General features: G+C 37.8%; 1 protein-coding gene across 7 annotated transcripts; it reads left to right on the forward strand.

Annotated features, from left to right (window-relative positions):
- Positions 1 to 15607: 15607 nt before the first annotated feature.
- Positions 15608 to 59557, forward strand: RBBP8 (RB binding protein 8, endonuclease). 7 transcript variants are annotated; one of them, XM_051775017.1, is made up of 20 exons: positions 15608 to 15995; positions 17680 to 17727; positions 24600 to 24824; positions 29861 to 29903; positions 33171 to 33266; positions 35038 to 35150; positions 36882 to 36957; positions 39938 to 40101; positions 41539 to 41640; positions 42334 to 42431; positions 43108 to 43235; positions 44183 to 45065; positions 45150 to 45276; positions 48747 to 48847; positions 49635 to 49749; positions 50279 to 50431; positions 51138 to 51207; positions 52170 to 52266; positions 56474 to 56615; positions 58518 to 59554. In XM_051775017.1, the coding sequence occupies exons 3-20, from the start codon at positions 24713 to 24715 to the stop codon at positions 58613 to 58615; spliced, it is 2718 nt and encodes a 905-aa protein (XP_051630977.1). In that variant the 5' UTR covers positions 15608 to 15995; positions 17680 to 17727; positions 24600 to 24712; the 3' UTR covers positions 58616 to 59554. The 7 variants fall into 7 exon arrangements, with proteins under 7 accessions (XP_051630977.1, XP_051630986.1, XP_051630968.1 ...); XM_051775026.1 differs by lacking the exon at positions 17680 to 17727; XM_051775008.1 differs by lacking the exon at positions 15608 to 15995 and having other exon boundaries at positions 17575 to 17727.
- The last annotated feature ends 1391 nt before the right edge of the window (positions 59558 to 60948 follow it).

The following is a 60948-nucleotide window of genomic DNA, read 5'->3' on the forward strand; positions in this document are numbered from 1 at the left end:
TAAATTAATAACACAATATGTCCCATAGAAAACAACTAAAAGATAAATCAAGTCAAGTTAGATTCATTTAGGTTTCATTTGAGTTTTGTCTTGAAGTAAGAATATAGCAATTTGGTGTTGTTCTGTTCTAAAAGAAATTAAGAAATATATCCCAAATAATCAAGACAGGCAAGCATTTTGTATATGAGTAACCAGGATTACATCCCTGAAATACAGATGAGGACTCTTTGCAGCTTTAATATGAGGTTTTCTATACAAAATACTGAGCATAAATTCTCAAATCCAATATTCTTCTTTATTTTTTATGATTAGCTTTTTTTTTCTTTAGTCAGTGTAACTCCTTAATAGCACAATCCTTTTGCCTCTACTATTCTGCTGACAGTAGGACCACAAATACAAAACATTTTTGTAGAAGCACCTTAGAAGGTTTGTATTTTTGTTGGGTAAGTGCATGCTTTACTTGGTGTATTTGCACCATAACTAAACAAAAGCAGAAGGTCACATCAGTGTGTGCCTATGCAGCTTCAGTAATGGGATTTGCACTATAGTCTGCATGGGTGTGGACACCACCATGGTTACTTTTAGAGTGTATTTCAAGCTTGTGTCCCAGCACATGCTTAGCTCAAATTTGTTTCATGTCCAAATAATTTCAATACTAACGCCCAAAATGCAGGAATTTCAAACAAGCAGTGATTTAGAGCCATACTATTCTTTAGTCCACATTCAAACATATGCCAACCCATAGGCCATGTTATTATTATATGCTCTTAGCACCATGCAGCAAAATTACATGGTCAGTACAATGCAGACAAGTCAGCGTAGGAGCCTTCTAAAAAGGCTGGTGTCTTCAGCAAGACACTTTAGGCTCATGAACTGTACTTTAGGACCAGAACTGCAGACACACAGATGAGTGCACTTAGCTTCAGGCAGCTTTCTGGCTTGTGCTCCACCAAGTAAGGGAGATGCAGCTTATGTGACCCAAAATTACCTGATTCTTCTTAGAGCAACTGCAATTTCTGCCTCTGTCTTAGGTTACACAGAGTAAAAAGAAAAATGTACTTTTGTCAGAAAACTGACATGTAAATGTTCCTGATTGCAGCACAGGGAGCAGATTTGTTGAGTAAGTTCCACTTTTAGCCAATGGCTGACTCCATCTCTGCAAGATAGTCCCCATTTTAAGATCACTCTTTCCACAAGATGGAAAAGACAGTTAGGATGTCAGAAGGGCCTTCCAGCCTGCCTTTGTTCATTATTTCTTTACAGGTCTTAAGGATGCTGAACAAAATGGCAACACTTGTTCCGAGAAGGGAGAGGGCATCAATAACTGAGAGACAGCATGAACTCTTCTTCCTACCAATCTGTACTCGCTACCTGTGCTCTACCATCTTGTACTTACATTGTTCAGACTGTTACCAAGATGTTTCTGTCGTTCTTGTCTAATTATCTTCAAAGCTTTCTATAAAGAGCAACTTCATGTAGAGCAACTTCATAATCCACCCTGTTGAGAGAAAGAGGTGTACAAGTAAAATTTGCACTGCACTATAGACTGTAAAAATGAATGGAGGTCAGACCTCACCTACTCATGTTGTACAAAACTCTTATTCATGTAGGTAAGGTCACTGATGTGGACCAGGCTTTAAATTACTTGATGTGATGAAAATTAGTATCAGAAAAGTAAACAAAATTACAAATTTATTTTCTCTTCAGCTTTGTTGAGATCCACAACCGCCTTCTTGTGTCCTCTTCCAAACATGAAAGGTACTTTAATTTTCTTTTGCAGGAAGAAATTCTCATCTGTATGAGACTCCAGTGACTTGTCTCACTGGCCATTTAGGGCATAAATACCTCTTCTTAAAAGAAGAAAAAGGTCAGATTCATTAAAGACTTCACAACCCTACTCATGACTACCAGGCTGTTGCAATGTAATGACTCCAGGAGATAGGTCTACAGTCCTAGTGTTAAGGAATGCAATTTGAGCTGTTGCCGGTACAGACATGTCACTGATGCTACTAAAACAAAACTTGAGCTAAAATTTGTTTCAAGTCTTTACTTGCTTGCAATGGAAAGTTTGCTGGCAGCTGTTGTCATCATTAGCCTTGTGGCGATGTTTTTTTTCTGAAGTGTCTTGTGTCTTATTGAAGCTTAAGGCTTGTTAAGTTGGGAGGGGACCTTGGGTGATCTGCCAACAGCAGACAATAAAGTGTTCTTTTCTCCTGTTGTAACAGAGTAGCAAGTTCTGGTTTATGGAAAATGGCAGCTACACACAGTAAATTAAAACACACACAAAAAAGAGGAAAAGATGTGGGGTTTTCTCTAAGCAGTCCATTTAGCCCATTACAGGCTTCCCTTGGGTTTTAAATGCAATCGTAAAAACACTCTAATTTTTCACCATTAACTGTTTTCTTTTCCTAGTAGGCTAAGAGCAGGCATTTTTATAGCAATGTCCCTCTCCAGGGACCCCAGCTTTATAAGCTTTGAGCTGGATTCCTACCACCTCCATTTGCTGTGGCTCCCCAGACCAGCAGGAAAAGCTGTGATCTGGAGAACACCTCCTCCTCCCTGCCCAGCTCTCTGGGAAGGAGCTGAAATTCATCATTTGCTCATACACTGTCCTCTGGTTTTGCCTTCTCACTATGGATTGCTGGGACAGATGGTGGTCTAGCTTTTAAATATGGACCAGCTACATCATCTTTATCCTGTAAACCGACAGAGAGCTGTATCTCAGAGTATGCCAGAAGTCCACAGAAGAACCACTGAGGCAAACCATGCATCTCAAAGCAGACTCAGGTACAATGGTTCTATGCAGTGAAGCCTCACATGTGGCTTAGGGAGCTCTATCAGGGCCATGGGACCCACCACAGGACACTGGTAATTTGTTGCCATAAAACACCAAATGCACCAGAAACACTTAATTCACCATCTTCTGTACAGAGGGCCTGTAATGAGTCCTGCAAGCAGGTTTGGAGGTCCTATATCACTCTACAGAATCATACAGCAGCCTCAGACTGTTAAGTTTAGGATCATTACCAAAAAACAGGTCCAGTGAAGACTAATCAGATTAAGACAATTAAAATGAAACCAGGCACCTTCAGCAGAAAGAACAAAACTAGAAGTCCAAGCAAGGAGCAGCATGTTTTGCCCTTTGATTGTGGTTTTCCTTGTTTGCTCAAGGTGCCAGAGCCCTTGAACTTACATGGACCAAGCATGGCCAGGGACTGGCATTGTTTTAGCAATATGAGGAAACTAAACTCTAAAAGAAACCTCTAAGGTTTTTTATGATTTAACAGGTAGCTCTGTGGGTAAGTCCTGGGATGGAGACATAGATTACCTGGGGAATTCAGTTCCTTACAGTGACTCCAGCTTCTCAGGGCAACCATGGACCTGTCACCACTTCTCTGTATCTTTTCTCCTCCTCCATATTGCAGCCATGATGATGATACACCAGTGCCTTACCCTTTTCTGCCTCACCTCCTGGAATGGGAACTCCTCAGGCAGTGAGTTGCTGGCAGATTCACGCAGGAGCACAGCCCAGCACCACAGGGCTGCCAGAGCAGCTTGTCATGGCTCTAACAGCAGTAGGAAGGTGTGTGGCACTACTGTGTCACCACACGAGCACACACAGAGCAAGATTCACTGTCCCTGACATGGTGGAGGTAGAAAGACAGCGGGCAATAACCACTTTCTGCATGCTTAACAGTTTAAAGGAGATAATTGCCATACATAACTCAAACCTTATGGTTAATTCAGGAAAGTGGAATTAATTAACTATCTTGGCACTTGGTCTTGATTCTACTGCTAACATGTGTTATAAAACATATAAACATCATGGAAGTGTTGTTCTATTTGTCATGCTGTGTAACAAATTGGGGACAGTACTACTGAAGAGGAAGCCAACATCTTTCCTCACATACGCTCTGCCGTAAGTAATCATCTCCTCCAGTAGGGATCTGAGGGAACAGCATTCCTGCTATTATTCATCTTCCAGTTACACATGAACAAGAAGTACAGAAATAAAACTCCAGTTGTGATGCATCTGCCTTTCCTAAGTAGCCAGTGCACGTAACTTGCTCAGTTTGATTCTGGAATCTCAGACTCAGCCAGAAGCCAGCTCAGCCTCCCCAGGGTCACTCATCCGGCAACCTTTTGCCAGGTTCTCTGCACTCGTATCTTCGCCTAGCTTTTTTTATGGGGCTTGTGTGTCTTTTGATCTTCCTTCATGATAAAACCAGGTAACCTAATTAAAAAAAAAAAAAAGAAAGAAGAAAAGAAACAGAAAAGCCAATTTAGCATTTGTAACAACAATCTCATTGGAATTTCTCTGGAAGTCTTGTAGTCTGGTCTTGCAGAGGCAAACTCCTCAGGTTGAGACCTTCTTAATGTTCTGACCCAAACATTTGCATAAAAATGGGCAGGTTTATCTCTTTTTTTTCTCCTAGCATCGGGGATTTTTTTAAAGTATTTCACACATCAATTTGCACTTACTATTGAGATGGTTGGTTGTCCTGATGGAAGGGCAGAGGTCCCGGCTGACCTGAGTGTCCATCCCCTCAAAGTAAAAGTAAGGTCATGGCTGCTCAAAATTAGGCAACTGCTGTGTTTTCAGGGGCAAAACTTTATAAAGACACCAGACTAAATGGTTGTCCCAAGACAGATATGTCCCTTTGCTTTTGAAATGTCCCCAAAGTTCAGGTTGTTTTTTCCTCTGGTCCTAGAGCTCTGTAAGCAGCAGTAGCATATGTATTTCAAACATCAGTCACTGCTGAAAGACAATGAACAAAGGGCCATGCAAAAGGGAGGAAAGAACTCAGAGGCAAATTCTCTCAGGTCACATGCCAGGTGAGATGACACTAGTTCAGGCTGTTCACTTGTCCAAACGAGACCCTACTGCCATCTGCCCACATATTTCTATCTTTCCGGTGGTGTTGCCACAGCAAGTCCTTCATTCTTTAGAAAAAAAAAGAAAGAAAAAAAAGTCCACCTGAACTATTGTATGTGTATTGATTTGGTTGATTTGCTGCCTGTGTAACTCAGAGCATCATTAATCTGATACAGTGAGCGCCCTTTGAAAAGCTTTGACTAAGTACAATATCAAGTGTCACCCTGGGCTTTAGAGTACAAAAAGTACAGATAGCACAAACAAAAGGGCCATATTCACCCTGATTTAACTCTTCCAACCTTCCTAACAATTGCCATAAGGTGGTTATTCTGAAGCTGAATCAGAGGAAAATTTGAACCAGAATAGAAATGGGAGAAAGTGGCTTGGATAAAGATGTTTTCTTGATTTCTTAAGCATGTTGCTTGATTGATACTGCTGAAAATTATGCTGATGATTTGAAACACTCACGTTACTGTTTTTCAGATGTTGGAATTGTCTGGTTTCTAGATTACAATATGCTTAGCAAAGGTGCTAATCACTTCCTCCACATAAACAAGATTAAATTCTCTTCGGAAAATGAATACGCAGGTTGCCTCTGACAAGTACTTGTGAACTGCTTCATAACAGTTGGGTAACAGTATAAACTCCTGAGAATGAGTATATTCAGAGTAAGTAGCAGCAGGCATTTACTTTCACAAGAAGAAAACTTTCAAACTCAAATCCAAATTTTGTTCTAGTCCAAATTCCTTCCCCCTGCCTGTACTCCGCTTCATACTTCTGTTGCTATGTCAGCTGTCATCCTTTCTGTTTCCATGCTCTTCTTCCCTTAATCACAACCTGAATATCACCACTGGTGTCAGCTGCTGCCTTCTCCAACCTTGGCCTTAGGAAGACTTGTCAAAAACCACAGCACAGGGTGCTGCTGTACAGGCTGCAGCCCACCAGCCAAGTGCTTTGGAGTGTGCTCTGCAATTCCAGATGGGATTTTCAGTGCTGTATATATTCCCCCTGTCCCTACAACCCACACATCTAGAAGAGGTGGGATATTTCATTAGGCCGGCTGAAAAAGAGAAGATGCTGTTCCAGTGCAATAGGGCTGTTGTAAGCCTGAAGCAAAACAAAACTTAGCACCCTGTCCAGCTTTCCTGCCCTTGATCACCCCTGATATTACTCATCCCCAGAGGCTGAGTCTAAACTTTATGTCATGCCTATGGCAGACAGAAACAGTTTTACTGAAGATAAATATTATTTGGATTCTCAGTAATTCTGGTGTCCCTTAAAAGAAACTTTGCAAGACAATTCAATGACTTGACTTTTGTTCTACCAATAAATTCCTTTTTATGTTAAAAAAGGTATTTTGATCTCAGTGACAGAGGTAGGGCCAGATCCTGCCTAGTTTTTAAGCACACAGGGTGGTGCGTGGCCAGGGTACACTTGAGCTTTCATGTTTTTTCACAGCAATGGGCAAAACATGGTCTAGAAACTTTAAATAAAGAAGGGGAAACCGAAGCAGTTGTTTTCAGTTTTTAAACCAGTTCCAGTACTAGTTGAAATCAACCTATGTACCAGGAAATTGGCTGAGACCAGAATGTTTTTTGGTGGTGCTATTCCTCTGGCTTAGCACTGCAATAATGTAAAAAAGAAAAAAAATATTTACTAAAGAAAATACCCCTGGTGTTGTTGGTGACTCAGGTAGAGTACCTATGACCAGAAAACAACTTCTCTGTCACTGAACTATTGTTTCTCACTGATGTTAAGAAAACAACCTGGAGATTAGCCATTGATAAATGGTTTGTATTTCCTCAAAGGTAAGTTTTATGCTGCAATGCAGACAATTGAGCCGATGTCAGATTGTCAGTAACGCGTGACAATAGTTTCCTGTAACAAATAGGCCTTGTTCCAGTGTGCACATTCCAGTATGCATTAATCCTTGTACTACTTTGTGTTTAAAATATCAAAGGCAGACATGATTGGAAAAACAGCAAAGATATCATCTCAGCAGTAAGTATATAAGGGTGCAGAATTCTTAGAAAACAGCTGTCCCAGTCCTTCTCAGCATGTAAGAGATATTGGATCTTGGCACCCTAAAAAGGAGGATAAAGTAACTCATGTGCTGACAAAATGGGGGAACTGAGGGTTTAATCCCTGCTGTTGCAGTGAAGAAAGTGGAAGCAGCAGATTACTCCTGCAAGGAGATATATTCCCTCCTTCCCCTCTGCTCTCACCCCAAAATAGTCACCATTTATCTATTTTGCTGGCCTTTTACTGTGGAAGAACTGGATAGCTGGCTGCACAGGGGATGCAGCAATTGTCTGCATGGACAACAAGCACTCCATGTCCCTTCCAGCACAGACATCTAGGCAGCAGGATCCTTGCTAGCCCAGTTTATGAAACAGGGGAACCCATTTCATGCCTTGGTTCTGTGTGACCCCACAGAATAAATGCAGAGAAGCCTCTGAAGAATCCTAGAACACAAAACCTAAAGAGCAGCAAATCAATAAAAGGAGAAAGCACAAAAGAACAAATTTTTTCATGCACCTACACTGAGATCATCCATTTCAGGATGAAAAATAATTTTGTGCACTTCCTTAATGAGATAACAATCCCTCAATTTATAAAAGGAAGCCTGCTTAAATGGTAGCAGAGCCTAGTTCAACACCTTAGATGTCATTTAACACTTTATGTTTTTGTTTCAGTGCCTTTTAAAGCATAACTCAAATATGAGTCCCTGATATTTGTTCTTAGAACTAATTATTCCTGTATTTGCTTGAATAGGAGCCAGGAGTGAACTACAGACATGAGTGTCAGAAAAAAATACGACTGAAGGTACATATACACTGTTTGTTCACTATTCCATATGTACTTTAAATTGCCTGGGTGGGGGAAAGTGTTCTCTCACATTTGCATTTAGCTCACACATTTTCATTCACTTAATTCAAACAGGGTTTGTTAGTCAGTATTCTTTGCTGCCTTTTAGGTTCCTATTTGCTGCCATTTTACACAGCATACTGTCTGGTCTCAGTTGTGTATGAGTCAGCCCAGTTATAAGGAGGTAGGTGGAGAGTCTGTATTTGGGCCAGCTGAGAGTGATTGTTGTTACCCAGTTAGTTTTAGCTAGAAACAGATTATTAGGGTGCACACAGGGGTGGGGGGGACACATCTCATAAATGTGGTTGTGTCAATTCTAGAGGGTGCATTTTTCTCAGTGTTGGGCCAAAAAAAGAATGGTTTCACCACTGTGTTCTGATTCTTAGATGCTTAGGTGAGAAGAAAATCACATTGCTGATTTACAAATAGAGATACTCAAGTCCTTTACACTGAACAAGTAGAGGTTTTTTTAACTCTAGATCAAATTCCAATTATTTTACTTTCAAAAACACATCTCTTAAAATGTGATTTATTTCCTAAAGAAGAACATACTGTGAGAACTTGCAAAAAGGGTGGATACCTGAATTACATAGCACCCAATTAATCTACACACTTTACTGGTACAAGCACCAGTTTAGACGAGATGCTCCAGGTCAGGCTTACTGACATTTCTGCCCACTTTGTGCTAGTCATGGAAGAATACAAATGAATCTCACATGTGGGATAGAGCAAGCTTCAGCAGATTAACTTAAGTCCCAGCTGTACAAGGTAACCACTGCCAAGAAGTCTAGGGAATGCCATCAGGGTTCACTAGTTGGTCCACTTTGACAGTAGGATATACTTAAACTTAATACAAGGGTTTGTTTGGAAGGGAACAGGGCAAAGTAGCCAGAGTGCTGTAAATTCATGCCTTAGCTTACTTTTCTCTAATCTTCCCATGTCAGACACACTGATGAAAGATGAGATTTTAAACTGATTGCACTGAGCAAATCCAAAAAGTTGTCTAATCACTGAAATCCACAGTCCAAACCAGACTTCCTGACTTAGCTTAGCTGATATAGTCAGTATAAGTGGCTGCAGATTAATTTGGTCTAGCTTAAATGAATCATCCAAAAAACTCCACTACACTGAAATCCTGTAGTATCTGTTTTCTCAGACAGCATGACTCAGCCATGACCTATCTGCTGGATGCTGGCTTTGCCTCAGGTGGAGGCTTGGAATAAAGGTGGCCTGAACCATCAGTCCTGACAACCCTGCCTTCTGTCAGGAGCTCATGGAAGTACCACAAAAACTACGCTTTCCTTAAGGCAAATTACCACTTCCCTTGGAATTTTCAGAAGTTCGTAAGTACTTATGGAAACAATAATACTTACATTGTGTCTGTATTGTACTTCTTCTTTTGATCACTAGAGCATTGAAAAAGCTGTGTTGTTATGCACAGCACAGTAAACACAGTGCAAAACGAAATTTGACCAGCATCACTGTAACAAAGAATCACTTCAAAGTTTACATCTTTCCTGTGCAGGTGAAGAGTTCATGTTTTAGCTATACAGCTTTCCTGAGGGAGGAAGATAAATCTAACACAAAAGATACCATTAAATCACAATTACCTTTTCTGTGTTTGTTTGTTTGGGTTTTTTTCTGTTGATCCCGTCTCTTCAGTCATAAAAAGTTTGGAATAAGGAAAATGCGTTGTGTTGTTTCTAGAATTAGTCCAGTAATGTACTTGCCGTCTAGCTGAGAGTCCATTATATAGTTTCTTCATGAAATTAAGGCCTCTAAGAACATTCATATTGTATTAAATAAGGACTTGGTCACCGTGCACGTGCTAGTTTCTCAAAAGTTTGATCCCGTTCATGTATTAAAAAGGCCTGAGCATGTCTCCCCTCAGACATGCTACCTCCGTGGTGTTTCAAAGTGAAACATATGTTTTGTTTAAAGAAAAAAATCCTGTGGGCTCATCAGTTTTGTCTACTCTGCCAAAGTTTGCCAGTACTTCAACTATCCTCATACAGGGTTTGTTGGGCTTTGCCATTACATTAATTTAACAATTTTGGTTTAAAAGTTCCTTTTGCTTAAGTATAGATTTTTTAAGGCAGATTATTTCACTGACGCCCTCCACTAAGAAAATCCACAAACACTATCACTGGCACTATTTGAAGACAATGGCAAAGTTGGCTTCTGGATAAATCAAGGAGGTGAGTGACGGCCTCTTTAACATTCGTGAATGTCCAGGCTCCAGCTGTGTGTCTCAGAGGAAGGTGGACAGAAGCTCTGCAGAAGCTTGTGCTGGAGGATGGCATTCCCACACCTTCTCCACCTCCCACTGCTCTTCCCCTCCCTCTGCCAGAAGATACCTCCTCCTGAGACTGACAAGAAGGTAGATAATCTATATTTTAAATGAGATAAAGAAGAAATAGTGGATCAGGCATAGAAACAAACCACTCTTCTTATACAATTTTAATAATGCTGCCAGACTGGTGTGAACTATTCCTTTTAAAGTCCTAAGAGAGCTAACAAGAGATTAAGCAATGAAGATAGTACTTTGGTAGCTGCTGAACATGACAGAATTTGAAGAAATCACAGAATATTCTGAGTTGGAATGGATCCACAAGGATCACTGAGTCCAACTCTTAAGTGAATGGTCCATATGGGGATCAAACCTATAACTTTGGTGTTATTAGCACCATGCTCTGACCAACTGAGCTAATCTTATGAGAGAGGGAGAGGAGGAGGTCAGATGAAAGAAGTAGGACAAATTAATCTCCGTGTTAGATACATTAATTTTAACAGAAAATAATTGAGTTCAATATGATTAAGCCAAGACATAAATAACTGCTCAGACACTGAAGTGGGGACAGTGGGTAGGTGTCAGAGGTCATAAAATTAAATTTAATATGAGAATCAATGACAAATAAGACCAAAGAAAAGCACTCTCAAAAGTCAGGAGTTCTTTTCACTTCATCCTTCCAATACCTAAAGGTAGCTTACAAGAAGGCTGGAGAGAGACTTTTCACAAGGGCATGCAGTGATAGGACAAGAGGGAATGGCATTAAGCTGAAGGAGGGTAGGTTTAGATTAGATATTAGGGAGAAATTCTTTACTGAGGGTGAGGCACTGGAACAGGTTACCCAGAGAGGTTGTGGACTTCCTATCCCTAGAGATGTTGAAGGCCAGGTTGGATGGGGCTCTGATTAACCTGGTCTAGTGGAAGGTGTCCCTGCCTATGGCAGAGCGGTTGGAACAAGATGAACTTTAAGGTCCCTTCCAACCTGAACTATGCAGTAATTCTACACAAAAAGCAAACAGAAGAAATATGAGACAATACCAATTTCTTTTTAGTTATGGATATCCCCAAGACACACAGAACGTTGTTGAGGAATCAGGTATAGGAGCTATATAAACATCAGTTTCCTTAGGTTTTCTATAGGTTTCTTGATTGTTTTGAAAGAGGTGGCTTTTGAAACAACAGCAATTAACTTCAGATTTAGACCCCTTCTCATAGCACCTTGTAATTTCAATATGTTGTAGCTAGTAAAACTGATTAAAAAGCTATTTTGTAGATATTTTTGATGGAGAAAGACTGGTCTTATTCTATATATTCTAGATACACATCAGTAGCCCTTGACAAATTACTGTCATTTAGCTGTAGAAGCACTAATTCTCAAAGAACCAGAAAGCAACAAATACATATTCTTTTTTTAAAAAAGCGACCTAGTGAAAATTTTAGTCATTCTTTCTTCAGTAGCAGTTTGATTTAAACTATTACTACATTTTGCAATATGAAACACAAAGAGAAACCTGATGCTAAGAACATTTCAGCAAGTGCCTTGCAATAGAAAACTGTAGCTTCTTAATAAAACTATGAAGGTGCAGATAACAAAATAGAGAAATAAAATATCTAATTTCAGCATGTGAAAAGATAACTGTGGTTCCCATGATATCCTGTGCTTCCATGTAGGAAGCCTGTTGCTTAATACAATATCATCTGAAAAGAAGACAAATGACAGAAAAATATTTATTATTAAGACCTCCAAACAACTACAGCAATGCCACTTCTGGTTCCTGCTTTGTAACTCTCCTTATAGCAAATGCTAACTCTTCTGTAAAGATCAATCTTCATTTTAAACAAAAGCAAAATATTCCTAAATATCTGTATCTGCTTTATAATAATAATAATTCAAACCTGGTCAAATACAAACAAATAGACAAGAAGAAAATCCAGTGACAAGGGATACTTTAATCTGTGGCAGCCTTTTCTGAAAAAAGTAATGATAAATCACTCTTTATATGAGAAAGTGCTGGACATTTGTACCCCTACACATTGAATTTGGCAAAAATGGAGGTTCCAGCCATTTGTGCAATCTCATTCCAGAATAATCATTCCAGTGTAATGGTCTCGGGTGCTTCAGTTACTTTCTGATTGTATTTCCTTTTTTCCCCTCCTCCTTTCCAAGAATGGAAGAGAATGCTGGAATTTCCTAGGAATTAGTTCTTCTCTTACATTTCCTCACAACATTCCTGTAGTATTACGGCCCATAGTGAGACTGCTCTACACTCAAAACTTCACAAAACTAATTACCCTTCTTGAATTACTAAATTGGACCAACTGTTAAAGACAGTCTTGAGAACTGCAGAGAAAGAGTTAGACTGACACAAAAAATAATAACATTTTAAGGCTTTTTCCTCTCAGAGGAAAATAGCCAAGCTTTTATATCAGCCTTACTCTTGTAGTGAGAATAATGATAGTTCTCTTGTAATTTGTTTTTTATATCCTGCCAATGTCCAGTCCTGTTGTCTCAGCCAAGGTAGGTGAGACACTGTTGTCATCAACAAATTGGTTGCAACAGGTTCTAAACCTGTTCTTGCTCAAAGAAGCTTCAGAAAATGCTTTAGACTGCATCCTTTGGTTCCCTTGAAGTAATTTTTCTCTAGTTAGCCTTTAGGTCAGAAATTAACTGCTGCTACCTCTCTTTGTTATCCAAAGTAGGACTTGGCCTATTTTTCAATGTGCCTTTATGAACCAACAGTCTTCTGTCCTTACACTGCTACACAACTAGTCAAGGAGAGAGAAATATTACCTAACTCGAATGGGGGGGTGGGGGCATGTGTGTTATCTGAATTTGCTTGTGAAAGAACTGAACAGCTTTTGATAGCTACGGGGAGGTATGTTGTAAACTCTCTGTAATGAATACTTGTAGACATGAATGTTTGTGCATACCTTCAGTATAAGAACAAGTTGAAGCCTGCACCATTTATATTGTCTTACTTTTCAGAATTGCACCTCTCAGACTCTTCTGGAGAAGATTTTATATGATCACTGCATAAATCGGTAGAGTTCACACACAAGCATTATGCGACTTTTCTTCATGGAAGCTGGAGATGATCTATACATCATATACAATTTACATATAATTTATTCTCAATTGTAAAAGCATTTAATAATAGGTTTGATTTGAAAGAGAATTCATCTGTGACATCCGTTTATTGTAAATTATATTTGAAATAAGAGAGGATTTGGTACTTCAGATAATACTACTGCCTTCTTCAGGAAGAAAAGCAATCTCTCTCACAGAGAACTGCAAGCCAGCCTGACACTACAATATTTATATCTGCAGTAAATGTACTAATAGAACTGCCATGAGTTACAAGGCTGAGAACAAGAGTCAAGTCATGTTTATCCAAGAATGTAATGATACATACAATAACTTCTCTGTCCTATACCTTTACCTTTTTACTTATGAAAAATTAAATTCCTGTTATTTGTGGAAGTGAATATAAAAGCCTAACTTAATGAATCAACCCTCCCAGCAAATCTGTATGAGAAGTCTCAACTGGTGAGAAGCCCCTGCTGTATCTCTAAGGTGTGTACATGGTGGTTTCGGTTTGGGGGGAGCAAGAGTCTTCTTTAAGCTCCCAAGTCAAAGGAAGACATAGAAAAGATCCCTTTTATTCCTGTACTTTTCAGACTCCAGTAAAAAGTTAAATGGCAAGCACAATGTTTTTTAAAGGCCTACCATCAGGTTCACTATAAGACTCCAGTTTTAATAATGCACTCAGAATGAAGGAAGTAAAATTTCAGACAGTATCTTTTATGAGACCAGCTGACACTGCTGGCAGTAGACCAACTTTGAAGCACATCAGCCCTCCTTAAGTCTGTTATGCAAGCAGAACCTTTTCCACATTATACAGTCTTACAGCTATTTTGGGTGGTAATTTACCTGTGTTAATCAGTTACACAGTTTATCCAAATATGTGACACTCATGAAAACAAACTGTAGGCAAACACAGTTCATCCACATTGGACAGGGATTTACAGCTCAAGATGTAGTGCTTGTGGAAAGGGCTTTGGAGTGCTTAAAAACTTCAATATATAGCATCTATACTGTGGCATATCCAGAACTCAATGTCTCCATCACAGTTGGCACTAGTGCCCAATAATTCTGTAAAACCTACTGAATCACCAAAACCACTTCCTGCAGCACTTTCTGTAAATCATTTATCCAAGTACTGACCACGCCCAGCCCTGCTGAGCTGTATGAAATCATAGCCTAAGGTTGTGTGACTACAAGCACAAACAGCTTACATCTGTCATTTCAGGCCAGTTAGTTGCCCTCTTCAGAAAAGAGCCTTCCTTTCAAGTCTGTCATAAGATGTGGTCTTTTAGGAAGGGTTACTTTCCTGTAGTAAAATAATCTGAGTATATTCAAATATCAGCATGTCTACTTTTTCATATTCTGGTTAATTATGAAAATACTGCCCGTGCTGCAGAACGCTGGTTGAATTTGATGGTAGCTTCCAGTTCTGATCACTAGTTGTCTTGTAAGTATTATTAAAATGGGTAAGAATACACAATCTAAAAATGATAAATGATACCACTGTGGGATCATTTTATGAACAAACATAGCTTTCTGCAGTTATTCAGAGCCTTTGACAACATTTAATGCAGCAAATTTTTTCAAGTCTGAGTGTTTAAATTCAGATGCCTAAATAAAAAATAGGCAAAGGTTTAGCAGGCTGACTGTATGTACTCATGATCACATTTCCAGAAGTGTTAGACTTACAGCTCTTACTGATTTTACTCAACATCTCTGACAATCACAGCAGGAGATCTGAAAGTTATGGACTATATTTGTACCTGGGGGAAAAAAAAAAGTAGTAAGTTTACACAGATGCAGGCTTCTGTCGGGGCATATCCTGATCTCTGCCTACAGCCTGAATAACTATGCAATATGCAGGACTGCTGTGCAAGTATTCTTGCCCTGCAGCCATGAACAAGAAGCAGCGCAGTTGCTGTGGCAGCCCATGTGATATTGTAACAGGGCAGCTGCTGTAGCTCCCCGCAGTTATGGAAGCATGTCGCATACACGACATGTTCTCTGACCTGTTTCACCTTGAAATATGCCATGCAGTAATTCCGGGTGGGCTTGCACTGACCTAGGTCTCCACCAAAGTCACAAGGTGGATATTCCACATGCAAGCTCCCAGTGTCCCATTTCTCATGTGGTAACAAAGTTATGCTGAATCCTAGGCATACAATAGGTATATATATATATATAAATAAGTCTTGGTGCATAATTTCAGGGGTTTTTAGCTGGTCACACTAAAAATTTGGTGTTATTTGGTTGTAATAAGTCTGTATGGTTTGTGTTATAAAAAAAAGGTATTTTCTTTCCTGTTTCTCCTTGCACTTATGCTGGGCAAGACCTCTAGCCCAGTGCATCTGCATATGAAATGAAAGAAAATTTATAACAATAAGATCTTGCTACACTTAAAAAGGATGTATCACTCCCCCACCCCTCGGTAAATTATTTTGCTAGAGGCTACATCATTCTCTCTGAGTAGTATGTTGGGAGTTGACAGAGGCGTGAATAATTCACCGCGTATGAAGCCTCCCTGAGCTGAGCTGCAGCATGTTGGGCCAGCCTTTGATGCAGACTGGTTGGGCAGGTTCCTGGGCGCCCCGGGAACCGGTCTGATGGGTCTGTTATGCCAACAAATTCTGGTATGATTCCATGCTCTCCAGAATGCAGAAACCTGCCCAGCCAGTTAAATGAAAGGCATATTAGGTTATCCATTGCACATTGTATATATCTTAGGTGCAGCAGATCTCCTCTCGGCATTCTCTAGTGTGGTCCACAGTGGCTTCCTCATCTTACTTACACTTGAGGTTTATAGCTGGAGGGGAAGTCAATAGTAAATATTTATCACCCCGATCAAGAACAGAACTTTTCACAATTCAAACAGAAGGGTGAGTTTTGAAAATCTTTCTTTAAAATTAATTTAAGATAACCTTAAGCAAAAAATTTCTCTGATGCTTGAAGTGGTATAATGGCTATCTCCTTAATGTGTCTGAGTACTGCCCGTCTCAATGGTGTTTGTTGACAGGATTTTTGTGATTGCAGCTTTTTGACCCTTCTGTGTGCAGCTCAACATCATCTCCTCTGCAAGAGTATTTACTGGAGAGACAGTTCAATGAACCTAGCATGGGAGTGAGAGATAGAAACTCCACTGCCAATGACTTAGTATTTTGAGCAAGTCATTTAAGTATTGCCTGTTGATCTTCTCTTTTATACAGTGTTTTTATAATCCCTGTCTCACAACAGCACTGCTGTGACAAGGCATAGTGCCATTACAGTAAGATGTGCAGTTATTAATTCTTGCCAGACTAACTTTTTTAATTGTTCAATTTTATAAAGTAAATTAATTAAGTCTAGATTTACATATTCAGAATTAGCTTCATAGTAAGACAGGAAATGTACATTGTTACCGCTTGCCTTCTACATATTTATTAGAAATTTACCTGTTTGGAATGAGTAATGGTGGTGGCAATGGTAATAAAAAGCAGTCCTAATCATAAAGAGTAGGCTGACCTGAAAGTTCTACCTGTATCTGTGACTGAATCCATTCACAGGTTCTGTGTCAAATAAGAAAAATTAAACAGTGTGAAAACAAAAGCTGTGGAATCTGGTAACTGATTAACTACTGGAGCACAGAGGCACTTGCTGAGCTGAATAGAAAGGAATGAAGACAGGTTTTGTCATGCCTGTTAGGACAAAATAACTCTTTAACTTAAGTAAATGTGAATCTTCTCACCATCTGTGTAGCTACATTTTTTAAAACCTTCACATAACTACTTCCGTCTCCCGGGAAATCTTAATTTTGTCTATCTTTACAGGAAACAATCACCATTCTCTTTGATGATGTGAAAAAAAAAATATTCAGAATCAGTGGATATAAACCATTAGATACAAATATATCTATACAGGATTATGTAAGACTTTATGGTAGGCACACAATAGGAAGCTTTAATTATAAAGGTGTTTACTTGCCAGCTGTTTCCAGGTTGATGTTAAAATGAATATTATTCATTTGTAGAGTGCCAAGAAAAAGGCCTCCTGAGTACTTAAAAAAAAAAAATCAATGAATTGAAATTACCTTCTAATTAGCAGTATTGTATCTATGTGTGGGTAAACAGAAAAAAAGCATAGGGAAAGTTTTGTATTCTCACAGAAGGTAATAACATTTATCAAGAAAAAAGTTTAATTTTCTTATCAGCTCTGTTGATTCTGCTATCAAATATGTAAGGAAAAATTATAAGGAATAAACCGTTTTCCAAAGAAAAAATTATAGCTGGTTGAACTGTATGGTTTGCACAGGAAGTCTCTGTAGAGACTATAAAATGCTACAACAGAGCTTTGATTTCTAAAGCTTTAGGATTTTTACACAGCACATTTTTAAAATTCAAACTAAATAAACCACTTTTTCAAAATACTGCTTGCCACCCTCTCTCTCTCTCCTATTTATGTGTTCTGTTTTATTCAGGTTTTCCTCAGCTGCTTTTTTTTAGGGGGCTGGAAGAGCAGGGGCCATTGTTTGGGGACTTTTTTTTTCCTCTCAAATGGTAAGATATTATTTCCTATATGTTGTTTCAGTTTGCTTGTTTTCTGGCCCTGAATTTATGTCGTTCACTACAGTAAAAGGTAGGTGGCATGATTTTGTGCACAGATCTGTAAACTTTTACTTCAGCTGAGATAAACACGCATAACTACTCAAACTACTCATGCAACCCTGAGAAACATCAGTAGGAGCAAAACATTTCCGCATGCAGCTAACACAAATAGGTGCTGCTGCTTAGAGCCTGAAGACCAGCAACACTGGTCTGGGGTCCTGCAACAGCATCCCTCAGGTTGCTTTTTTTATTTCCCTCCATCAAGACTCTCTAAGAGACCTGAGAGTTTCAGTCGAATAAGCCCTGGCTTTTTCTGACTGCAGATGAGGAGCAGTGAAAGCACTTCAAAGAAGAGGGTTTCTTAAAGTGAACAGTGTTACTGGCATCAGGGAATTTGATCTTGGCTTGATTTCAAAAGTGGCTACGCAAGCAGCTTGAGAAGAATCAAATTCAACTAGTGGGGGTGGTGGAGTGGCTCCTCCCTATTTTTCCAGAGAAAGCAACTACCTGTGCCAGACAGCAGTGGTGTTCTCTGTGTGCCCTCCCAGCTGTAAGAAATCATGCCATTCAGAGGACTGTCACCTCCTACACTCCCAGTTTAAATCCCATTTAGGCAGCAGCTGAACTGTGCCACATGCTCTTATATGCTGCATCTGAAGTTGGTCTCCTTTGATGTCCTCATTGGCAACTGCAACATGAAGTTCGTTGAATGAATATGATTAGAGAGTTAAACATTATATTTATCCCTCAGTTACAGATCTGCAAGTCAAGGAGGTTATGAACACATTGGCTGTGTATGTGCAATCCATTCAATCTCATGAAAATAAATAAGGACCTGCTATTTTATATATATATATATATATATGTATGTGTATATACACATATAGGCAAAGAGTGAAATAGTTACCACTGTGCTTACAGCATATGAAATATTTAAATTGGACTTCCCATTTTAATTCAAAGCTGGTTTTAATCTTTCCATCTAAATTTAAAGTAATATAAGCAAAAAAAAGGGTAAGCCTTCTGCTAACCTCTTTTAGCCCTATTCTATTTAGCCTGCTGCTACCTGAATGGTTTGAAACACTGATGCAGCCTCTGCACTACACTTGAAAACAGGGGTGCACATGTGAGAATAAAGGGCGATTTTTTATGTTATCTGTGATGCAACGTTGCACTACTCTTACAATAGAAATTCAGTCATTAGTTGATTTGCTGGTAAATTGTCCGGTCATCAAGAAGAAAGGTATCACCACTAAGGCATACCTGAAAATCAACAGTTCCACATACTATTATAAGATTAAACATTTCAGACCAGACAGGTCTAAAATGGGCCAGGATAAAATTAGACTCCCTTTTTATCAGAGCTGCTCGTGGATAAGTATTCTGTCACCTAATTTAATGTGCCATGTTAAGGGTTATTTTGAAATCTGGACATGAGCCATGACACCACAGGAAGTGTTGTATCTGTTCAAGCTCAACAAAGGTGAAGCATTTTTCCCACAGTTTTATTGTCTAGGTGTGTGTTTACTCTTATGTGGTGAACGAGATGCAGTTCCAGTCAGACAAGTCAGCTTAAAACATCCAGTATAGATGAATGTGGAATATCAGACTCTTCAGTAATTTTCTAATATGTTCAATGAGCCAGGGATCTATTCAGTCGCCATGTGATTATGGAATACATGAAATCAAATAAATCTGGAAGGGAGATAAGAGTAAAGTTCAACCATTAGTCTTAATCCATTATCACTTACTGTTGAGTAGATAAGAACAACACTGTAGAAGTCAGTGGATTTATGTTGTTGTAAAGTTCAACATGAGAGAATATGAGAACAAACTGCTCACACAGTTTATTGGGAAATAAAAGGGATGACATAATTATTTTCCAGAGTACCTCCTATAAATAGAAAGAAAGGTACAGTTTATGGTAAAATATCTCATCAATCAGTAAGAGGGCTATTTTATTGCTACTTATCAGATCTATGTGTATATTTAAGACATCCGTTTCTCTTAACTCTAAGGAAATGATTACTTGCCTACATCGCAAACTTTTAGATTATAGAAGCTTGAAAAGTAGAATGAAAAGCTGTCAACAAGCATTATTTAGGAGGACTGGAGTGTCTATCAGAACCTATTATTTTAGTTCACCATATGTGTACTGATATGATAATGGATCAAACTTACAATATGAGCAATCTCCTGCTGAGCTCCTGAATATCGCATTTATTTTATCTTAGTTGAAAACTAAGTGGTTAAACAACTGTGAGGAAGAAGCAGAAAAGTTAACTACAAGATTTTTTCAAAATACTTCTGAATTCATGGTAAGTATTTGATGGGAAACCAAGAGTATTTTCAACAAAGGTTAACAACAGATTTGAAGTCTGCTCAATCGCAGGTCATCTTGGACTTCTGTCTGACAGTATTTCAAAATACTTCAAAATTGTTGAAACGGTATTTCAGATCCAGTCCTATTTACACTGTAGTTCCATATTTATGACACCTTCTGGAGATCTGAGTGATCTGAATACGTAACAAGAGTAAGATGGAACAGCTCCTAACAATTATTAAATACCTGAAAACATAACTTTTTAGATACTGCTATTTACAATCTAGAAAGTATGGGTTTGCAGCACTGGCCCTTGCAAACTGATCACCACTGTGTCTTCTAGTCATGCCACTAAGCTGTCTCTGTAGGTGTCCCTATACACATCCAAATGGTCCAGTGGAATCATGTGAAGGCAGAGCAGTAATAGTGAAAAGATGTATTTTGTTTCTATTTCACCACTAAGAACTACAAACTTAAAATCAAGGGGTTTATCTCATTGCAGACAGCAGGGTTGGTCCCAAGGAATGAAGGAACACTGATCCACAATTTGGGGGAAAAAATTGTGTTGCAAGAAGTCTCAAAAGTGACACCAAAGTTCATCTGCCTTATGCTATAATAATTATATGAGCCTACCTGTTTTCATACTCACATAAAACATCAAAATGTGCCCCAGGCTGTTCTGCTGTGCGCTAAAATGACAAACCATGGAAACCGTTCCGATCGAGAAGGCGAGGGGAAGCACTGCAAATGCATCTCAGTGTAAATCCCAGTAATCAGCAGATAAAAATCCTGGCTTGTCCCCTTGGCTTTCTTCTGGCAGCTCTCTGTGGAAACCTCAAGCACTGGGGCAGAGGAGGAGAGGGCTAGGACAATGCCTGATGACATTGATGGATGAACATGAGCCAGCAGTGTGCCCAGGTGGCCAGAAAGGCCAATGGCATCCTGGCTTGTACCAGAAATAGTCTGGCCATCTGGATCACCAGGCACTGGTGAGGCCACACCTCGAGTACTGTGTTCAGTTCTGGGCCAGTAAGAACATTGAGGTGCTGGAGCACGTCCACAGAAGGGTAACAGAGCTGGTGAAGGGTCTGGAGCACAAGTCTTGTGAGGAGTGGCTGAGGGAGCTGAGGTTGTTCAGCGTGGAGAAGAGGAGGCTCAGGGGTGACTTTATCCCTCTCTACAACTGCCTGAAAAGAAGGTGTAGCCAGGTGGGGGTCGGGCTCTTCTCCCAAGTAGCAAGTGACAGAATGAGAAGAAATGGCTTCAGGTTGTGGCAGCAGAAGTTTAGGTTACGACATCAGGAGGAATTTCTTCACAGAAAGTGTGATTACACATCGGAATGGACTGCCCAGGGAGGTGGTAAAGTCACTGTCCCTGGAACTGCGTAAGGAAAGACTGAACGTGGCACTTAGTGCCATGGTCTACTTGACATGGTGGTGCTGGGTCACAGGTTGGACTCGCAGATCTCCGAGATCTCTTCCACCCTAACCGATCCCGTGATCCTGCGTCACCGCTGGGACACGAACACCGCGCCTGCCGCACCCCGCCGGGCTGGGGGAGGGGAGGGCAGGCAGACCCTCACGCCCTGCTCTCTCGCGAGAGTAGCGCGGACGCATCGCGAGAGCTGCCCGCGCCCCTCCCCCCCCGGGCAGGGAAGGTGCTCGCTCCAGCTTTTCCTATTTTCCCGCCGCTCGCGGGCGGAGCCGCCGGAGCCAACCAGGTAACGGCGCGCGCGCCGCTCCCGCTCCGCCCGAGGGACAGGCGCGCCACAGCCCCGCCAGGCCCGGGCCCCCGCCGGGTGCGCTGCCGGCATTGCCCCGCCTGACCCAGGAAGGGGCGTGTTGGACATGCCCGACCCCTCCCCGGCCGTCCCGGCTGCTGGGCGTGACCCAAGCCTGGCGGGAAGCTCCCATGGCAGGATTTCCCAGAGCATCCCGGCGTGTCTCTCGAGTGAGTTTTCTGTGCGGTGTTCGCGCAGGAGGGAAAGGAGAATAAAGTTCACCGCCGGGAGGTAGAGGAGAGTTGAGTTTGTAGGAGCGGCCTGGTGCCCAGGGTTTCTGGTGGGGATCGGGGGCTCCGTGTGCTCCCCAGAATCCCGGAGAGGCGGCGTGTTCCCGGCGGAGAGGTGTAAACACGGATAAGCAGCCTCGGCGCGCTGTCGGTGCTGCGGCATTGCTGGAGGCAATCACTCGTGAAGCCCTGCAGAGCCCTACGGCGCCGGAGGGAGATGCTGTGTGGAAGAAGAGGGAAATGGACGTATTTAAGTGGTTCTATGAGAGCGTCAGTCGGCAGGATATCCGGGAGAGGGGTTGGCGTGGTGCTTCCAGCCCCCCTCAGGCAGCTTCCAGTCCTGTCCCTGCTTGCAAGTGTCTGTACATCCAGCTCAGGTGTTTGGTTTTATTTTCCCGAAGGACTGGAAAGCCCTTTCTTAGGACTGGAGAATAAGCCATCACTTTTACACCTGTGCATCTGCCCGGGCCTGTCAAAGGCTCGATCTAAACCGTTGTTAGGGTTCCTGTAGTTTAAGGCAGGTTGAACGCCTGTAGGAAGCAATGTATCGTTTTGGGATCTTGAAACAGGTTAAGCTTGGGAAAATTAGTTGCTTTTTTTTTCCTCTGTTTGTATTTAGTCGACGTACTAATCATTTGCAGAAACTCCGACCAAATTTTGTGCATTTTTTTTCCTCAAAGTCATACTGGGGGAAAAAACCAAAACCAAAACAAACACTAGGGACAGCATTTACTGTCTAGAGTCAGACGACTTATCCTAGGAAATGATTAATCTGACATACTCAAATCTAAAACAGTAAGTGAAAGCAGGTTTGTGGTTTTCACTGCCCTAGCGCTTGACAGAGGAAAAAGATTGAAATATCTGTTGTTGAAGGTGGAAAACCAAGAGTTTAAAAGACATTCCTAATGTCACTGGGCAATTGGTCCCACAAAGAAGCATTGTGAGATGGCTTAATGTGGCTGCACACAAAGTGGAGCATTTCAGCTGCAGAGGTGCAAGCAGATTGCTGTTACTTCCACTGAGGAATTGTAGTCATTGCTAATTTGAAAAGTTAATTTTATTTTCTATTAAGGACTTCTTTGAAGATAACATTTACTAGGTTGAAACCAAATACTGAAATAGGCTCTGAATTTTCTATGGACAGAGCATGTTAAAGCGTTACTTTGATGTCTAAGTATCCTTCTACTGTAGAAAATGTACAGTTCAAGTGTTTCTGTGTTATTGAGAATAATGTTTTGTTCCATTATTTTTGTTCCATTTTAAAGATAGCCAGACTGAAAAAAAAGTGACTTAAAACTGTGCACAGAGATATGAGAAAGGAGAGTGGAACCAAAGCCTCCAGGCCCTACACTTGGTTACTGACCACTGGACTGAACACTTTATCATGGTGAATCTAGGGGACCAGCTGAACCAGTAGCTGCACCCAGATATTCCAAGTTGCTTGAAGACTCTCAAGGAAGGAAATGCAGCTTCTTGGCTAATTGTAGACCTTGTATCTTTTGAACTACAACTCTAACTTGTGCCTCAAAAATTTGGGAGCAAATTGCTCCTTTTATTTGTGTATGTAGACATAGTGGTTTGCTTGCTCAGGCTGCTAATTTAGGAAGAGAACAAAAAACCCAAGATTTTTTTTTTTATTTCTTGTATTTTGTATTACAGAGTCATAGAGATAGCCATGTCCAGCTGGTAATGACACAGTGCCTGTTCAAAAGTGTTTGTTTAAAACTGACTGCGTAAAAATGGTGAAAACTTAGAATGGCCAGTTTTACACACAGGGAACTGAAGGATAAAAATTATAGGAGTGTTTCAGTATTGGACACCCAGTGCCGATAAAATTGAATCTTACCTTGGCTCGGATCCAGATTTGAGTACTGTGCTTCCCCTGAAGTTTACCTGAGGGCATCATCTTTGCTAAGAAACCCTTCAAAACAGATAGAATTGTGGGTAAGACTATCCTGAGCTGTGTAGGCAGTCAAGCTTTTAAGACAGAGCTATCTGACTTTGGTAGTTCTCCTCAAATATTAATGTTTTGGAGATTTATTAATTTTGCGATTACTCTCCGATTTTCTTTTCATCAGGGAGTGGGAATCATTTCACTGTAGAATTAGGAAGATTTCAAGGGGATGTGAGCTTTTCTTTGCAAAAGGATGTCATTTGAATCCATGTTTATGTAAAGGATGTATATACACAAATAAATCTGTGATAAAACTTTGACAAATGCTTTTGCTGGCAGCCAGATTTTGGCTCACGGATTTGGGTTACTTTTGGAAAACAGGAATTCTGTTTAACTGTATCTTTACATAGGAAAAGCATAAAGACTCCTAAGTATCTTAATCTAATTTTAACTTGATACCTTTTTAAGGGGAGGGAAACTGTTAGTTTGTAATTCTTTGCAGCAAAATACTTAGGATCATCAGGGCCTTCAGGGTGACTGTCAGTATAAAAGTATATAAGTATATATAATATATGTATCCTCAACAAGGATAGACAGTAAATTTTGTAGTTCATCTATGGCTACAAGTTATACTCTGATACATGCAAACATAAGTGTTGTCATTCTGTTGTTACAGGTATACACCTGTCTTCAGAAACAGCTTCATAACTATGTAATTTAAAATACAAAGTTTGAGAGTGAGCCAGTTCTGCAAATAAATCAAGGAAGCTGGGAGCAGAAAAAAGCAAGATGAATGCATCTGGAGGAAGCTGTGGGAGCCCTAGTTCTGCAGAACCTTCAGGAGATTTCTTCAAGGAATTGTGGTCCAAACTGAAAGAATGTCATGATAAAGAAGTACAAGGTAAATCGTTTAAGTTTGGGCTTGCCAGGTTAAAGTTTGGATTTGTCAATTGCCACCGGAAGACTTTGAACCTAAATACTTTGCGTGGAACTAAATAGATTTTTAGTGTCTTAAGTTATGCAGAAAGTTGATTGGATGATTACAGATGATCCTTACAGATTGACCACCTAAGCCTGGTATAACAGGATTAAGCTATCAACAAGTATAAATGATTTGCTAGGTCAGTGAAGAAAAAGTAACACAATATTACATGGAATTTGTGCTTGCTTAGAAAATATTTAAATGGTACTTTACCTTTAATGGATTATGATTCAAAGTTTCCAAACCATGTTATTCAATGAATTTTTTTTCTTCTTTCTTTGGCTTTAGTTACTTTAGATACATTAAAACGATTTGCATTGTTTATTTTCCCTAACTTGTGCGAAATACCACTGTAGATTAATGTTACTGAAATGAAAAGTATTCCTTCGCTTTGTAGTGTTCTAAATTTTCTCAGCAAAATTTATAATATTTTTATAAATGTTTATTCTTACTTTATATTTTGTGACGTGTGATAACAGTTTTACTACAGATTGACTGTTAGTGTCTGTTCATTCTTCAGTAGTTCAGGAAAGATGAATTATTGCACTATATGTGTTGCAATTGTAATATCGTTTTACAGGTGGTATTCATAAATTTTTTTGCTAGAAACTTTTCATAAGAAGTTAACGTTTTGTTCTGCTAATCTAAAGTCACATGTATAGATTCAATAGTTTGCAGCACTGGGCTGTGACACTTCGTGTTGTTAATTATTACAAACAAACAAAAAATCCCAACAACCAATCAAAAAAAAACATTTATCATTTTGATACCTGAAAGGAAAGATATACTAGAAAGTAGCATTTTGTTACACTAAAGAAAAGTATATGTTAACCATGTGAAATATAATTTTATGTTGTGTTACAAAACACACCAAAAATTTACTTTTTCTTAATGACTTTTTTTTTTTAATTGTTGATGGTTCTTTTCGGAGTGGGTGTGATATCAACCACAGGTAAATGCGGAAGTACTGTCAGGATGGGATCTGGCAATCCGTGGCATGTCTGAACAACAGAAACTGTACAAACAAAAAGCTCCCGTGTAGAAAGCTGTGCTAAGTGACCCTTTCTCTAGTTTCTTGGGATGTGCAGCACGTGATTTTAAAGTTTTGGTTTTCTTTATGCAAGCAAGATACTCTTTAGAATGCAGGCTGGGTGTGGCCAGGTAATTTTGCCACCAGGCAGTCTTTTTCATGCCTAGCCCTTTGTCAGTATGTCCTACACCGCACTGTGTTAGGTAAAATTAGGTCTTCCATGATAACATCAAAGACATGCCTGAAGGATAGTTAATTTTTTCAGAAGGTGGGGATCCTCTTATAGAAAATGGTACTGGAAGATATTTTAGAAACATCAAACACAGGCTTGCCTGGACTTTGCTTGTTCCTGAAGTCTATAAATAAGAATTAAAATTGACTCATGAGTTTCCAATCTAAATGTCAGCAAAAAATTATTTTAAAGGTGGTGGAAGATGGATTAAGGGAAAGTTAGTAGTTGGAGGAAAAATCTTTTGGTGTGTACAATGCATAGCATACTGAACACTGAAATGGTGGAATTCTTATTATTTGTTAACAATCCATGACAAGTAGAATTTATGACACAGGAACTTGAAATGGTTGGACATATTGTGTAAGTTATATCTATAGAATATAGACTAGAGAATACTTTAAACTCACACAGTTTGAAATGGATTTTATTGAATTTTGGTATTACTTTATTGTAAAGGGTGTGTTTTTCCATTGTTATCTAAAGAAAAATCAGGCTTCTTACTCTTTTAAAATGATGACTTGCAAAAAATTCCAAATTTTGGCCCTCTTCAGACAAAACAGCTATCATTTAGCTCAAATTCATTATGAGACAATTGGTAGGACACCTACAACCTAGTTTCCAAAGATGCTGGGCACGGTCAGTGTCAGTTGACTTTTCGTAGAGTTCAGAAGTGCTCAGCAGCTCAGAATAATGGTGATTATATTTGCTTTTATTTCCTATCTGTAGAATGTGTGGGATACTTGCACAGTGCTCACAAAATTGAAAGGAATTTACTAATGCTTTTTGTAAAGTTACTTATTTCTACAGGTGTTAATTCTTACCTCTGGCTTGAAATAATTATGTAGATACTTGGTGCATATGGATCTTATCAAGGTGGTTTCTGAGGATTAATTCAAGTCTAAAGCTCTGTACTAAAAAAATATATTTTATATATATATGTTTCGGCACAGAAGTGTAAGCAGAGTTTCATGTACAAGAAATAGCCTAGCTTTTTTTCAATTATTCCTTACCTCTGAAAAGCTGAAGATATCAATAGAGAAAAAACTGTAGTCAGAGATGCAGAGAAAACTATGAGGAAAGCAATCCAGTTGATAGATTGCTGTAGGAAAGGAAATAGCTGGAAGGTCCTCAAAAGTAAATAATTACAGAAAATGGAGCTGGAAGGGATTTTAGAAGGTCATCTAGTCCATCTGTATACCCTTAAGGTAGGATTATGTCTGTGTCATTGCTGACAGAAGCTTGTCCAACCTGTTTCAAGAAAACATTAGTGATAAAAATTCTGCAGTTTTCCCAGACACTGTCAGTTCTAGGAAAATGCATTTAATGCATTTGAAAATTCATCACAACAGAAATTGCCATAGCCATTAATGGAAATGTTACAGGTATGTAGTCTAATCAAGTAGCAAGGTTCATAAAATAGTGTTGTGTGTTTTATTAATCTGCTTAATGACAGTTTAAAGAAGATCTCCATCACCTTAATGGGGATAGTGTGCCTTTTACTAATGCTCATAGGAGCTTTAGGCAATGTAGATTTATATAGTCTGCAGCTTGTCTATTCCATAGAAATATTGTGTGAAAGATAAAATTGAATTGGGAAGTTACATAGTTCAATTCCACATAGATTTATATATTCACTAGAGTGTTAAATAAGGAAACCCAAAAAAGCAAAGCTCCTCAAATGAGTATGCTTAAAAACTCGCAGTGCCCTGGAAAAGCAAAAGGAAGCGATTATACCCGATGTAGTAATTCAATGCTCTTGGATAAATGTAACAGACTGGTTTCCTGCCTTCTCATTGCAGTCATTGAACTAAGAAAAAATGCAACCTTTAAGTAACTAGTTTAGTTCCTCCTGAATTCAGGTGAGAGGGGAGATAGTGTTACCTGTAGCACAGTAGTGGGCCTTTTGAGCCCTGCCTCTTCAATTGGTGGCTCAGGTTGCCAAAGTTACAATCCTAAATACTTGCTGAACAGACTACCTGTTCATACAGGAGATGCATTGTTGTGCAGCTTCATTCCTTCCGACGGGTGTGGAGCAGCATTAAAGCTTTATAGGGGTTCTAATTGCAGATGCCTAATTGACTTGATGAATAGCAACTACTTAAAAAAATAAACCCTCTTTCTGTGCTGATCTGCATGATAGAACATAACATCTCACAGGTGCTGAACACTTGGAGATAAAAGAAATCTTGCTGTATTTCCTAACTATTTTTTTAAATGGTCTTTCTGCATTTTTATCTCGTTGTCTCACTGGCATCTTGAAGCAAGCATGGGGTCACTGAGGCTGTGGCTGGCCTGATGTTGTAAGTGGCCTGAAGAGTGAACCTTCTCAAGCAAATTGTTTCCCCTTTGTTCCCAGTTGAGTGTGGTAGGGGAGAAAAAAAAAAAGTCTGTTAGCTGCCTTAACATACATTTTCTATAGTAGTATCAACTCTGTGTTTTGGCTTAAATTCAGACTTGTTGAAAGTTTTCTTAAAAGTGTTCTGGTTTCATAAGTTTATCCTATTATCCAAAATTCATAATGCTTTTGCAAGAGAGCTTACAAGACACCTAAAGTTCAACTTGAAGTTGGTAGCAGCCTTTCATAGTTAGAAGAAAATAATGGCACTAGGAAAAAATTATGTTGTTTTCTGATGTCACACAAAAATTTCTGTTGGATTTGTATTTAAGAAAATGTTCTATCATTGTGGTCTGATTATTTGACCATTTATTTGAATAGGAATGGCCAGCTTGTGTGTGGGTAATCACATAGCACTGCATCCAGCTTGTTAAGCTGTGCTGTACTTGGAGCACCTTTCTCTTCCTGCCCCTGTGCACATACAAATGCACCCAAAGCCTTGCAAGCAGATTGGTTGGACAGTGTTCTGTCCCCTGGGCTGTCAGGAGGCCACTTCTGCTGAGAACATTAGTTGTATTTGCAGACCGTTTTACTTCTGCACAGAATACATGTTTAGGAGTGTGGGAGTCTTACTGGGAGAAAGACCACAGATGAAATATCATTCCTCAATTCACCTTAAGATCTTCCAAAGAAGCTTTGGCTGAGAGAGTCTGGTACTTCATCTCCAATGGAGTGTGTTGTCCTTTTGTGCTTTAAAGCCTTGGATCACATATTTTTAGTGTTTCCTTTCTGCATATACACTGTAATGCATTTCACAGTTCAGTGGTTGGGTGCTTCATTTCCAGTGTAGTATTATGCATTTATGTGCACACAGAACATAATTTATGCTACTTAGGTGGACATAGTCAATGAAAATATATTGATGGTGCTGCCTATTCATGTGTGGTTTTTTTACATAAGTGTTTTATACCTGTTTAAGTGGGAATCTGAGTGTTTGTTTAAGTCCCTCTTTCCTAGAGATTATAATAACTATATTTGTTTCCAAGATCCTGTAGAACATACTTGAAAAGTCCAGAATGAACCAATAACTTAGTTGGTTAGAGCACAGTCCTGATCATGCCAAGGTTGTGGGTTTGATCCCCATAGGGGCCATTCACTTACGAGTTGGACTCGATGATACTTTTGGGTCCCTTCCAACTCAGAATATTCTGTGATTTCTATGATCTTCTCTCCAGATTAGTGACATTTTTTTTGTCTCTTTGCAGATGTCATTGGCAAAAGGAAAGTTAATTTATTGTTTCACTAATTTTTTAAAATCAGAATTCTGTAACATGCATTTTTTTCTTTCTACTTTTCAGGCTTACAGCTGAAAATATCTAAGTTAAAAAAGGAAAGATGCTTGTAAGTACTCATCCCAATGATCTAATTTATTAAAGGAGAGTCAGGCTGCCATTAATGAGCTGTAATTTTTGTAAGATCAATTCAGATTTCATGGAATCTTCCTTCAGTTGTGTACAAAACTCTGCTCACTTTAGTAATTCAACTGAAGTCATCTGAAGATGTACGTAACTGTTTATAGGGTATGTAACCTGAACACTGCGTTTGCCTTCTTTGCAAAAGTGACTCCTACAGTATTCTTATCTATAGTATTTCTAGGATGCCAGTCAAGATGTTGGCATTGCTAATACAAAAGACAATTAAGGAGACATTTTAAAATTGAGGTCAAATCTGTAAAGTGAAGTAAGGGACAAGACAAGAAGCCAACTTTATTTAGATTTTTTCTTTTTGGCTACATTTGCTTTTAATATCAGGTATTGTGCATCAACTCAGCTTTCAGTCATTCAGTAAAGATTCTGCTAATAGTCTTGCTAATTTTCACTCAATTCTTATATTTTAAGACATATCCAACTTCTTTTGCAGTCATTATATGCTACTTATTTTTAGTTCTGTTCATTAGAAGCAATTTGGGAAAAACCTGAATTACAAGATTTACCTTACAGTAGAATTATAATATGTATTTACAGCATTAAATTAGCATTTCTTTTCCTTCTGCTGACTACAGCCATATTTAATTAAATGATAACAGTTATGCATATGTGATTGTTTATTTAAATTTTCACTTCAGATTTGATTACATTAATATTATGGTACTATTACATATGATCTGTATTATGAGTTGCACTTTATAAGTGGCTGTGTAGGAGGAATAGGAATAAATTACTTGATCTTTTTCCATTGTGGAAAACAATATAATTATATTAGATATATTAAAGAAATTAAACTCTTCTGAGAAGTAGCAAAAATGCTCCAGATTTGTATTGCCATCTGCAGTCAAAGACATATACTGAAGAATCACAAGGAATATATTTATGTTAGTACATAATATTATATTAGGTTATTATACAGCTTTCAATTAGCCAATATGTGGTGCTATGTATTATTCTTAGAGACTACACTTACGCTCCTGGAGAAAATCAATTTAACATCTTGTTATTTCCTAAGTATAATTTATAAATTAAGTAGTTATTAATTTTTTAATCTAAAAGAATGAAATTATCTCTTGTTGATACTGTTAGTCTGGTGTATCATAAGTTACTTTCATGTTCTAAAATCTTAAATGATCAGTCAGTTTTCCAGATGATGAATATTATCAGTGGTGTGACACATACCAAATGGTTTAATCATTATTTGTTGGAATCTCTCTACAACTCCCACAGTGTAGATACAGTACTGTTACATAGGAGGTCTTGTTCTCCTTAGTGCATCTGAATACCTGAGGTTTAGTATTTCAGACTTGGTAATCAGCTGACAATGAGTGCCTTATTTTGTATCCCACTCCAGCATTGAGGCTAATGACTTGTAAACTCTAGGTCAGAGACCAGCCATTATGCAGGGTGCCTTCATAGCCAAAAATGTCTGTGACGTTTATCAGCTGCACTGGAATTTTAAGGGAAAAAAAAAAACAACAAAGCAACCAACAACCCAGTTCCTTCTGTCATATTAGTACCTTCATGGAACATTTTATAGGGTTTAGGTGGAAAGCATGTAGTATTAGTGTATGTTATTGTCTTATTTATTTATTAAAAATAACTTAAGGCCATGGAATGACTTAAAGTTAGCTAGAGAAATGATTTTAAAATTTGCTACTTTAGGCCTCCTGTAAGTTGCATAAATTGAAAAAAATGAGATTTTTGGGTTTTTTAGTGCCTAAACACCAGAAAAATACAGATTGCTTTTCTCAATTCAAATTTTACCATGGCCTGGCTGTACTTGGTTAATGAACTGATGTAACAGAACTTATAGGCATTGTCCTCCCCAAGTGGAAGTACAAGTCTTAAACAGTCCCTTGTGCTGTTTGCATGTAACTGTTTTGTAGGTTGAATATGCAATTGAAAAGGCCTAAATTGGTCTCAATGGTAGTACAGAAAGATAAAGCGTCTGTATTTAAAATTCAGGATTAATAAAACATGTCTGTGATTGTACACTGTAGAAGCTTCCAGCAGTCCCATTCACTTTGTGCCCTGTGATTTCTAATTTCTTGTATTACTGGAATGCCAGCAATATGAAAATGTGTTTGACTAAACATGTGTTAAAGGGATAGTGCCAATATAAAAGTATGTTTGTGTAAAAGAACTGTATCAACAAGTTAGTAAATATGTTTTCATTTCCTGTTGTGTGTGAGCTTAACAGCTTTTCATGAGCCAATTTCATGGCTTCCTCAAATAATCCATCTCAGGCACACTGAAAACAAACAACCGCTTTCATGGATATATACAAAGGATTCCGTGGTAAAAAGAAGAGCTGGAAAGCTCAGAAGTTAGTCATTGTCGTGTTACATAGATTCAGTTGCTTAGCTTTTACTGAATGTTAATTGCCTTGTAGAAAAAAATTTTTCTTCTAGCTTGTACTTTACATCTTGAGGAGGTGGGGTGATCCTATAATAAAAGTGAAGGGGAGCTAAAACTGAGAATTTAATGTTACTGCTTTTCCTTACCTCCTTTAAGGAGGAGGTACTCTTTGCTAATTAATTAACTCTGACTTTTAGGGAAGGTATTTTTCTCAAGATCTTCTATTTCTGAGGGATTTGGAAAGAGAGTTCTTTTTGCTGTATTCATATTACAGGAATACATGCTTTATAGACTCTGCAAATTGTTTCTTGAGAAAGTAAACCTCTTATGGACCTAAAGACCTTTCAGACATTTCTAAACCTAATGTGGTTTGCCACACTGCAAGATTCATTGCCTGCTAAGAAAAGACCAAAATGACCTGATTGTGAAAGCCCCCATTAGATTCCCAACGGCTCCACAACACAGTAAAGTGTAAGAGAAGTGTTTGTGCTTATGTTCTCTGAGATTGTTGCTTGAATGTTATTAGCTTTTGTGCTTTGACTGTCAACTCTTAACTTTTACCTGAGCAAAAATCAGATTTATCAACAGAAGATCAACTGTAATACAAATTAGAAACTAGCTGCATATTTCCTAATTCAGTCATTTCTAAATTATCGTTCATCACAAACACTTGCTTCATTGGTCTTCAACTTAATATTTGTGCTGAAAATAATAAGATTTTCCCAAGAATATGAAAGAAACATCCCAGAGAGAATTCTCTATTGAAAAGTTATTATCTATAATTTAAAGGTAGAACTAATTTTTCTCTGTTTGCTTTCAGGGATGCAGAGAGGCTTGAAGAGTTCTATACCAAGAACCAACAGCTCAGAGAACAGCAAAAAGCACTTCATGACACCATCAAGGTTTTAGAAGACAGGTGAAGTAGTGTTTTCTAGCTTTTGAGTTTGCTGTGTTTTGCTCTTACAGAGTAGCTCTGGATACTTTGCCAGTTGAATTTATTATGTTTTGGTGGTTTTGTTATATTGTTATTTTTGAAGTGCTTAGTTTGCTTAGTTCAGTTAAGATAAATAAAATAGAGCAGCTTGGGAGGCAAACAGACAGTTTAGGGTGCATTCTCTTACATCCATTTTTGTAGAGGTAAATTTACATATCAGCCAAGACATAATACAAGTACAAAACCCAAAGGCTATAATATATTGTGAAGCTCATTAAATAACTCATTAGGAAATCTTTCAAATTTGAGGAAATCTTTTTTGCCAATTGTCTGTTTTACCTAAATTTAATTACAGGTTCTGTCCTTTGCTTTCTTTTGGACTTAGTTGTTCTCATTGCCTTTTGACCCGTTCTGCCTTTCCCTTATTTGTTCCTGTTTAATCTGGTATAGCAAAACAAAACCAACAGACATGAAATTACAGTGCATTTTTTCATCTTTAAAAGTTATACCTGTTTTGGAACATGTATGTTAAATTTGCTGTTAATAGGCTCTCAGAAGCTTTCTGGGAACAGGACATCATTACGTAGTAAATTATTTTCCAACATTCCCTGTTACTTCACTCATAGTGTGGATGGACTTTTCTAATCCTTTAGCAGATGAAGAGTTTACATTGCAGAAAACTAAAAGAGTACTTAAAATGATTTAATACAACGAGATTATAATATGTTGTCTGTTATACAATTAGATAATATGAAGAGGCATTCCAGATTTTATTCTTTCCATAATTCCACAATATTAGAGTACCAATAAACCAGTATGGCTTTTACTTCCAATATTCAACTGTTTGGAAATTGGAAATTGAAATTGGAAACTTCGTTTGTTTGGGTTTTTTAAATACTTCATGTGGTAGCAGCAGCAGTGCAGAACTGTTGACTGACTGGTTTCTTATTTAGCAGGCAAAAGAGAGTCTGCTTTTCACTTTGGTAATACTGTTAGCTTTTTATTGTGTACCAGAAATAAATATACTTCAGTTATCACCTATAAAATGAACATATATTTCATTGCATGAATGAGTGTGCCAGGTAAGATGGAGTGATTGTAACAAGTACTTTCTGGTCGCAGATGTGCTTTAAACAGCTGATCTAAACCATTAGAGACAGTGAAGTCAATGCCTCACATGACAAACTTTTGGATCCACTTTAGTTATTGGTGTCTACATAAAAGATTTCACATTTGCACGGCATTTGTTATGGAGTGAACTTTGTCCTTTTTATTTGATTGTTTTGCTTAATGACAGTAATATATCCTTCTTAGATAAAGTAATAATACTGAATACTTTCTGAAACACTTACTAAATACTTACTGAAATTGTTTGCTTATTTGTATTTTCTTGAATGAACTTTACTTACAATGACTGGTAATTTATGTCTGACATTATCCTTAGTAGGACATCTCACAAAGGCTTTCAGTGGCAAAGTGTAGCATGCTCTACTTCATTTAATAAAGTAATGCATGTTGCTTTAGAAGTGTCAAGTATTTACAGTCATTTATGCAACTGTTAGTTCATGTAGTATTAGGTCATTTGGAAATCTTAAAATATTGCTATGTCAACATATAAACCCACAGTACTTAGTGGCATTCTGCACAGTTTTCTGGTATTCATTGTTCAAAAGGTCTGTTAACATGGATATCTGCTTCATGTATGGCAATATTTTCTTAACAGAGGGACATTTTTTTCTCAATTTTATTGTAGACTAAGAGCAGGATTATGTGATCGATGTGCTGTAACCGAAGAACACATGAGAAAGAAGCAGCAAGAGTTTGAAAACATCCGGCAGCAGAATCTCAAACTTATTACTGAGCTTAGTGAGTTTTATCCACAAGTCTGAAGGCAAAACATACTATTTTGTAGACTAGCTCTTCATGAATTCCTGTAACTTGATATAATTTATATGTGGTGTGCTTAGTAAGCCCAAAAAGTTCTGTCGGGGGATACTTTAACTTTACAGTCTGAAAATATGTAACATACCAGTTACTAGTCATTTGACCCACCTTCTTAGATTGAAGTGCTGATACTGAAAGTGAACTGACGTGGAAAATCTTACTGTGTAAAGTAGCTACTTTAGATAAAATGTGGCTGCTTCTGTTTATTCCTGCAGCTAGAATGACTGATTGCCAGCTTTCCTAAAGAAACCATGACTTCAAAGGAACTGGTGATCGCAAAGTAGCAGGTTCAGACTAAGTGCCCTGGGTCCAGCTTGTGTCCCGTAGTTAGCTGAACTTGAACTTTAACTGCAGTAAACCCATAACTTTCACATGACCCATGGAAACCACAAAAGAATCTACACCAGGCAGCTTGTAGGCAGCACACTTTGAAATCAGGAAGTAGTACATGTGGGGCAAAATAAACTCTTCTAGGTGACATTCAAGCAGGACACAAATGCATTTATAAAGAGAGTTTGGAAAGACTGGTTGTATGAAGTGCTAAATAATACAGGACAGGATACTAAAATGTTAGTTGTATCTTTACCATTAATTATTTTGTATTATTTAGTTGTCTTGCTTGATCAAGAGCAAGCAGACTTTCAATGAGATTTAAAACATGAGAAATTCCAAATACAAAAAGTAGCTTTTCAATGCTTAATTAAGTTATGGAAATATTATGTTCCGTGCTAATACAAAATACATCAATTTTTGAAGGATTTTTATTATTGGACATTTGTGTAAAAATATTCTGAATTCTGTGTTTAATGATTGGCTGAACCCTGTTAATCTTTAAATAAAGCTCTGAACCTTAAAAATCAAGGTGAGACCTATTAGGTACAAACCTTCTGGAACACTGTCTGACAGAACAGTAGGATTCTGTGGATTTGGGTTGAGATCTATATGACAACCAGTGGAAAAGGTCAGTCAAAAGTAATCCAGTGGTAAAATATATAACAACAACAAAATAAGAACAAGAATACAAAAATTAAAGCAAACAGAAAATTTGGGAGCTAATCACTATGTTAGTTTGAGACAGCATGGAAAAAAGGCTGAAGGGTGATGCCATAAGCTTGTGTGAAGCACAGACAGAATGAATTGGAAATTAAGAAAAGTAAAATCAAAAAGTTCTGATTAGTCTCTCTTAATTTCCAAAATATTTAACTGATTTTAAAGAAATTCTTGGTGGAGGATTTTTTTCATTCTCTTCAACTAGCTGGTTGCTTCAGTGGCTAAAACCAAATTCTAATTGTTTTGTACTTCATGGGTTATCCTCAGTCTAAGGAAGCAATTTTGTCCATGAATTCAAGTGAGCAATTCATTCATATTTACAGCACAGTCTCGCTTGTATCTACATGGAGAAAAGTAATTAATGAATGTGTAAAACAAATATTATGATCCAGTAATTGTGACACCTTTCCCTTTTCTAACACATCATTTGCAACCTTTTTAATGATTAGCTTGAAACTTCGTTTTTGTAAACCATAGAGAGGGTTTCACATTTTACAATTTTACATTTTGTAATTAGTTACAATTACAATTAAAGGACCTGGCAAAATTATAATATTAACATATGTTTGGTTTTCTTTTTCTCTTTTTTTGTATAAACTGCAGTGAATGAAAAAAACAACTTACAGGATGAAAATAAAAAGATAACTGAACAGTTCCAGCAATTACAGAAAGAGCTGGAGTAAGTTTTAAGTTGTTTTAGATATTTCCCCCTTTCCCCTATTCCCCAGTAGAAATGTCTGGGAATATAAACATCAGCTTTTAAGTGTTTAAAACTTGTTTCCTTATTTTGATAGATTGTGAAAAGACAGCATACTGCCACTATAGCAACATAAGCCTACCCTCTTTCTATTGTGCAGATTTTTTGTTTTCTTTTAAATGAGCACGTCCTTTTTTAAACCGAGAGAGGTAAATCTGTCATAGGAATTTTTTTGACCTCTGGTCGTGGTATATAGCAAAGCCTTATGTCTCATACTTTTATTCCTCAGTCAACCCTTTATCAATTCTTTCCTTCTAGGTTAAAACTTTAGAAAAGTAGTTTCTTAGAAAATCCCAGCATCTTACAATAAATTTTTAAAATAAACTTACAATAATGTTACAATTTTAAAAGAAAAAAGACCATAGTAAATTTTGAAAGAAAACCATGAAAGTGGGAAGCTGTGAAGTGACCATCAAATTTTAATTTGAAGTAGCAAGACTGTGCCATGTAATATTGTGGTTAATATGCAGATATGCTGCACTGTGCAAGTCAGAGGTAGTGTTCCATTCTTGTTATGGTTTGACATCATCTGAAACTTATCTCACTTTTGCATATCTGTGAATAAGTTGTGTACATGCTCGGGGGAAGTGGGGCAGGATGTGTGGACGTGATATGTCAGCCTTTTTATGCACCTAATTTTTTCTTGTCTTTGTCAGAAGATAAGCTTCGGTAGAGAAGTAAAACAACTAGATTTCTATTCAGAGTTACTGTGGTCCTATTACTTTGTATTTCTTGGTTTGTCTCCCATCCTTTGCACCTTAATTGTAATTTCTTTTTCTGTATGCATTTAATCTTCTTGGAGTAACGTACTTCATGACCATAGGAGTATTACCTTTTAGTACCAAGTAGGAACAAATTTCTATATCCTTCGCAATGTGTAATTGCTGCTCAGCAGCAGTTCTTCTATGCAGTGAGGAGATGACTTGAAAAAAATTAGCACCAGGCAGATCCATCCTAATTCATTGAGTTTGATCTCCAATCTTGTGGTTTAGCTTCCTGTAAAAATCTCCAGCCAACGTGAGAAAGTTGAGAATGACCAATGTAACACGAAGTTACTTGCTCTGCATGTTAGGTGGTCATGCAAATGAGTGCAGAGTTGAGTGGATAAACACTAATTAACAAGGATGGTCCTTCTGTTTTAATATAGTCACTGCATTTGAATGTTTTGGTTTAACTATAGTCATGTTACTTTATTTAGAAGTAATAACTTAGATCAATATACTATCAATGTGTAGGTGTAAAATAGCAAGTTGTTTCTGGTCCATGACATGAAATCAGATTTTTGCAGTCTTCTGTATTTTGTTACCAAGGTGTAATAATAGGGAAAAAAATGTAAGAATTCTCCATAAAAGTGAAATCAATGAAATTGTAGAAGAATTGTATTATCTGACTCTTTATCAGATTAGGATTTCATTATGCGTGGATGGAAACAGCAAGGAAATTTCTGCTAAAACCTTTTCTGAGGTGTCAGATAATTCCATGGTTCAGAACTTATTATGTAGTTATGTATATAGCAGCTTTTTCAGTTGATGGCGTTGTTTTGTGATGGTATGTAGGAACTACCTCTTAGTTTGCACGGAACTAACATACTGAAAAATACATTTATAGTAGGTTAATTTGTCATACAAGGCCACACACGCCAGTAAATTTGAAGAGAACTTTAACAGACAACTTAAATTTGCAAAGTAAATAGATGAATGAATTGTTTTGCTGTTTGTTTTGATTTGTTTCTTAAGATATTGCTAGTAGATGATACAGTTTTCCAGTGCTTTTTTTTTTTTTTGTAAATCTGCTAGAAAAGAGGAATTACAAAATCACACAAAGGATTTGTCAAGGCTTCGGAGCATCAAGTGTGTCAATGTTTGTTATTAAGTGTTCAGAGTTAATCACAGTAAAAAGCCTAACTGCAAAAATGCTTTTTGTCTTAAGCCATACAGCTTTTTACAGTTTTCCATTACCTTATTTTATATAAGATCTTGTGGTTCACTTCAATCCAAGCAGAAATATATCTGCATTTCCTCTTCTTCCCTTAGATCAAAACCTTATATCCTTCTCTTTTTATAGTTAGGAAAGGATCTTTTGGCCTGTGTTTTCTCTTGAGAATCAAGGAAAAGTGCAACTGCAGAAAGATGACCAAGCAGGCCAAGTTAGATTTCTGTGTAATTTTCTTTTACTGCCTCTTCCATTTCTCACTGCCACCACCACAGAGCAGGTAGCCTCTTATTAAGTACTAAACAAAGTGTATTTAAGTTAAAAGATCCAAAATTAACGCTTTTTTTGTTGTTATTTCCTTGCTATGTCTAGATACAGTTTTATGAAAGACAATACAGTTATTTTTAATGCTAATTTTTATATACTGACTCTGCAACAGGCTGTTAGAGCTGACAGTTTGAGAGAAGATAAACGCTGCAACTCATTTTCTGTTTTACATTACCTGCTTTACATGCTTTTTACATTAATCTCTGAAGACCTTGTGAATTGGAGGTAACATCAGATGTTTTGTATTTAAGACAGTTAGTATTCTTGGGATGTACTGGGAGAAGAGACACTAATCCATCTGTTTCAGCATTCTTTTGTTAAAGTAGCACGTGCTTCAGAGAGTGAACTATAAACTCTCCAATGCCTAGGTTCTTCCAGGGAAAAGGTCTTCCACAGTGCAGTAGTTGTATGTTGACTTCAAGTGTGAAGAGCTAGGGTTTTATGCTGTTCCTTGGCTTGATGGAGCAATGGTGAATTTGGTTTTAGGTGTATCTAAAAACTGGCTTGTAGTATTACTTTTTTACACTGTCATGCTATTGAGATGGCTGCATTTCCTAATTGTTGCTTTCTTGGACCATATGATTGTCCTGCTTGCTGAAATGAAAACTCTTCATCTTGCTGACTTTTATTTGACCATCTTCAGGGAGCAAAAGCAACAAGCAGTGGAAATAGAAGAAGGAATCATTCCAGATTCTCCAGTTCTGACCTCTTCATTTTCTGTGGTTAATCGTATGAGGAGAAAAAAAGAGAATAGGCATATCCGATACACAGAACATGCACACTCAGATTTGGAACTTAGCAACAGTGGTAAGAGTACTGTTTTTGATTTTTTTTTTTATTAACTTAAAAATTATCTTAAGGGCTATAGAGAAAGATGACGTATAAATTTGATTGTAAAGGGCAAAAACTAAAAAAAATAAATAATCTTATGCCCTTTTTTGGTTTGCCTTTTTCCTTTTTGTGCAATAATATGTGACTCAGGGGAAAATGTCTTTGACAGTAACTGTTATGTCAGCAGTATGCTCAGAACTTATCTCAGCCTTCTACTTTTCTTCATCCATGTGCAAATGTAACAGTTTTTCAACCTGTATTTCTTCCGTAAGTACAAATTAGCTAAAAAAAAAATCTGTTCTGGTTTGCCTTGTGCATGCAGCGATGCCACCACCTAGCGGAGAGGGAAACAAATGTTTTGCCACATTCTGCAATTCTTCTGCAGAATATGCAAATTAAAGTAGTTTTACTGAAACTGGTAGATACCTACATGATCTTTCTTCTTCTAGTACTGATACACCATTTGCATTTGTTTTTTGTCTTAAGTCTAGGAGTATTGTCCACAGTTTATTTCCTGACTTTGTTCTGTAAGTTCTAATGTATTTTAACTATGAGAAATATTTTTGTGAAATAAGGGTCTCTGTGCTTGTGTTTTAATGATACACAGGAAATACGATAATCCAGGTGCTCTTTATTTTGTTAATCTATCTTCTGGCATAAAAAAAGGTATTTTAAATAATGTATGAGTATATTTAAATAGGAGTCTTGACTAAAAGCCTCTTTTGAAGAATAAAAATAGGACAACAGTGGGGTAAAAAGGGTGAGCTGGTTATTCGTGGCCTTTAGTTTGCATTTGAAATTTTTAGTACAGTGAATAATTTCTCCTTTCTAAGCATAGCTATACCTCTCCATTTTCTGAATAAAAAAAATGGAGCTACTAAATGAATCCAAAGTATAATATGTAAGAAATGGTGTAAATACCTATCACAGTTAATGCCCATGGAAAGCTGTTGGTCGTCTGGATGGAAAAGACTACATGGCAGAGTTGACCATAATTCAGATCTCAGGTTTTCACCTTTTCACTTTATTACATTAGCTGATGCAGAACATTAGTCCCTTGGATGGTTTACTCTCTAATTGTTTTGTTACCATATTAACAGGTAAAATAGAGCTTGAATACATATATTTATGTGGTCAGTATAGACAGTGGTGTAATTCTTTGTTAGTATTGTTTTAGGGCTGACCGGCTGGGATCATATTTGTGAGAAAAAGGATTAATATGAAATATTTGTGACTTTATTCTGAGGTATCATTATGACAAATTATCAGGTGTGCTTAGATTACTGGATCTACTGACATATCAAAACTCATATTCAGAAGCTTTTAAGGTCAGGATCATTGTCTGTATCTACACAAAATTATCACAACAGGATACCTAATTTCACCGAGTGAAAATGTTTCTACATCTCCTAGAGTTTGGAAAAATTCCACTCTTTTCCACACAAGTGAGCAGTAACCACAGAGAAGAGATACTAGTGGCAGACACCTGTGATCCACAACTGTCCCCTGTACCAAGTAAGTGTTTTAATAGATTTAGTTCTAATTCCATTCAAAATAAGGCAAAAATATTGTAAAACTGAGGGTTCATCTCTTTAACAGAGAAATGTAAAAAGGTGCAAACCTTTTTAACTAATGACTGTGAGAATTAGCATGGAATCATTCGTGCAGGTCATGGTTGTGGTGGTTGTAGTTCTTGTACTTTCCAATCTTATTAACTTGCACCAGCATAATGAACTGTGTAATGTTAAACCCCTCTAAGGGAAACTCATCTATTTGTTTTTCTAATAGAAACATAGGAAAAATAATGGTGACTGTCACCAAGGAAATATGCAAGAGAAGCATTTTACTATAAATATACGTTACCACTGTTCTATGTGCTTTTCTCAGACTATTCCTGCCCTGGACTGGGAGATTGAAAAGCAACTTTTACACTGACTTGTCTTTGTGTGTTCATTTTTGGAAGCTATTTTCAGATTGGAAGCATATTTCTCTGTGCTCATACAGCAGTTTGCTCTCATCAGAAATTCTTCTTCTACCCCCTCTTCCACTTAGCACTTTCAGATATGATTTTTATCTGATACAGGTCAAACTATTTCCATAAATGCCAGTTTTAATTTGTGAACTTTTTAGTTCTGCGTTTGTACCATCTGTGTGAGTGGAGTAAGAGACTATAATATATATGTAACTTACTGTGATCTTCTCACAAAGATAAACCAAGAGTAGGAGGCTATCCCATTCCAAAACCATCTTTTAACTTGGCTGCAGTTGTCGCAGAAACTATTGGACTTGGTGTTCAAGAGGAATCTGTAAGTAGTATTCCCAAATTTCTTACATAACCAGCTTTTTGGGCCAGTTGTTTTCAAAACCAGTGTTTTTCCTCTTTTGCATTAAGATTCTCCAAAGGTATTCTGAGTTCCAGTAAACTCACTTTGGTTTGCTTTTGCTTACTCATTACTGAATTGCTCTAGCAAGAGGAGATACAACTCAACTGACCTATCTGGGGGTTGGGGAGAAGGGTTGGGACATGGTTCCCACTTTGTATAGAACTTGCAAGTTTTATTAATACAGTGTTCTAAACCCTTGAGTCTGCTGCCAAACTCCCTTTGTGCAGTAATCAAGTCTAAGACACTGAAATAGAGTATTAGGTGATGAGACCGTTTGGTGATTCCAGGTCAGATTACTTGATGTTTTTACTTGGAAACTACCATGAAAATTATAGTATGTAGACTATTTCTCTGTGTGAGCATTTGAATGATGAATTATTTTCAGTTTCCATAAGATTTCTTTAAAGTTGCTGGCCAAAAGTTCATCTCCTAGCTTTTATTATTTTTCATGAAGTTTCAAATGTTTCAATTTGAATGGGTCCTCTGAGTATTTGTGTGCAAATCTAGCACATTTCTAATTTTTAATTCTGATATTTCTAATTTTTAATTCCAATGTCTTCTCACGCTTCCTTTCTTTGTTTTCCTTCACCATCTATAGGAGTCCCAGAGTGTACTGAATCTTCCCCACACTAATACAGTTATGAGCCAGGCCCCAGAGAGCATGCAGACTGAAGACTCAAGAAAGCATCCAGCTTCTGAATCAAGAAATGATGACAGCAATTTAGGGTGTGTTTCCACACAGTTATAATAATACTGTTTTAAGCAGGCTTATATGAAGTTCTGGTTTTAGTAGAATTTAAAACCTTAACAGCATTTTGCTTTAAACACATGGAAATAAGTGTTTTCATATCATAGGTGTTTCTTTCAAGTAAATAACATTGGAAGCAAAGAAACTGATAGAATGCAAAACTGTGGACTTTCACTTCATTCACTAACTTCTGATTTGGGCTTTTTGTGTACACAGTCCCTGCCTTCCCAGCTTCTCATTATTGCAAGGCATCGTGTGAGGCTCATAACCCTGGGGATAATGGGCCTAAAGCTGGAACAGGAAAATGATCATTAAACTTTTCTGCTGATTAGGTGTCATACTGATTTAATGTTGCCCTTCCCACTCTCCTAAGGGTGTTGTGGTCTAAACTGAAATTTTTTGGCCCTATTTGTCATCTCAAATGTATGTTTTATTGATGACAGGTAAGAAACAGAGTACCTGAAAGAAGCTTGCACTTTTTTCCTTCACTTGGAGAAGCTTTGAGAATATGTTGTCTTGGTTTTAAGACCTATACAAGATCCTAGATTGGTTGCAATAGCAGTCTTTCTCTCTTTCTTCCTTTTCACTGCACTGAAAGGTAGGGAGTCCTTGGATAGAAAAGATTCTTAGGCAGGCTTAGGTCTGTCTGCTGTTTTCAGTTGAATGTGGAACAGATTTTCACACCGTACCAAAATGAAGGGCCAGATCTGTGTTTTGTTTGCCTTTTACAGCTCTTTAATTGCAACAGTACTTACTCCTAGAGTAAGTTCCCTTTGTTTTTTCTTTCTGTTTTCAGTTAATACTAGCAGCCTGCACAGCTTTATAGCAGATCAGTAACAGGAAACTTAGAGAATTTCTGTATATCCCTTTCTCTCCTCCCAGCCTGTGTACACCAGAAAAATCTCTCATCTCACATTGTATTCAGTATTTCAGATCCATCTCAGAACACTCCACCACATGTTGACTGGGATTCTCAGGTAGCTTCTCCTGTTTTTGGAGCTTCTAGCAGTATGAAGAACAACTCAAGTATAGGTCATGCTCCTTGTATTTTAGATTCAGGATTGAAGGCTAATCTCAAAACCAACCTCTTCAACAATCCATCCAGTTCCAGATCTCATAAAAGTAAATCAAAATCCGAAGATGTTGCTTTTGTTGCACCACTGAATCTTGGAACAGAAATCAACTCAGTTATCAGCCAGGCATCTATCAGTAGGCAAATGGTTGTGAAAAAGAATCCTAGTGAGGCTGTAACCTGTGTTGGAAACACTTGCACAGCTAAAAATGAGGTGATCAAGAGCGATTTCCTTCTTGTGCACCAGAAGCAGCTAGAAGGCAGGTGTGCTAAGAGAAAGAAAACTGAAGATGATCATGCAGTTAGCTGTGAAAAAACATCTTTCAACAAAGAGAACTCTGTGCCCTTTCGATCAGATGTTCAGCATATTAATGGGGAACATACAGTTGATAAGCCCTTGGATCTGTCCGATCGCTTCTCTGGAGTTCGTTGTCAAGAGAAAAAACAAGGAAGTGAGGAGACATGTAAAAATAGACTGAAACAGGTGACTCTGAATGACATTTTTTCACACCTGGGGAAGCCCGTTCCTGAAGGTTTATCGTCCATTCAAAATGCCAATGAGAGCTGTTTGTTTGGTAGAGATTTACAAGAGGAATCGTATGTACAAGAGGCAATGCTGGGAAAAACATTCCCAGATAAGAAAAAACAGATCCAAATGAAAGAAGAAGTTCCTCCCTTCAAATTTGCACCATTGCCAAGTTCTGCAGAGACAGAGGAACTTTTTGGCGATGTACAGGTACACTTTTCTGACTTCTTTTCTGCTCCTTTGGAGTACTATATTTAAGTTTTGGGAAATAGTAAAATTGCAATATGTTGTTAGGTTGCCGGTGGCCATGTACCAAATAGAAGGAAAACAAGGACAGGACATGGAGAGTCTGAACCAGCATCTGTGCTTCAACCAAACCCTTGCAGAGTATCAAAAAGTAAAGCACTGCAAAATGAGCAAGGTAACTTGATGAAAATGTTCCTTTTATTGCTGCCCTACCGCCTCAGCCTGCGTTATGGTTGAATAGAATGTTTCATATGTTACTTTCTTCCACTTTAATCACTTCGTTGTGCTTCTAACTCAGACTCATTCTATTTAGGACTTCTTAAGATCACCCCCCACATTTACAGTCTGTATCTTCCTGGCATTCTTTTGCCACTGTTTAATAAATATATCGTTGGTATTCAGGTGTATACTCGACAGGCTAGGAATCTTGTTCTTTCTTGTTTGTTTAGCATTGCTATTGTTTAGCAGTGTAATAATAAAAACCTCAGCAAGTTTGAGTTTAAACTTTTTTCAAATGCTTGAAAACTGTACTTAAGTGTAAGGATAAGCTATTTAGTTAATATTTTTCATTATTCCTAATGATTTGTTAAAGAAATTTGTACCTGTAGTGATAATAAACATAGGCTGCCATATACTCTTCCTGTATATATACTCTTCCTTGTATCTTCTTTCCTATTAAGTGTTCTCAGTCTGAAAACTAATTTTTTGAACTCGGATTGTAAAATCAAGGCTTCTGTACTCCCTAGGTGAGCTATTACAATGCATACTTTATTTAGAAATATTTGTATTATGAATTTAAAACATATCTGTCACTAGCTGGTGTGACTGCGTAGCTTGGAATCTAAATATTCTCTTCACAGACAAATCAAGAGACATCTTTGGAACAATGCCCAGACACTTCTATACCCTTTTCTTACACTTCTATGCTCTTTTCTTAGACCTCACTCATTGATCTAATGTAAATAGCAAGCCAACTAGGGAAGGCACCCCCTGGACGTGTTGTTTGTGGACAGAAGGACTGGTGGGTGGAGTGATGTTTGGGACCATCTTGAGCACAACAGTCACAAAATGATAAGAGTTTTCAATTCTCAGAGAAGTAAGGAGTGGGGGGTAGCAGAACTGCCACCTTCGACTTTTGGAGGGGAGACTTTGGCCTGTTTAGGATACTGGTTGACAGTTTTCCCTTGGGAGGGAGTCCTGAAGGGCAGAGGAGCCCAGGAAGTCTGGACATTCTTCAAGAAGGAAATCTTTAAGGCCCAGGAGCAGGCTGTCCCGATGTGCCAAAAGATGAGCTGGTGGGAAGGAAGACCAACCTGACTGAACATTGCCTGGAACTCAGGGATCAAAAAAGAGAGTTTATGAGCCTTTGGAAGAAGGGGCAGGCAACTCAGGAGGACACAGGAGGACTACAAGGATGTTGTGAGGTTACACAGAAAGAAAATTAGAATGACCAAAGCCAACTAGAGCTTAATCTGGCTACTGCCGTAAAAGACAATAAAAAATGTTTCTAGAAATCCATCAGCAACAAAAGGAGGGCTAAGGAGAATCTCCAATCTTTATTGGATGCAGGGGGAATCATAGTGGTAAAGGTTGAAGACGGGTCTGAGTTACTTAATGCCATCTTTGCCTCTGTCTTTAATAGTAAGATGAGTTGTTCTCAGGGTACCTAGTCCCCTGCATTGGAAGACAGGGAAAGGGAGCAGAATGAAACCCCCATAATCCAAGGAGAAATGGTCAGCAAGCTGCTGCATTACTTAGACACACAAGTCTATGAGGCTGGATGGGGATCCACTGAAGGATCCACACCTGCTTAGTGGATGAGGGAAAGACTGAGGATGTTTACCTGGACTTCAGCAAAGCCTTTGATGTTGTTTCCCACAGCATTCTCCTAGAGAAACTGAGTGCTTATGGCTTGGACAGGTGTACTCTTAACTGCATAAAAAACTGTCTGGATGGCCAGGCCCAGAAGGTGGTGGCAAATGGAGTTACATCCAGCTGGTGGCCGGTCACCAGTGATGTTCCCCAGGACTCAGTGTTGGGGCCAGTCCTGTTTAATGTCTTTATCAATGGCCTGGATGAGGGGATCAAGTGCAACCTGAGTCAGTTTACAGACAGCTCGAGTTGTGTGGAAGTGTTGATCTGCTGGAGAGTAGGAAGGATCTGCAGAGGGATCTGGAAGGATGGACTGAGGCCAATGGTGTAAGCCACTTGGTCTGTTCAACCTGGAGGAGACTGAGGGGAGACCTCATCGTAGTCTACAACTTCTTCATGAGGGGAGGAGGAGGGGCAGGCACTGATCTCTTCTCTGTGGTGACCAGTGACAAGACCTGAGGGAATGGTCTGAAGTTGTGTCATGGGAGTTTTAGGTTGGATATTAGCCTAGAGGGTGATTGTGCTCCCCAGAGAAGTGGTCACAGTACCAAGCCTGACAGAGTTCAAGAAGCATTTGGATGATACTCTCAGACACATGATGTGACTCCTGGGGATGGTCCTGTGCAGGGCCAGGAGCTAGACTCGATGATCCTTGTGGGTCCCTTCCAACTCAGCATATTCTGTGATTCTGTGAAGGCCAAGTGCCAGGTTCTCCACTCGGGTCACAACAACCCCATGTAACATTGCTACAGGCTGGGGGAAGGGTGGCTGGAAAGCTGCCTAGTGGAAAAGGACCTGGGGTGCTGGTCAACAGCCATCTGAACAATGAGGTGGCAGTGTTCCCAGGTGGCCAAAAAGGTCTTTGTCAGAAATACTGTGGCCAGCAGGACCAGGGCTGTCACTCTGCACTGGTGGCTATCACTGTCACTCTGCACTGATGAAGCTGCACCTCGAATCCTGTATTCAGTTTTGGACCACTCACTAAAAGAAAGACATTGAGGTGCTGGAGCATGTCCAGAGAAGAAGGCAATGGAGCTGGTGAAGGGGATGGAGCACAAGTCTTATGAGGAGCAGCTGAGGGAACAGGGATTGTTTGGCCTGGAGAAAAGGAGGCTTTGGACAGACCTTATCGCTCTCTACAACTACTTGTAAGGAGGTTGTAGACAGGTGGAGGTCACCCACTTCTCCCATGTAACCAGATAGGACAAGAGGAAATGGCCTCAATTTGTACGAGGGGTGGTTTGAATTGGATATTAGGAGTAATTTCTTCACTGAAAGGGTTGTCAGGCATTGCAATGGGTTGCCCAGGGAATTGGTGAATTCACCATCTCTGGAAGTGTTCAAAAAACTTGTGGATTTGGTACCTAAGAACTTGGTTTACTGGTGGACTTGGCATTGCTGGCTTAATGGTTGGACTCAATGATCTTCAAGGTCTTTTCCAACCTAAACAATTCCATGAGCCTATGAATGTTTTCTATGCATTATCAATACTACCTGACAGAGGATTTACCTGCAAGTGTATTTTATGTATTATATACCTCATACAAACCCAAAGGTGTAGTGTGCTTCCTGAATACGACAAAAAAAAGATCTATTTCTAACTCTTCAGACAAAATACGATTTACACCAAATGAGCCTATTGGAGAAAAATAATCCCTAAACCCATAGATAAATTGATAAAAGGGAAGCTGATGTAAATTACACACTATAGGGTGCTGCTGGCAGAGTTTGATTCTGATTGTCTTTTTTTTCCCTCATATTCTCTGCATCCAGACCTGAAAGATAAACCCTCTTTAGAAAACCTACAGTGGAGCGTAGACCCAGGAGCTGACCTTTCACAGTACAAAATGGACATTACTGTGATTGATACAAAGGTAAACTTTTATAACAAGCCTGCATGTTCTGTGATGTTAAAAAAGCCTGAAAAACTACTATCAGGAACATTGTTCTGGGTAGACCAAACCCATTTTCTAACAAAATTCTAAATTCATCTCATTTAATATTTGTTTGCACACCTGAAATGTTTGTTTTTGTGTAGTACACTACAGTTATCCTAAAACATTTCCACTGTCTAGTTGATAAACTCAGCAGACATATACTCCATATGAAACTGATGCTTTTGGAGGTGGTTTTGAGTTTCTTTTAAGACAAAAAATATTCTAAATCTCATTATTTTTCCTGTGAAGATGTTCAGTGTGATACATCTGTGATATCTCTTTATGTTAAGTGATAGAAAATGTGCCAATAATGACTATTATCTTTCTCTGAGTTGGGTGCAGCTTGCTTATTAAGATCTCTGAGAATTTTCATGAAGTCTGCTTGTTTTGTCTCTCTCACTTAAAGACTATCTTAAACTCTATTAATTTGTCCAGTCTTTCATTTCTGTATGTTTCATTGTTACTTTTTATCTTTGGAGAGTTTAACGTGAAATTTTTTTAAGGCGTTTCTTCCCCATCAAATAAATGCTTCACACTTGAATTTCAAAACATGTTATTCTTTATGTAGATTTTCTATCTTTATCATGCAGACATTACTGTGGGGGGAAAAAAGAGTGTCCAAAAAGAAGCCAGTAATTGCTATGAAAGTGTTTCAGAATACACAGAAGTGACACTGACTACACCAGTTGCATCTGAGGGCAATTGTCATTTTTGCTTTTCTTAGGGTGATTCTCAGAGCAAAGTCGGAGGGGAAGTTGTTGATATGGATTACACATACGTTAGTGATAGTGTGCTATTAAAAATGAAAAATCAAGAGCAAAATCAGGAAAGCAGTCCAAGTAAGACTTTTTTCTTCCCCTTTGGTTTGCTGCTTTTTGTGGTGTGTGGGGAGTTGATTTTTTTTTTTTTTTGTTGGGTTTTGGGGTGGTTTTTGTTGGGTTGTTGTTTGGAGGGTTTTTTTGAGAAGGGAAGAGTGAATGGCATTTTTTCCCTGTATGACTATATCATAAAAAATGCTTTACAGTAAAAAACTGCTGATGTATTTTTATAGGTTGCACAGATCAGTCTGGTTGTGGATTTTAAATGGGTTTTTTTTAAGATTAAGAAAATGATAGAATTTATGCCAAGAGAGCCAGTTCATTTGTAGTGCTCAAAGAGTTAAATACTTAGCCATGTAACAGCTCTGATCTCACCTGCAACAATCACTCTTGTAACAAGCAGCTTTGAAAGTTTACTATGTCATCATACTAGACTTTCTATGGAAAGACTAAATGTTACTTCTTTTGATACACATTCAATCAAAATGCACTTTCTTGACCAAAATCGTGGAGAGGCTGATTTGGATGTTCATTGTACTTTTTATAATAGGAGGAGAAATAACAGAGATGTTTGATCGGACAACCCATGAAGAATATGAATCCTGCCTACCAGAAGATAGTCCTTCTGCATGTGATGAAAAAGAAACTCTTCATGATGAAGAGCGGGATAAGGGAATAACAGTAGCAAGCAAGAAACTAAAGAGTGCGATATGATTCGATTTTGTCTTTATTAGACAGGTTAAACTGCAAAAGTTGATTTGAAATCAGTCTCTGTTCTCTAGGAACAAATATGCCGAGTAAACCATCGGTTCTTTTTTCATAAATTCATGTGAAAATTGATTAATTGTAAGGACATAACATAAACCAATATGATAATTATTTCACTAGTTCATTTATACAGTCACCACCCAAATGTGGGATGTGTAATGGAAGATGGCAGAACAGCAGAACAGCAAAGTGACTCTTAGAGCAAACAGAATCACAAAATATGCTGAGTTGGAAGGGACCCACAAGGATCATCAATCCAACTTAGCCCTGCACAAGATCATCCCGAAGAGTCATACTAGTTTTTGGCTACAGATTAATTACTTCCTTTCTTCTCCCTATCCTAGGTTCTATCAAAGATTTTACAGTATTTTGTATTTTAAGCAACCTTCCCTTTAATATTCTGCTTGTCTTTTTTACTTGTCTTGCTACTGTTTTCCTGCTACTCCAGGAATGCTTTTTGATTGTTGGTTCAATCAATTCTATATTGTTTTTAGTACATACTTGAATATGTTATCTCAGACTGAATGTACATGATGGGTTTTTATTGGTTTTAGTTGGTTAATAATTTTACAGAAGTTTTCCCAGGCAGTCTGTTCACCTTATATGATATGTAACTTTTTGTTTTGCATGTGTATGTACAGAGCATGAGGATAAACAAGATAAAGCCAAACAGAAAGCTTTTGTGGAGCCATATTTCAAAAGTGATGAAAGGTAATTTAATTTGTTCTGTATAGACATTCTAAGGCTCTTTATATTCTCCCTATAGGGAGCTTGTTCCTCCATAAAATCAACATGTTTGTTATATATTAGCAGTTGAAGATGCACAGGCAAAAGATCTACTAAATTCGATAAAAACCTTAGATAAAAGCTGGGCTAGGGGAAAAAAAGTAACCATGTTGAGATGCCTATCATATTTGCTGAAGAGAAGGTATTGCCTTTTCTGCTTTTTATAATTTATGGAACGCAGTGTTTTGTAATCCATGTGATTTCTTACAGGCATGTGGTCATGTATGAGTTTAAGAGCCAAGAACCTATAGGTTGCTTGTACAAATAAAATCTTTCCTTCTCTGATATTTTTGCCCCTTGCTCTATGCAATAAATGAATAATGTTCAACAACTGTGCCTCTTAGTGCCTCCTCTATTTCTGTTTCTATAATCATCACTGGAAGTCTGTATCTTTATTTCATAATGATACCAAGCCCTTCAGTTAGCTTGTTTTTTTTTTCACTTTGGTGTATGTTTTCTTTGTAGAGGAAAACTTGTTTAGTGTTTTGTGAGCAGATAAGTTGAAAAGAATCTGTTCTGGTCTTGAACCCCCAGATATGTTCCTCTCATGGAAATCAGTGCAAGCACAACTCAGACAAAAATAAATACTCTACAGAAGATTTATATTTGAACAATTTCTATCTAATAATTACTTTCACACAATGAAAAGCCAGAATAATGAGACATACATCTCTGGTTATGTAAAAGATCATATTACATTTAAAAACTTTTATTTATAAAAATAGTCCTATTCAGCTATGAAATACAATCTGATTTGGGTTTTGCAGGCATTATCTGATATTTTTTTTCCCTTGATTCTCCATCATTATGTTCTAAAAACCAGAAATTTCCAGTTATGTAGAAGAAATAAAAGTACTATCATATGTGAAAATGTTTCTATTTTTCAGAAAGAATACTGTGTTAGATTTTCCTCATATTGAGGTTATTCGAAAAAAAGAAGAAAGAAGAAAATTACTTGGCCATACTTGTAAGGAATGTGAAATAGTAAGTAATGCTTTAAAAGTTTGGTCAGTCTTCCATTCCCCTAACTCTGACAGTATTTAAGTGCTAAAGTGCTGTTGAAATCATGAATCTGGTTGCATCATTGTCATTGCCTACAGTAGCAGAGGAGTAAGTATTTACCAAAGCTGTTTTACCAAGTTTGTGGTTGGTTTGTTTGTTTTCAGCTGTAGTAACTGCATATAAAGTCTTGGGGGTTTTTTGTGTATATGTATTATAGAAGCTTCTAGCATCAGGGTTCCAGTAAGATCAGTAAGTCAAAGAACTATTAAAAGTTTTAAATTTCAGCTCAAAAGCTCTACTGAAATTTACAGGTACTGGACTCAGTAAGTTCTATGTCCTGTTGTTCCTGTTTATAAATAGATATATCTATCTCTGTTTGATTTGCTTGTTTTTTCCCTTGTTTTCTGTGATAAGTTTTTCAAATAATTGCACCAGCATAGGTGGCAATGTTTTTATATGTGCAAATGCATGCAAAAATGTTTACATTAGCAGGATAAAAGGTATTACATTTCAGGTTTCATGATGACATTTTTTCCTCCCTTTCAGTTTAGTAAACTGCTTTCAGATACTTGGTGTAGAGATAAAATATTGAAGTAATTACATGTGTAATAAGGACAGATTTAATTTGGCTTTCAGGCTGAACTTAATCATTGGTGATTATCTAATAAATTATGACTCCCTAGAAATGTGGATTGGTGACTGAATAATGATGGATTTTCTGGAATATTTTGACCTAATTTCCACACCCATATAGAATCAACATTTTTCATTGAATCTTCTGCTATTCAGTTTGCAGTCAAGTCCCATTTACTTAGTTGAAGAAATTTATAAGACTATATTTTTAATTAAAACACATTCCTGAAAAATAGTTTTGATGAAACTCATTAAATACAAATATTTAAGTTTTATAACTATAAACACCATTTTCAAAAATATGTTTAATTTAAAGAGTTTGAAAGAAAACAAGATATTAGAAAATAACAAAACCAAAGAAAACCCCCAAACCTTCAGTCTATTTCTTGGTCCAAGAGCCATGTGGTTAGTGTTTTAATTTCCTGTTTCTGTAACCTGCAGATCTTCTCTCTACAAATGCAGTTTTTATTACTTTCTGTCAAGTTAGAGTGGTAACTGTGGTGTCTGAAAACATTCACAGCTCCACTTTTGTAATAGTAGGTTTTTACATTAAGTGTCAGGAAAGTGTGGTTTTGTTGTTGATTTTGGTTTTCTGAGGTTTTTTTTTTTAGTCTACACCATTCAAGATGAATGTCTTGAAATGTAGGGAATGCTTGGCTCTGTCATTGCACAGTAATAAAACTAGCTTTGAATTAAATGCCTATGGAAGAAGGGAGTATTGGATAAAGCATAAATGATGCTTTTAAAAAGTTTTGGCTTACTGATTAGCCATGTGGGTTTGAAAAGTCGCCAAAGTCTAAGGAAATATTTTGGGAGTGGGTAGATATCAGTCAGTTTTTTCTGGCTGTGTGCTGCAAGTGATGTGAGGAGGGTGAGTTACCTGTCACTCTGAGAAGACCTGACAGATTTAATTTCTGCACATGCCGCAGCAGACTGATATTACAGTCCTTTATAAGTGCTTATCTTAAAATTGTGGAAGCATCTCATTCACTTTACAGTGTAGAACTTTTGATAAGACGTTTTGTTATGACTTTGCAATGCTATCAGAGAAAGATTGTAGGCAGGAGTTACTGGTAGCTTGTAAAAGTAACATTTGTTAGTGTGGCTATAAAGTCTAGCTACACTTTGGATGAGTAGGACAGTCAGATGTTTTTATACGCATTTAGATTGCAGAAATTATTCTGTAAGTAACTTTATGCTAGATTATTGGGAGTTCCCTTTCTGAGACTTGAAATTGTAGAGTTCTGTAAACAGTTATTTTACAGAGAAGACACTGTAGGATGAGATATGACCTATCTTCACCATGGAAAACCCTAGCTCAAATGTTTTGTGTGGACTGAAAATGCTGTGGACAGGGAAATCAATCTAGAAAACAGCTGAGAGTTCTTATTGCTGCTTAGCTGACATACATAACTCTCTCATTCTCTGTCAACCCTAATAGGTTTCTAAACAAACTAAAGAAAAAAAGTTACTTTCTAATTTCTATTTAAAACATACTTGTCTTAATTTTTTATTGGTCTTTTTATTTTCTGTTACCACTGAACTGTACTGTATTTTTCATTGTTGGATCTATAAATATTCCTTACCAATCTAAATGTTTTAATTAAAAAAAAATACAGCACATTACAAACTTTTAGTAGGTCAATTTCTAAATTTTCAGGCTATTTACAGGACAAAAATATGGAGCACTGCTAATTATCCCTAAATAAGACTTAGTATTATTTGGCTTATACAGATATTGTAGAATTCTTATATTAATTTTGCTGACTTTACACCATGTTCTTACCTTTTGCAGGGAAAATTGATGTGTTCCAGATGACAATTACTTGTTCCTCCTCTTTCATTAGTTTCTAGATATTTAACTGAGTGACAAAAACATCTTTCCAGATGGATCTCTGAAATCTAGCTGGAAAAGTAACCTTAATCTATCTGACTCAATCCCCAAGATACTGATGATACCCACTTAAATTCTGGTCTTGGCATAGGCTTTTTCTGCTTTAAGGGAACGTTTTATAAGACAGTGGCAAACATTGTCAAATGAAGTGTCTACAAATTCAGTGACTGATCCTGAACTTAGACTCTAAACGTTTTGAAGAACTTTCTACTAGGGGCTCATAACAATTCCTGAATATTATCTATGGAATGGGCTGTTTATTCTGTCCCACATTCCCGGACTTCATAGTAGACAGACCATAACCTGAATTTTGGTTACAACCTGCTAACAACCTAAATCTGTGTTCTTGACTGGGAGATCCACATGTTACAGATGCATGTACTAATAAGGGAGAGAGCAGAGTATGTTCTGGTCTCACACTTTGTAAAATGGCACAAAGTCTGAATTGATTTGGGGAGGGGAGAAATGTACCTGTTTTAGGTAGAGTTGCAGTTCCCATGGACTACAGAATCACAAAATGAAACAAGTCTGCTTTTCCTATTTCATGCAGTTTTGACACTGACATATTCAGAGCTGTGATTACTCTTTTCTATACAATCATCAATATTTATATCTCATGATTTTTTGAAGGAGGATTTTTATGCAAAATCCTACTAGTAGTTGGGGAAATGAAGTAATCTCTATTGGCTCTTTTTCCTTTTCTGATTTCACCAGTGTAGATCACTTTGCAGTTGATTGAATGAGCTTTAAACTTTAGTTTGCCTTTTTGAATTGCAACACTGTCATTTCAGCAGAATTGTATTACCACTTCTACAAGGGTCAGGTTTCTTGTGTTGCTGTGACTGTTGGCTTACCACTTGAATCACATGGTGAATTCACTTTGAAAATATTTTGGCACTCTCTGATATCAAAGTGCCAGATTCGTATTTTTAGGAGACACAACTAGAATTACAAATCAAAACACTACAAAACTGCATGGAAAAAAAACAACCCTAGCTTTCTTAGATGCTACTCATGGGACCAATGCAGCAAAAAGGTTTGAAGTCTTTGCAACCTCCAGTACAGCTGACAGGAATAAAAGAGTAACCAATTTACTGTAGAGAATGTGTGGTTGGCAGACAGTTTGTGGAGTCTCAGTGACAGCTAGTTAAACTAGCTCTTTATTTACTCCTAATTAGAGGGTTATTAAGAAGGAAGAATTTTTACTTAAGTTTACTGTTGCTGATATAAATGTAGACATGGGGCTTTCATAGTGTGTTTCTTCATTTTTTTAATTTTATTTGTAAATGCAAGCTGAAACTTAAAAAATTTTTAAAATTCCCATCTATTTCAACACCTGTGCTACTTATCTTTGTAAAATCAGTCAGTAAAATGGTTGACATAAGCAATTATACACATGCATAAACCTCGTACCTATGGTATGTTAAAAGATAGGAAGCTAACAAATTTGCCACCATAAATAATCTGTAAGTTCAGTAAGCTTTTAGGATAATTGCCAGGTGTTTGTCACTTGGATAATAAATCTCTAGTCTTGGCTATCCTCACCATTATTTTTAGATAACTGTGTTAATAAACACAGTGATTGACAATGTCATTGTGTAAAGCAGTTGCTGTATATGTATGAATTTGTTAACATGGATTCTTTTTTCCCCTAATATTTAGTATTATGCAGACATTCCAGAAGAAGAGAGAGAGAAGAAACTAGCTTCCTGTTCCAGACACAGATTTCGCTACATTCCTCCAAATACTCCTGAAAATTTCTGGGAGGTTGGATTTCCTTCCACCCAAACCTGCATGGAAAGAGGTTTGTGCAAAAAAAAAATCTTACAAAGCACTTTTCAAAGCTGATTTTGTTTACCAGAAATGGTTCCCTGAAATTATCTGTAGCCTTTCTCACCCAGTCCTGTTGAGGTCTGTTTACTTATCAGCAGCCATTATTTTAAATAAATATTGTCTATTTTTAGCAGCTCCTGTACTACTAAGAAAGGAATATATGAAAACTTTCTTAGACCTTAGATAGAGAAGGCAGAAAGAATTGGGATTTTCCTAGAACTTAATTTAAACCCTACATGTCTTTGAATCAAAGCAAGAACTAGGTTTTCAGAGGCAAAGGCTGAGAGATTTTACTTACTGAGGAGAGACAGGCAGCACTGTTGATGTCATTTGTCAGTATTTTTAGAGCTTCGTAACACTACGTGATAATGGGTATGTTGCAGGTAGGGTGTGATTAAATAGTTTTTAATACATATACCCTGCTTGTTAGTGACAATAAAAAACTGTGCTGTTTGGGTTTTGGGGTTTTTTTGACTTCTCTTTACACAGGAGTTTGTTCTTTCCTAAATAATTTTTCAAAATCCTAGAGCTTGGTATAAAAATTAGGTTTTTCTAATTATATTAAAACACGGTGATTTTGTAGTACACTCTATATACATTTCTTCAGAAGTGGTGAGGAGCCCTATATGAACTCTCTGAGTTACTGATATCTTTACTTGTGCATTTGTTATTAGCTGTGAAGAATTAATCTTCTAAGAACAGTGTCAGGTCAGGCATAGGAAAATGTAGCCAGAGATGTGTATGCGTTCTTGTGTGGTAGTGCTGCAGTATTATCCTTAATCGTTCAGAACAGGGAGCTTTGATTTTTGCATAACTTGTTACTACCCATTCAGAATCTGCTTACAGACTCTTTAAAAATTCTTGGCTGTCTCCTTGTTGTGCTAGAATAAGAGCTGTTCAGTTGTTAGTGGTCCTCAAAAGCATATCAGAGGCAGACTTAAGATCAACCCTCCCTTGGAAAAACAAATAATTATGTAACAGTGCATCAAGAACTCCAAAACACCAGAGAGAGTTCCCACAATGAGCAATTGCAGCCGTTGCTCCAAAGTAGTGGGGTACAACAGATGTATTTTCTACTTCTTATTGGTATCTTGATCCAATTGTGGTTTGTGTTGGTTTTTTTTTAAATAACTGAGTTACATAGACAGCATTTTCCAACTATGAAGAAGGAATCTACTGCTCTCACTGCGGTGGATGTTGTTCCTGATAAACAGTAAGGGTTTGACAAAAGCCAGGTGCTGTAATCGACTTGCATAAAATGTCTGCTCACTGTCAGTGTTAGCTAAGTCGAGTGTGTTATAGAAATTTGCTATACACTTTTCTTATCAGAAAGCTTTCAAGGTGTGTTTGATCTGTAGGTTCATGTTTGGCTTTTTCCAGGTGGATAAGTCTTCAATAAATAAGGGTGCCCTTAAAACAGAGAGATGTACTGTTTAGACTCACAGAGCACATGTGCCTAAAGTGCCATTTCTCTGCATGACTAGGATTTACATTTTTGAAAGTGGTTTTTATTAGTCAACTGAATTAGCAGTGCTTGCATACTTTGTTACGTACATAAAATCTTCTGTAGAAAAGAAAATGAAAAGTGCAGTTTTGTTTTTTAACAGTTGAACAATTCATAGTTACCATTCTCTTCAGTGTTGACTGTCTGCAGTGCATTACTATGCACTCATCTACTAGAAAGCAGAGAAGTGTTTTAATGAATGATATTGCACCCTGGGATCTCATAACTTTCTGTGAAGTGAGAACCAGTTGCCACAAAAGGAAATAAAAATCACAAGTTATTTTTTGAGGGTAAACACAAATTTAAGCTAAAGTTATGCCCGGTTTTATATTATATTTCTTACTTCCAATTTATTCTTATTCTTTTAAGGATACATTAAAGAGGATCTTGCTCCCTGTCAGCGTCCAAAAAGACGGCAGCCTTATGCTGTGATGTTTTCTCCAAAAGGCAAAGAGCAAAAGACATAAAGGATGGGGAAGTAAGGCCTGCCAACTTGAAGCGTATCTTTCCTGCCCATAGATATTTATAGTTAATATAAACTTGAAATAAAGGACTATGTTTTCCACAGTGATAGATAAATTGTTTAATTGAATATGTAAATTTTATAGAATTCATTTGAAAGTCTGATTTAGCAGGAAACAAAAACTATTTAATGTATGTTTGTTTCATATTGTGTTAATACATTTTGTATTAATTTTTGCACCTGTCAGACAATGAGTCTCCCACTTTTTTTTTTCCTTTGAAGTCAACAGCTAAAATTCCAGCAAATCCTGTCTAAACTTTGTGTCAGCGAGTAACTGCTTCTAAGTCACTGAAATCAGTTATTCTTGCAAGGGTAAATGTCTATTAATGGGAATAGAAATGTGGATTTTCTAGGGTGCTTTTATTTTGCACTGGATTTTCTTATATGGCCTTTCTCTTATGGCAGTAATGGTTATATTTGCTTGTAATAAAGTTGTATTAAATATGAAATGTATCTACTGTTAATAGTTTGGAAGTAGGAAAACCATGAAGTCTGTCATTCTTAAATTTTGGTGTTAAATGTATAGCACTGTGTTTTCCTAAGTATTTAAATTAGAATATCCAATATTTCTTTTTTTTTTCTTAATTTGGACCTGTTTGCATATCTGTGTCTCACTTGTTGATAGAGATAAGCATTGTTATTCCTAAATTTGGGTGACAGCTCTGCCTAGAGTTCTCCTAGTGGACAGCAATGCTCATCACCTAGATTACAAAGGATTGTCCAGAGGTATTTTAAATTAATTTTTTGTAGCAGGCAATATAGTTCCATACTTGCATTTAGGAAGTAAGAGAATACAGTATCAACAGAGGCAGGGTAATACCTACCTAGTGATCTTTGGCCTGCCTACCTATAAGATACTGAGGAATAAAGAAGCTACAATCAGAGTTAGGTTCAACCAGTGAGAACTCTTTTTTTTAAAAAGATATCATAAAGCAAGAAACTATTTAAATGCCTTAAGTAAAAATAAAATAATAGAAAATACAGATACTCCAAGGATTTATATATTTTAAAAAATTTATATATATAAATGTATCTGTAATTTCTATTCTTGTATTTGATACGTGTGTGTGTGTTTGTGTGAGAGTCTATGTGTGTGTGTGTGTGTATAAAAATATGTATTTAAAAACTTGGTGGATAGGACCATTTGATTACAGGTGGAGTTATACAGTAATGTTGGCAAGTTCTGCCAGTGGAGAGGTCAGGGCATCATCATGGCTAGGCTTTGCAAACGAAGATTTGGGAAGGGCTCTACCCACATTTGCTACAAGTGCGCTGGTGGCTAAAAAGGCCAATACGAGACAGACACATCCGGTTGCAAAAGGCACAGCAGAAAGACTCCTTAGGTGGTATATTCTGCAAGACACGGTTCTTTCTGCGTTGCCTTTTCTCCTCGAGAGTGATCCTGCGTGTGTTCTCAAAGGAGACAGCTGCGTCATAGATGGTGTGTCTCCAGGCCTTCCGATTGGAGGCCAGAGTAGACCAGTTATGTTAATCAATATGGCCAAGGCTGAGATGTTGTTTCAGGGAATCCTTGTATCTCCTCTTCAGGGCTCCTCTCATGCAGCAGCCAGTGGCAAGTTCACCATAAAGCAAGATCTTAGGGAGGCGGTGGTCCTTCATCCTGGAGACGTGCCCTGCCCAACACAGCTGTGTTCTCAGCAACATGGCCTCAATACTTGTGACTGCTGCCTGTTCTAGAACAGAGGTATTAGTCACATAATCTGACCAGTGGATGTTTAGGATTGTACAGAGGCAGCGTTAATGGAAGTGTTCTAGGAGATGCAGGTGGTAGCAGTAGATGATCCATGATTCAGATCCATATAAGAGAGTAGACAGCACTATGGCTCTGTAAACACTGACCTTGGTACTTTTCTTCAAGTGTTTATTACGCCAAACTCTTTTAAAGCCTACTGAAGGCACTGTATGCCTTTGCTAACCTGTTGTCTATCTCTCCGTCAATCTTACCGTCCGAGGAGATGAGGCTACCTAGGTAGTTAAACTGCTGGACTGATTTGAGCTCTGATTCGCCAATGGTGATGTGGGGATGACGGAAGACTTCCTGAGGTGCAGGTTGATAGAGAACTTCTGTCTTCTTTAAGCTGACTTCCAGCCCAAAGAGCTCAGCAGTGTCTGCAAAGCAGGATGTTAAACGCTGCAGAGCTCCTTCTGTGTGGGCGATGAGGGCGGCGTCATCAGCATAAAGCAGCTCCCGGACAAGATGGTTTAAGGTCTTAGTGTGGGCCTTCAGTCGCCTTAGGTTCAATAGGCTTCCATCAG

This window comes from Manacus candei, unplaced genomic scaffold, assembly GCF_025592945.1.
Source record: "Manacus candei isolate 608988 ecotype Guabito, Panama unplaced genomic scaffold, ASM2559294v1 h1tg000008l, whole genome shotgun sequence".
Taxonomy (NCBI): Eukaryota; Metazoa; Chordata; class Aves; order Passeriformes; family Pipridae; genus Manacus; species Manacus candei.

Coding starts and splice junctions, on each gene's coding strand:
- RBBP8 (XM_051775017.1), top strand. CDS start 24,713: ATGAATGCATCTGGAGGAAGCTGTGGGAGCCCTAGTTCTGCAGAACCT. Junction 24,825..29,860: donor TCATGATAAAGAAGTACAAG/GTAAATCGTTTA, acceptor TCTACTTTTCAG/GCTTACAGCTGAAAATATCT. Junction 33,267..35,037: donor ATCAAGGTTTTAGAAGACAG/GTGAAGTAGTGT, acceptor ATTTTATTGTAG/ACTAAGAGCAGGATTATGTG.